This window comes from Balaenoptera borealis (genome assembly GCF_965194805.1).
Source record: "Balaenoptera borealis genome assembly, contig: HAP1_SCAFFOLD_1135, whole genome shotgun sequence".
Classification (NCBI taxonomy): domain Eukaryota; kingdom Metazoa; phylum Chordata; class Mammalia; order Artiodactyla; family Balaenopteridae; genus Balaenoptera; species Balaenoptera borealis.
This window is the reverse complement of record NW_028123078.1, coordinates 1-72,089: the sequence shown is the minus strand read 5'-3', so window position 1 is coordinate 72,089 and position 72,089 is coordinate 1. Positions and strand designations below refer to the sequence as shown.

At 40.3% G+C, this 72,089-nt stretch overlaps 1 long non-coding RNA gene and 1 pseudogene across 2 annotated transcripts; both read right to left on the bottom strand.

Annotated features, from left to right (window-relative positions):
- Window positions 1-14,740: 14,740 nt before the first annotated feature.
- Window positions 14,741-19,374, bottom strand: LOC309621900 (RING finger protein 11-like; annotated as a pseudogene). Its single transcript has 2 exons — window positions 16,417-19,374; window positions 14,741-16,202 (listed from the first exon to the last, which is right to left on the bottom strand). The product of its transcript is annotated as an RING finger protein 11-like (transcript).
- A 36,264-nt stretch (window positions 19,375-55,638) lies between these two features.
- On the bottom strand, window positions 55,639-71,695 carry LOC309621902. The gene is made up of 2 exons (XR_014240325.1): window positions 71,018-71,695; window positions 55,639-58,158 (listed from the first exon to the last, which is right to left on the bottom strand). It is a non-coding gene; the product is annotated as an uncharacterized lncRNA (long non-coding RNA).
- Between the last annotated feature and the right edge of the window lie 394 nt (window positions 71,696-72,089).

Genomic DNA, 72,089 nt, shown 5'->3' with positions numbered 1-72,089 from the left:
TGGGCTTTGACATGACTGGCTCAGGCACGTTGGGTTCCCTCCATGGAACTCGTTGCTTGCTGAAGTCTTGGAGTAGAAAGTGGGTTTGGAGCTTGGGTGGGGACTGGCGCTTATTCACAGCAGGGGGAACAGGCTCCTGCTGGAGAGGAGCGCCAGATGAAGTTTTGGAGGGTGCAGGCCTAGGAGCAGCAGACTGAGGGACACGAGGCTGGGTATGGTTGGGCCAAGCCGGTTGGGTTGGGTTGGTCACAGTTGGCTGAGCTGGTTTGGCGGGGCCTGGCAAAGAGGCAGGAGCTGGCTGGGATGAATTGGCTGCAGCGGGTTGAGCTGAGTCAGTAGAACCAGGCTGGGCACGGTAAGCCCCAGCAGGCCGATGTGAGGCCAGAGACTGTGGCCTCCGAGGAGCGGGTCGAGCTTGAGGCTTGTCCCAGGCAGAAAAAGGCAGAGGTATCAACTTGACCTTCCCAGGAGGAGGCCGCTCATACTGGGCTGGAGACGGACACTCTGTTTCAGCACTGCTGTCTGGTTTCTGGGCTTGGACTTGCGTTTTCTCAGGACCCTTCCCCTCACGTGGGGTGTGCCGCCATGGCTGGATAGCTGGGGGTGGCTGGGGGTCTTTGGGGTTGCTTGACTTTCCCAAGAGCCGACAGGAAGAGAGCCCAGTTTTCGTCTCATTCTTCTTCCCCAGCGCATGAAGAACCTTCACAGACTCCAGCATGCGCACGCCAAGGGAGGTTCGAGGCTTTTGAAAGCTCTGTTGGAGAAGCTCAGTTTGGTGTTCCTTTCGCTTCGTGTGGGGGATTGCTGGCTTCTCTTCTGCCTTGACTTTGTTCCCTGACTGCTTGTTCTCCTCAGCCTTGTTTCTCCCTCTGGTCCTTTTGGTCTTTTCCTGCCCGTGGCTCTTAGTTTTGCTGATCTTTCTGGATGCAGCTTTCTGAGGTTTGCCTTGAGAGTGCTTGGCCGTGTTCACAGGAGCCCTGTCACTGACTGCAGCGTGGCATATAACCACTTCTCCCCCTAACAGGCACTCTGGATTCTTTGGCTGGATTTTGGCCTTGGGAGCGCCACTGATAGGCTCAGAGGCTTTCTGTTTGTTCTTCCTGGGTTGATCAGAGGGAACCTTTATGACACTTGGCTTTTCCTGCACCTGATTCACCTTAATGGCTCTGGTGTCTTTAGCTTTGATCACGTTGGGACCTTGGGATTGATCAAGATCTTTCAAAGGATTAAAGAGCTGGGGAAGGTGAATATCCTCCGCCAGTGTAGTAATGTCTGCAAGACCACTGCTAGGTTCAATCCCATTTTCAAGTGTCCCTAGGTCCTGACGACTCCGGCTGTTCTCTCCCAGATCAGCATTTTCAGAACCAGGCTGCTCCTCTTGGCTGAGGGGATCGGTGCAGGCCAGCGGCTGGTGAATATCAGGGATTCCTAAAGGGAGTAGTGGAGGATCTTGGTTCTCTGTTGGGATCTGGTAGGCATCCAGAGGCTTTGAAAGCTTGGTTTTGATATCATCCACGTGCTTACTCTCTATTTGTCCCTGGCTTGGAGCTGGAGGCAGGGCCAGGAGACGCCTGGCACTCTGGACTGGAGCTGTCACTGAAATGTCCCCAAGTTCAGATGGTGGGTTACTCTCAAGTATGTGGCTGTTTCTGCTACTGCAGGACTTGGGGAGTTCTTGACTTTGTGTCACACAAAACGTCTGGCTTGGAGGTTGCAATCCCAGGGAATTTTTCATCACCAGGGGGGAGGTCTCCATCCCTACAAAGGGATCAAGGGAGAAGTCAGTCCCTGGTAAGTGAGATGCTCCCCCTAAACACCAACACAGCAGTCATGTACCTTTCAAGGGGTTCAGGGGCAAGATGGGCAAGGCATTTCTACTAACTCTTCTTAAGGATCACGGACAGTGCCGTATGCTACGAGGTAAGCGGTGACTGTTGTAATTCTTACTGGTGAGCCTTTCCTGTCACTGATTCTCGGCTCGCTTTGTATTTCATAGGACTGTTATAAGTCCAATACAAAATGAGTCTTATTTTTAAAAACCTGAAATGTTTTACAAAGCCTAGCATTCTCATATAGGGTCCTTTCCATTCTCCCCACTTTCCCGAGAGGCCAAGAACACGTCACACCATGAACTAGGAGAGGGGGTAGAGCCCTTGCTGATGAAACACATCAACAAAGACAGAGTCTTAGCCTGCTTGCTCTCTGGACAGGATCTCGGACCACAAGGTCTTCAATCCTGGTATAAATGAAGGAAGTGAGGACAGTTCAACTGGCACTCACATAACAAGAGTTCTGAAACACCTTCCGAAGAGACTATAGCAGTAGATGAGGGAAGGGAGTGCTACAGTGTGGCAGTACAGGGGGAACGATCGGCTACAGCAGTGAAAAGTGTGGTACCGATTGGTGTGCTCTCGGCGTTCTTGTACATGTAGCATAGATGACCTCTACAGTGGCCCTCCCACCTTCCCACCTGCATTAGGTGTTCTTTTTTTTGTAATTTATGTTTATGTATTTATTTACTGTTTGAACTTATTTATTCTACGTATTTATTTTTTTGGCTGCACTGGGTCTCTCATTGCTGTGCACGGGCTTTCTCTAGTTGGCGGCTAGCGGGGGCTACTCTCGGTTGCGGTGTGCGGGCTTCTCATCGCGGTGGCTTCTCTTGTTGCGGAGCATGGGCTGTAGGCACGTGGGCTTCGGTAGTTGAGGCTCACGGGCTCTAGAATGCAGGCTCCGTCGTTGTGGCACATGCGCTTAGTTGCTGCACGGCATGTGGGATCTTCGCAGACCAGGGCTCGAACCCGTGTCCCCCGCATTGCATTGGCAGGCGGATTCTTAACCACGGCGCCACCAGGGAAGCCCTAGGTGTTCTCATATAGAGTCTAAAAACAGAGGGCACTGAGCGAAGGTAGTGGTTATTAAAGGCTCAGGATCTAAATTCTACCTGCCTCTACACCCCTTCCCAGCTGTCGATTTGACCCCATTTTTGAATGCCGACCTCATTCTTCAACTTTCTCTGGCGTTTGTTATACTCACCTTGAAAACTTGTTTCTGTGATGCGTTGAGCAGACACAGGGTGGCAGACTGCAGAGGTGGAAGCTGGTGGTCGGATATTTGTGGGCTGAATCTCCTTCAGTCCCATTCCCATTTCTGGTTGCCCAGAGGCCCGACTTCCTGTGTATGACGCCGAGCCGTAGGATTGCGGGCAGGAGCCAAGTTCTCCATACAGTAAAGACCCCAGTGTGCCTTGGTTACAGTAATATACCTGGCTCCCTTCCTGGCAGGGAAGTGACAGGCGGCTCTGCCCCTGATTTGGAATCTGAGATGGTGTTCCCTGAGCAAGGCTGGCAGAAAGCGATGGATGTAGAGGGACCATGTTCTTGGCGTCTGAAGTTTTATCATCCTGGGCTGCCAGAAACATGGAGGAGGCAGCTGTGTGGCGGTCAGTGAGTGCCAGAGTAAAGTCTCCGAGTGAAGAAGAATTCTTTTCAGTGCTTGCTGTGATGTCCCACTCAAGAACACCTGGATAGGAAGCAGCTGAAGTGGAGATCTGGCTGTGGTCAGTAACTCCAGATAACATAGTCGTGCTAGAATGTTGGTAAAGGTAGGCACTACCCATGAGTGTCTGGAAAGGGGTACCAGTAGCCGATGCCGAACTGACGGCAGGGGCAGAGACTCTGGAGAAGTTGCAGACACTTCGTGTTAGGGAAGTTGCATTGCTCACCACAGGAGGAGAATGCTGCAGAGAATTTAGAGTTCCAAGTAGAGATGGATGTTGGAAATTTTCTGTAAGAACAAGAGGGTCATGAAAAACTCAGGGAGGTTGAGAAATTCTCACTACGTTTGAGGAACGGCATCATCTGAAGGTTCTTGCTATCAGGACACCTCTACTATCACTACTTCCTGAGAAACCCAAAATCAGACAGTTGATGATGGCTGTAAGGACTGAGCAGTTTTCCACTCTTCTCTATTCACTGCCTGTGCTCCCATCTTGGGCACAGACGGGCAGAAGAGCCAAGTGGTGTGGTTCAGAGATTGTTCTCTAGGCTGGAAGCAACCTTCTCCCTGCCCTGTCTTTCCCTTCAGCCTGCACTCGTATTGACTTCTATGCTATTTCCTAGACTGGAAGCATTTTAGAACTAGGAGGCCCTTAGAGAACTTCGATGTTCTCAGTCTCATTTCGTGAGTAAGGAAACTGAGGCTCAGAGAGGTCGGGTTGACTTGTTCAAGTTCTCTCATTATGTTAGTATCATTACCAGGTTTCAGAACCTAAGTATCCTGACTTCCTTGCCAGGACTCCACTCTGAGCATGATACTGCCAGAAAGCAGGAGAAATAGAACTTATAATATAGGCATTTTTTTTGTCCATTAGAAAACAGTACGGCTGTTACCATTGTCGTCTTCAGTGTCTCCCTTTGCTTGTGCAGTTCCCACGCTATTACCTAGAGGTGACGTACAGCTCAGTCCAACTGGTGAATTGAAAGAGTCATTTTTGCCCTCTTCAAGCCTGGTTTCTCATCCTACCTCAAAATGATTACCCGAAAGTGGATTTCTTAAGTGCTTTTGGAAAGGGAAGAGTTATCTGATTACTTCAGATTCCTCACCTGTAAAGTGGTTATAACACCACCACCAATAATAATAGCAGTAATAATTAATAGATGAATAAGCTGATCTATTGCGTATGATTTATATGGAGGAAGATACAATAAGTTCTAGAAAGACAAAGAAAAATCATGACAAGCATATTACGTTAACGAAAAAGAAATCCATAGATATTAATGAAAACTGGGGTATGTGGCAAGTATCGAAGCCTAATGAATTTACTAACAAATGGCATTCTGTACTATCCATGCAATATTATGAAAGTGAATTTTGCCCACTCTATTTTAGTGAATACTATTAACCAGAAGACACGATGGAGGTGATAGAGGTGAATGAATTCCTAGCCAATGCATACAGACAGAGAAGGTATGTCAGTAAAAAATGCATAACAAGCAACAGAATGCAATAAATGTGCATGTATAGGTAGCCACAACACATATAGACAAGTATTTCAATGAAAACCGGTACGAAGCAGACAGCAAAATAATAAGTGTAAAAGAGTTTCATTATTGTGCTCCTTCATATTTTTACCCAGCAAGTAAGAGGTATTAAGCCTAGGAGAAATATATATTTCAATGAATATAGCTTATATAATAAGCAGAAAGGAAGCTTAAAATGTATCAGGAAGGTTTTGGGATTTATCCTAGAACTTAGATTAGAATCATCTTCAGCATCCAAGAAGATGGCATCCCAAAACCTCAAAAAACCATCATGCCTAGAATCCAATTAAAAAAGATTTTCAAATGTAAGAAAATCCACAGGACTCCACAATATGGTTTTCGATAAACGTGGATGTTTGTTTGTTTTGTTTCTTTGGCCGCGCCGCGTGGCCCTGGCCGTGAAAGCACCGAGTCCTAAGCACTGGACCGCCAGGGAATTCCCTAAGTGGGGGGGGGGAATTAGAGATGTGGGGCTTGACTTTTTCTTCTTCTTCTTCTTCTTCTTCGGTAGCTAAGCTCTACAAGCGAACGATGGCTGTTGATCAATGTGCTCTCTGTGTTAGGAAGGAAATAACTGTAAAAATGAAAAGCAGCCTTGCCTTAGAACCTACATATCACACCAAGGAAAATAGTCCTTCTGATTCAATTTAGAAGATATCACTTAAAATGTTGAATTGGTGAAATGTCTACCTAGTTTAAAAATTAGAAAGAATAAAACACTGAAAAGCAGCCCCCTAGATAACCACTGTGGTTGCTTGTTTATAGGAGGCATCATTTCTAAAACGTATTTCTAAAATGTTTATATTCAAAACTGTCAAGTGGCCAACTGTATTCAGAGAGGCAATAAAAGAAAGAAAACGGAGTATGACTTTTCTGATAAGCTGCCTTTCCTGGTGATCCCCTGTTCTGGCCTTACTTTCCTTCTTAGTCTGTTAATGTAAGGGTTTGCTACCATCAACTTGGTTTTGCCCTGCTCTGAGCAGGTTTCCCTCTGTGCTGTTTCTGCTTTAATTGAAAATCTTTGGTTCCCATCAGCATTCCATTGCAAACTCCGTTTTTCTTGAGAGCTCCTCTATGCTTTCCCTCTTCATTCTTACATTTTCTCCCATCTCTTGGTGCCTGTTGGCCTGTGCTAATGAAAACCATCCTAAACTTCCTTACGCTCGACTCTGTGCCTCCCTGTAGAGCCCAGTACTCTCCATCCTCTCTCCCTATTCTCTCTTTTCAACTAGTCGAAATCCTAGTGGAGGGAGACCATTAGAGATGAAACATCTTGGTATATATTGCTAGTTTTCTATGTCCCCTGGCTTTTCTATGTTTCTGTTGAAACACTCTTGAGAAGTGTCTGATTTCGTTTTCTACATGGGTACCCTTTAAGGCTCAATACTGGAAAAGAAGGGGATCAGAGTGATCAACCCAACGTGGTATCCTAACGTAACAGTTAAGGAAAGCAACAGGCTTTGTGAGACAGCCAGTGATTTGTCCAAAGTCACACAGATAGTAAACGTCAAAGTCAAAACTGAAATTAGGTCTCCAGACTTGTAGTTCAATACTTTCCCTCATTATTCCATGCTATTTTGAATCTCCTACTTACTCAATTTAGGGGCAAAAGAAATCGAACGCAAAACTTTCCAAAGTTTCTTTTCTTACCTGACATGGTCAGAGAAGAGGAAGCATCCACTGCAGGTACCAGGGATGAGGAGACAACACTAGAGGATGTCCGAGTGGCTGCAGCTGAACGGCGCACGTGTCCAGTACAGAGGTCACTGGTTACTGGTCCAAACAGCTCCACGGAAACCCCAAGACTCTACCAAGTGGTAGTAGGTTTGGTAGGAGAGTGATGTCACAAAGCAGGCAGTTGAAAGGTATGAGAGAGCCAATAGGGAGGTCCGATCCCCAACAGGAAGGCGGGCTTGGGTGAAGAGAGTGTAGGAGAGCTAAAACAACACCTGAGTTTCTGAGCTCTGGGGAGGAAATCCTAGAAGACAGATTTACCTCCCCCAGGCTCTTCCATTAGGGAAATCATTGCCACATTTCTTACAGACGTTCATTAATACACTGAACTAAGAGTTACTTATATTCTACAGAGTATTCTATTTTATGTATCATATACTTAGAGCTATATAGATCTTCTTTAATTAATAATCCTTAGGAAGGAAAGAGCCATCTAGTTTGAACTATTACAGTTGTTCTGAAATCATATGTGTCTAATGAGTGAACTGATAGCAGCTTTTAAGGAGCCAAAGTAGGGATTAAGAAGCTCTTTTTGTAACTTGGTTCAAGAGTAGGGTGAAGTTTCTTGAGTGTACCTTGTGGAGAATGTTGTGGTCCAAGGCTCTTCTCTTTTAGTTTCTTCTCCTTGACTCCTACCTTCCTTGGGCTGGGCTAGGCTGGGGGCCAGGTTGGACTTGCGACTTAACATTTCTCTTCCGCTTTCTCTTTTTTTTTTTTCTTCCATTATGGGCATTGCTTCGAGGACAAGCCTTGATCTTGCATTGGACGTTACTTCCTGTCAACTTCCAGCAGCAGGAGTCTTCTTTTCAGTGCTTGATGCTTCACGAAATAGACTCTGCCCGTTGGCAGCAAATACCAGAGAGCTAGGAGACAGAGCTGGTTGCAGACCTTTCCTCTTCCAGCCTTTGGTTGCAATTGTTTGGCCCATAATTTGCTAGCTCTAGTTCCTTGGGCCACACAGGTATCCTGCCATCTCCAGCTCTTGTTATATGTGAGAGACATTCTGAACACTGTCCCTTTTTCTTTGCACAGAAGTATATACAGTGTGGCAGTTACTGTAATCTCCTCCGCCTTGCAAACAGCCACTCTAGAATCTTGGACCTCTAGGACTCTCTGTCTTGCATGCTTGGGGGCAAGGCCAAGCAAAATGAAGAGGAGAATAATTAGAGAAAGAGGAGGACGTTGGTGGAGAATTGGGAGCAGGTAAGGTGAAAGGGCACAGGAGAAAAGAGATGCATGTAGACTTTTTGGTTTCTGTGGGAAACAGGTTGACACACTTGGGCCTCATTTGGTATTAACAGAACAGAGAGTTAAAGATCTAAGTAGCTAGATAGTGTGCAGCAACTGCCATGAAGTCTGTACACTGAAGAGAACAGTCTCACATCTAGTTTTCATTTTGTTTTATGTCATAGTACCTTATTTATAGCATTCACTGGTGTGTTTGTAGAATACAGATGTTTTCAAATGCTCTGGTTTTGTCTACATGGTTATCTCCTTGTCCTGTTTGTAAGGAATCCAACATTGTAAGACATATTGCATGTTTTTCTCTTGACGATTGTTGACCTTGAAGCGTCATGAACTGACTTGAGCTGTTGGATTCTGTGGAGAAACGTTCAAAAGGGTCTGTGAAAAAGGCACTGTGGTGAGTCGCATTATGCACCCGAGCGTAAGGAGCAAGATATCTGCCACCAGCCCAGCTTGGCCTGGATTGCCTCTGTTTTAGTTCCCCTGGTTAGTGCTTTTCTCCCTAACCACTCTTGTGACTGTGATAATGTGAGTAAGGGCGGAGTTGCTAATGATCTATGTGTGAGGTAAGCTGGTTTGAGGGAGGAAATCTATGGACCTAGTCATTTTCCTTGGTGGTAAGCTTTCAGGGGTGCAGAGATGGATCTTCCTGGGGCCTTTTCTGGTCCCAGGAAGATATCGCATAGATGGGACCTCCCAAGACACACATTGAATCTTTAGGCCTGTTTTTCCTATTATGAGGTACGAACGAGTTTCTTCACTGATGGGGATGATGCTTATCTGAGAAGAAATTGTGAAAGGTGGTGTAGTGTAGAGGTGTGGCTTAAGCTTTTAAGTTTTCCTCCAGGTTTTTCCCCTAAGCTTCCTACTTCGGACGGCCTACTTACATGATACTAGTAGGTGATGTCCGGCTAACAGCTTCCTAAATATACCTGCAAGCCAGATCAGTGTCTCTTTTCTCTGTATTCCCATGGAAATCAAGGGTCCCGCCGAATTTTCCATCGAAACAGTTGATTTGTGTTGTCTCTAGGAATTCTAAAGGGCGTACCGTTGCTTCCTAACCGGTGTCATTTGGGAGATCCGCCTCTGTACGTTCAAATGATTAATTTTGAGACTTTGCTCATGTGTGCAGTAAACCCTTGAATTCCCTAAGACCTTCCTTTCCTCCATCTCCTACCCCATTAAGCCCGCTTCAGTTCATCTCCTGAATTTCTTTGGAATCTGTCAGCCAGCTCTTCCTCAACTTCCTAATACTGAACTTGCCTGTCTGTTGCGATTAGGTCCTAACTGGTGTCCATATATCTTGTTTCCTTCCAATCCACTCTTCACACAAGAAACCTTCAAAGCAAGTTGGAACGTTGCTCATAAACATCGCTCACAAACATTGTTTTGAGAATAGAAAACACACTGTTGGCCTTTAAGACTCTGCGTGGTCTAGAATCCTCTCTGCTTCTCTAGCCCCATCTTGTGCCACTTTTGCCCTCACTTTCTATGCTTCAGATACACTGAATTAACCTTAGTTCTCACTCATCTGACAGAAGTCAGTTCAGATACTATTTTTCACTGTGATTCCTAGCATTAAGGAATTTGATTATCAGGTTTTGTATGAGGACTATTTCATCAGGGGTACAGAAGTTCTGGCCATCTCTGGTTTTGGATATCCCTTATTTGTTGAGACCTTTGCGTTGTTTGGTTGCCTTTTGTCTGTTTTCCAGATGGGAAAACAGGAACAAGGGAAGTATAGGTTATTACTAGGTGGGGTTGAGCAAGTGGAGCAGCAAACTGCAAAGCAGAAAGAAGAGGGACGTACTATAGAGGGATATGATTTCCATCCTCAAGGCGCCTGCATCCTGTGCAGGGAGACAGCCTAACATAAAATGAGCCTAACAACAAATATATTGACTTCTTACTAAAAATCTCCAGTTCATAGAACCGAGGGGTTTGTACCTTCTCCTTTAAAAGTGATAGTCCTGGGACTTCCCCGGTGGTCCCGTGGTGAAGACTCTGCGCTTCCAATGCAGCAGGCGTGGGTTCAATCCCTGGTTGGGGAGCTAAGATCCCACATGCTGCGCAGCCAAAGAAATTTTTTTCAAAAGTTATACTCCTGTATTATTGGCTTTAGTGGTTTAGATTTTGTTTTACTGTTAAGAAGATTTCAGTTTATTTACCGGGAACAAACAACACATAATGTAAGAATAGTTTCCCAGAAACGATTTCCATCATTCTCTTCCTCCCTTTCTCCCGCAGACTGGTGTTTCACCTTGACAAGTTCTCTGTCATTCCATAGGAAAGCTGTCTGGCTTGGAGGTTGCAATCCCAGGGAATTTTTCATCAGCGGGGAAGTCTCCATCACTACAGAGGAATCAAGGGAGAAGTCAGTCCCTGGTAAGTGAGATGCTCCCCCTATACACCAACACAGCAGTCGTGTACCTTTCAAGGGGTTCAGGGGCAAGATGGGCAAGGCATTTCTACTAACTCTTCTTAAGGATCATGGACAGTGCCCTATGCTACGAGGTAAGCGGTGACTGCTGTAATTCTTACTGGTGATCCTTTCCTGTCACTGATTCTCGGCTTTCTTTGTATTTCATAGGACTGTTGTAAGTCCAATACAAAATGAGTCTTATTTTTAAAAACCTGAAATGTTTTACAGAGCCTAGCATTCTCATATAGGGTCCTTTCCATTCTCCCCACTTTCCCGAGAGGCTAAGAACACTTCACACCATGAAGTAGGAGAGGGGGTAGAGCCCTTTTTGATGAAATACATCAACAAAGACAGAGTCTTAGCCTGCTTGCTCTCTGGACAGGATCTCGGACCACAAGGTCTTCAATCCTGGTATAAATGAAGGAAGTGAGGACAGTTCAACTGGCACTCTCATAACAAGAGTTCTGAAACACCTTCCAAAGAGACTATAGCAGTAGATGAGGGAAGGGAGTGCTACAGTGTGGTAGTACAGGGGGAATGATCGGCTACAGCAGTGAAAAGTGTGGTACCGATTGGTGTGCTCTCGGGGTTCTTGTACATGTAGCATAGATGACCTCTACAGTGGCCCTCCCACCTTCCCACCTGCATTAGGTGTTCTTTTTTTTGTAATTTATGTTTATGTATTTATTTATTGTTTGAACTTATTTATTCTACGTATTTATTTTTTTGGCTGCACTGCGTCTCTCATTGCTGTGCACGGGCTTTCTCTAGTTGGCGGCTAGCGGAGTCTACTCTTGGTTGTGGTGTGCGGGCTTCTCCTCGCGGTGGCGTCTCTTGTTGCGGAGCATGCGCTCTAGGCGCGTGGGCTTCGGTAGTTGCGGCTCACGGGCTCTAGGATGCAGGGTCAGTCGTTGTGGCACATGGGCTTAGTTGCTCCACGGCATGTGGGATCTTCCCAGACCAGGGCTCGAACCCGTGTCCCCCGCATTGCATTGGCAGGCGGCTTCTTAACCACGGCGCCACCAGGGAAGCCCTAGGTGTTCTTACATAGAGTCTAAAAACAGAGAGCACTGAGAGAAGGTAGTGGTTATTAAAGGCTCAGGATCTAAATTCTACCTGTCTCTACACCCCTTCCCAGCTGTCGATTTGACCCCATTTTTGAATGCCGACCTCATTCTTCAACTTTCTCTGCCGTTTGTGTACTCACCTTGAAAACTTGTTTCTGTGATGCGTTGAGCAGACACAGGGTGGCAGATTGCAGAGGTGGAAGCTGGTGGTCGGATATTTGTGGGCTGAATCTCCTTCAGTCCCATTCCCATTTCTGGTTGCACAGAGGCCCTACTTCCTGTGTATGACACAGAGCCATAGGATTGCGGGCAGGAGCCAAGTTCTCCATACAGTAAAGACCCCAGTGTGCCTTGGTTATAGTAATATACCTGGCTTCCTTCCTGGTAGGTAAGTGACAGGCGGCTCTGCCCCTGATTTGGAATCTGAGATGGTGTTCCCTGAGCAAGGCTGGCAGAAAGCGATGGATGTAGAGGGACCATGTTATTGGCGTCTGAAGTTTTATCATACTGGGCTGCCAGAAACATGGAGGAAGCAGCTGTATGCCGGTCAGTGAGTGCCAGAGTAAAGTCTCCGAGTGAAGAAGAATTCTTTTCAGTGCTTGCTGTGATGTCCCACTCAAGAACACCTGGATAGGAAGCAGCTGAAGTGGAGATCTGGCTGTGGTCAGTAACTCCAGATAACATAGTCGTGCTAGAATGTTGGTAAAGGTAGGCACTACCCATGAGTGTCTGGAAAGGGGTACCGGTAGCCGATGCCGAACTGACGGCAGGAGCAGGCACTCTGGAGAAGTTGCAGACGCTTCGTGTTAGGGAATATGCATTGCTACAACAGATTTTTAAGCAACAGAGCAATCCAGCCAAGTTTATATTTTAGAGAGAGAACATCTTCCATGTGGAGGATCAGTTGAAATAGAAGAGATTGTTAGAATTGTAGGGCGGTAGTATTCCAGGCAGGAGATGACGAATGCCAGACACCACCTAGTCACAGACATAGCTTTTGCAGAGATCAGCTACATGTTGTTGTTTTTTATTTACTCTCTCATATAATTTTTTTTAAGTCCTGGACCACAAAATACTGTGGCATCGTTGGAAAAATCTGAGACTCGATTCTAGTCTTTTTTCTGTTTGCCTGCTCTGCAGCTTGGGCTTACGTTCTCAAGCCTTACTTTTTCATTGTGAAATAAGAACGGTGCTACTTAACCCGAGAACTCCCCAGGCACATAGACCCGTGGCGTGTGAGGAGCAGTGAAGGAGAGAAGGAATGGAAGTGCTTTGGGGACCCCAAGAGCCCTTCAGAAACCGTTTGTTCTTTTTAATATTGAGCATTAAAAGTGAAGGCATTCCATTTGTTTCACTCAAAAACAAATTCTGTTCTTCTGATAGCCTGTTTTTTTTTTCCACTCCCTTTTTCTATAGTCAGATCAGTTCCTGATGGGCATTCTCCAGTCCACACTATTGCATCTGATTGGAGGCTATGCAAAATTTCCCAGAGACAATGAATTTTGACTGTATAGTAGTTAATTCTTTATAGTACGTTCCTGCAAAAACACTCTTTTCTTCAGAGTTTTTCCTTTTCAGGATAGTGGTAGTGTTGTGGTAACTAATAAAGGCTACTCTTCAGAAAATTGTATAACTCGTTTTTAGTGTATCTACTTCGCTTACTTAATTCCATATTCCCTGTTTTCTAGACAGACTTCTTGGTGTCCACTGTACCCATGGTTTCAACAGGACTGGCTACCTCATGTGCAGGTGAGTTGCCAACCCCAAGAGGCAGAGCATGTTTAAATTGTTCTGTTTACAATAGTAATGTAAGCTAATGTAAGCTGAATGCAAAAAATGCAGTCAGAGAAGTGTATGAAGTGGAAGGCAATTTTGCCCCCTACTCAGATGTTACCACCAGTAATAATTTAGCACATATTTTTTCAGACGTAAAAAATGCAGATATAAGCATATACAATGGTCCCTTGGTATCTGCAGGGGGATTGGTTTTAGGACTCCCCATGGATCCGAAAATCCTCGGATGCTCAAGTCCCGTATGTAAAATGGTGTAGTACAGTCGGGCTTCCATATCTGCAGGTTATGGAACCGTTGGATATACAGAACTGACTGTACCTGTGATTTAATGGTATAGTGTTTTAGACATTCTGGTTTATAATTTAATATATGGAGGACATCTTCGTCTGACAATATTTGGAGACCTCATTCTTATTTATTTATTATTCTTTTTTTTCCTCCAAATTTGCTTTATGTAGTTGGATATAAATAAATGAGCACAAACTTAAGCAAGATACATGTAACAATTTAATAGAACCTGATACTCTTAATTCTTTCAGTGTTTCTCCAACTCATCATGGGGCTCGTAAGAAAAGTAACCAACATGGATACTACTACAGTTGAATGTCAAATCTTTAAGTGCTTAGGACATACTAAATCCTTGTATAATGCACTTATGAGGAACCCTTCAAGAGACTTGTGTTTTGTATGTAGCAAAAAGTGTTAAGAGTCAAATATTCAACTCAGTATAAAATAATAAGAAACACTTCTGATTTGTTAGGTTGAGATTGCTTCTCCTTTTACTAATGAATGATTGTTTTAGCTGTAATATCACTGAGCTGAACAAATATGTCACCTTGGAGTACATAAGGAAAAATAAACACATGCTAAATGGGTAAAACATTACAACTACATCTTTACTAGACCATCTCTACTAACGCTTCAGAAACTTAGAGATTTAGAGTGTTCTTACGTTAATTGCAAGAAAAATAGAAAGAGAGAAATTCCTTCTTTTTTGAGATCACAGCTGTGAAGTCGTGATTATACAAATTCTTCATTTGTGTGCAAAACATGAAACACATTTCTCTTAATTCTCCCTGCTTAGAATTGTCAGTCAACTAGCAGGACTTTCCTTCCAAGAAACAAGAGACTGAGATGTGTTTTATATAACTTCAATAACCTCAGCACTACAGTAAGAAGACATGCAGTATCCTTTTGCTGTGCTTCAAGACAACAGGGAAGGAGGTCACAGGAAAGAAGAAATCAAAATGGTTACAACTGAGAAACTTTTCTCAGTGTAACCATGGTGCCACTTTCATTTTTACATAAGCATGGTGGCATAATTCAAGCTCAATACATCAGAATTCTTAATATTTAAAATTTACCTTGACTTTTAATTATCACCATGTTAACAACCAAAATAATTTGACGAAACTCATAAGAAAGGGTAATGTTAATAAACCCCACTTTACTAGAGTTAGTTTCTGGACACATTAGCTCATTTTTTTTATAGAAGAGGGACAGTGAATCTCAGTTGGCTTACAAGCTAGGAGATCACTTTGAATTCTGCATTTCTTAACTGCAAACAGATATAGCACTTGTAACAGGTTATAACTGGTTTTCAGCTGGTTTTCAAGCACAGAGCCAGCCCCAACAGTAATAGTACACTATTGAAAAAGACCTAAGGCAATGAATTCCATTTCCAGTGGAAAGAAAGAATCGTATGGTCTTGGACAAACAATTCTGATGGTTTACTTAACAGTCACTTAGTAGTTCTTCCTTGCTCATAGAGCTTTATGACTTTTTTGAGGAGTGAAGCATTCAGCTTGAGTGGATAAATCCTTGTTAGGCTAAGACAATCATTATCATATCCCTCTTTGCCATGAATTGTCTTACGAATGGTCATATCAGTCTGTTTTGGCAAATGAGTAATTAAGGGAAGGCTGTTATTGTGCTTATGAGAATGATATTTTTCTCTGAGAAAAGATAAATAGGCATTAGGAAAATGACCATTTGGGCTCTTTTTCTGCTTCCTCCTTGTTTTGTGAGAATATGATATTTGGTTTTACAGCAGCCATCTTGTGACCCTGAGATGATCATATGCCAATAATGACAAATGGTAGATTAGAAAGAACCAGCAAAGACAGAAAACAGCAACATCAATAGTAACAACAATCACAGCAAAAGAACAATGGGACCTTAACTTGTGGAGTTCCTATAAAGTAAAAAATATAAGTGCTCTATGTTTATTCTAAAACAAAAAAAGAACTATGCAAACCAGCTTAAAACTCCTTTTTTTGTGCCAGTGTTCTAAAATGTGGCTTTTCATAAAACCTTGACCCAAATGCCAGCAACTTCAGAAAAGAATTTGGGTAGGGGGAAGAAGAAAGTTATCTCACTTAGGAAAAACAACCACTATCTTTATCCTAATCTTTGGCACACAGTTGAAACATATATAGCTGCTGTAACACTTTACACAATTCCTATGTACTGGAGGAATAACAAGATCTAAATAACAATTATATTTTTCAACACTGGGTGAAGGCTTTACATAAAAATACCATCCTCCTTTTTCCCCCTAAATTTCTAAAATATCACGTGCTTTTCCCCAACATCTGCAGCCGTTCAGGAATTTTTAGGAAACTTTCATGCATGATCTTAATTCCTAATCCCTGGCTCTTTGGGCTCAACCACAAAAGATCAAAACCACCAAAAATGATGGTTCACTTGAAGTCAGGTGAGAGACACTGGCTCAGTTAGTCTCGTAGGACAAAAGCAGTGCTGCATCAACTGTCTCCATGCAGGAGGGGCACGTGAAGGATCTCATCAGCCAGTCATCTGTACAGCCCAGGTGATCTGCATACACAGCAGAAATCAAATTGGGTTCTCATAAACAAAGTGCATCATACAGATCACACACTCCCCGATCTTTTTTTTTAATATTTGTTTTATTTTATTTATTCATTTATTTGGTTGCGCCGGGTCTTAATTGCAGTCGGTGGGCTCCTTAGTTGTGGCATGCAAACTCTTAGTTGCGGCATGCATGTGGGATCTAGTTCCCTGACCGGGGAACGAACCCGGGCCCCCTGCGTTGGGAGTGTGGAGTCTTTAGCCGCTGCACCACCAGGGAAGTCCCCCGGATCCTTTTTTCTGATCCATTTCTTCCAGGGTCATAAACTCCTTCAGGCTGATGCTGTATGAGGCCTATTCTTTGAGCTATCCTAATTTGCTCCTCTCAGCTGAGGTGCTAGGCGAGTCTGACTAGGTGTTGGATGAGAGACCAAAACTGGAACTTGATCCAGATATGGCAGCAGCAGCTCCTGATCCAGCTCCGTCCCCTTGCCAAAGCTAGCCCAGTCGGATTGAGACTTGTGAGGCAGGGAGATGTCATCCGAAGTGGGGGACTTAAGGCAGTTCCCCATCTTCCGGGGCTTGAGTGTGTGATCTGTGTGCTGTTTTGACAGTCTCCCAACCTCATTCTTTTTTTTTTTTTTTTTTTTTTTTTTAATTAGTTTATTTATTTATTTATTTTTGAATTTAAAAAATTTATTTATTTTTTATACAGCAGGTTCTTATTAGTTATCTATTTTATACATACTAGTGTATATATGTCAATCCCAATCTCCCAATTCATCTCACCACCACCGACCCCCGCCCTGCCCCGCTTTCCCCCCTTGATGTCCATACGTTTGTTCTCTACATCTGTGTCTCTATTTCTGCCTTGCAAACCGGTTCTTCTGTACCACTTTTCTAGATTCCACATATATGCATTAATATATAATATTTGTTTTTCTCTTTCTGACTGACTTCACTCTGTATGACAGTCTCGAGGTCCATCCACGTCTCTACAAATGACCCAAGTTCGTTCTTTTTTATCGCTGAGTAATATTCCATTGTATATGCGTACCACATCTTCTTTGTCCGTGCACCTGTCGATGGGCGTTTAGGTTGCTTCCGTGACCTAGCTATTGTGAATAGTGCTGCAGTGAACATTGGGGTGCATATGTCTTTTTGAATTATGGTTTTCTCTGGGTATATGCCCAGTAGTGGGATTACTGGGTCATATGGTAATTCTATTTTTAGTTTTTAAGGAACCTGCATACTGTTCTCCATAGTGGCTGTATCAGTTTACATTCCCACCAGCAGTGCAAGAGGGTTCCCTTTCCTCACATCCTCTCCAGCATTTGCTGTTTGTAGATTTTCTGATGATGCCCATTCTAAGCGGTGTGAGGTGATACCTCATTGTAGTTTTGATTTGCATTTCTTTAATAATTAGTGATGTTGAGCAGCTTTTCGTGTGCTTCTTGGCCATCTGTATGTCTTCTTTGGAGAAATGTCTATTTAGGTCTTCTGCCCATTTTTTGATTGGGTTGTTTGTGTTTTTAATAGTGAGCTGCATGACCTATTGATATATTTTGGAGATTAATCCTTTGTTGATCGGTTTATTTTTTTTTTTAAGGCTGCATTGTTCCTTTGCTTACTGATGAACATGTACAAGTCAGAAGTTTTTGATATTATAAAACATCAAAGTAATGAACATTCCTGTGTGAACATCTTTGAATATATATGCTTTGTCTCAGTTAACTTCACTCAGAATGGGACTTCTGCATCAAGGAGTTTATGCCCTTATGCTTTTTGTGGGTGTTGCTACACTGTACCAATGTATGGTTGTTCATGCAGGAAATACGTATTGAGCATCTGTTATGTTTAAGCACTGTGCTGGGTGCTAGCAAAAAGACTTGAGAAATTTTGTGAGTGAGGAGACTTGACCTGCCTGCCCTTTGTGAATTCTAGCAGTCCAGAGAGGGAATAGCTATTCAAGAATCACACTCTGCATGTAGAATTACAACTCTGACAGGTGCCAAGGAGAGGGACATGGTACCATGAGAGCATATTTTAGGGAGGATTTGATCTCATCATGGAGATTAGAGAAGGTTTAGGGATGTTTCAGCTGATATCTGAAGGATGAGTAGGTATTAACCAGATAGGGACGTTGGGGAGAGATTTCTGAGCATAAGGAATAGCAAAAGACCCTCTAAGAGGAAAGCATATGCTGTGTTGGAGGAACTGGCCAGGAAGGTGGGGCCGTTGGGGGAGCATGTCATTATAATGGAGCTGCAAGTGTGGGTAGGAGCTCGATCGTGCAGGCTTATGTTTAAGGTTTCAGACTTGAAGAGTAATAGAAAACCATTGAACTATTTTTGTTGAAGGTGAGTGTGTGGAACATACCCAATTGCATTTTCAACCTATCGTTTTGCTACCGAGTGGAGAATACACTGCAGGGAGAAAGAGTGGAAGCGAGGAAGCAAGTTAGGAGACTTGTGTAGAAATTGGGCATAATGGTGGCTTGGACCAGGGTATGGTGGTCATTTTGGTGGAAAGATGTGGACAGATTCTAGAGGTATGTAGGCAGTATCATTGTCAGCACTGGTGGTGGGTTGAGGATGAGGGTGAGGGAGAAATAGCTGTCAGTGATGGTGATTCCTAAGTTTCTGGCTCCTGTGGTTGGTTAGATAGGGTTTTTTAGATATGATGTTAATATTTGTCCTAATTTGTCTTTTGTTATTTGTTGGTTCTTGATGAATACTCTTGTCATATTAAGTCTCCTGTTTTTAGTGTACAAAGCATTTTGACCGAAACTGACCGTTGTATGTTATCAGATAACTTTTTAACATCTGCCAGTTTGGTCCTGTATTTTATTCTCTTTCATTTATTGATTAAATTGTTGTATTAATGTAAATAACTATATTAATAGATTTTCTAAAGTTGCGTTATCCTTGCATCCTTGGTCCTTGGAATAAAGCCTGTTTTTTTTTTTTTTTTTTTTTTTTTTTTGGCTGTGTTGGGTCTTTGTTTCTATGCGAGCGCTTTCCCTAGTTGCGGCAAGCGGGGGCCACTGTTCATCGCGGTGGGCGGGCCTCTCACTATCGCGGCCTCTCTTGTTGCAGAGCACGGGCTCCAGACGCGCAGGCTCAGTAGTTGTGGCTCACGGACCCAGTCGCTCCGGGGCATGTGCGATCTTCCCAGACCAGAGCTCGAATCCGTGTCCCGTGCATTGGCAGGCAGATTCTCAACACTGCGCCACCAGGGAAACTCCGGAATAAAGCCTTTTTGTAGTCATGGTATATATCATGCTTTAATAATTATTGATTAGATATGCTGATATTTTCTTAGGATTTTTCTATCTGTATTTGTAAAGCACAATTGGACCTTTTTTTGCAAAAACTTGATTTTCTTTCCTTTTTATTTACAAATGACTCGAATTTTGTTGTTTTGTAGATATTTGATTGATGTAGAAGGCATGTGGCCAGATGATGCAATTGAATGTAAGTATAAGGGTTGTCACTACTTTTCCCTTGTTATAAAATTTGAAGGGAGAAATGTAAGGGAATTTCTCAAATTTTGGAAAAATAGAAAAGTCTGTAATTCATTTGTTCTGACATACGATAACCTTTTACCAAAAGTTTATAAAGGGATGTATCTGGAAATAGCAAGATATAATAGCCTGAATAATTAGTCAGTGGATTTCAGCATTTTTTTTTTCTTTTTAAAATTTATTTAATTAATTAATTTACTTTTGATATTATATCCACTGCCCCACCAAGGAAGTCCCTTTTTCTTCCTTCCTTCTTTCCTTCCTCCCTTCCTTCCTTCCTTCCTTTAAAGCTCCAAGTCATTTAAAATACATGACTTCTTACTAAAAATCTCCAGTTCATAGAACCAAGGGGTTTATAACTTCTCCTTTAAAAGTGATATTCCTGGGACTTCCCTGGTGGTCCCGTGGTGAAGACTCTGCGCTTCCAATGCAGCAGGCGTGGGTTCAACCCCTGGTTGGGGAGCTAAGATCCCACATGCTGCGCAGCCAAAGAACTTTTTTTCAAAAGTTATATTCCTGTATTATTGACTTTAGTGGTTTAGATTTTTTTTTTAATGTTTAGAAGATTTCAGTTTCTTTACCAGGAACAAACAAAACGTAATGTAAAACTAGTTTTGCAGAAACGATTTCCATCATTCTCTTCTTCCCTTTCTCCTGCAGACTGGTGTTTTATCTTTACAAGTTCTCCGTCATTCCATAAGAAAGCTGCTCGTCTTCTGGTTTCATAAGAGATGGTGAACAGTGGTAAAATATCCAGTTGACCGAAATTTCTAGAGTACACTTCAGGGAGCGAATGATGGGGTGGAATGTTGGGGCAGAGTGAGAGATACAGATTCTGGTGAGACTGAGAGTCATGCACAAAAATTACTGGGCTGTGGTGAAGGGAGAACAAAACTAAATCAGGTTCCTGCTGGTGGACAGGAAGCCAAGATGAAGAAGAATGGTGCGTAGCTAGGCAGTGTAATTAGGCCCCTAAGTGCTGTGTCTCCTGATAGTAATTATGAACAGAAACCAAATAATAGTTACTAATAACATGGAGGTGACCAATCCTTGAGAGCTGAGGCAGAGAGAAGGAAAGATGGCATTATGCCTTGTCTCTGGTGCCTTGAGTTTCCCAGGCTGGTTTGTGACCAATCTTGGGTGAAATCATAACTAAGTCATTTCTGCTAAGGTGATCAGCTTTCGTGGGGTCCTTTCTCTGCACTCTGTCCAATGGTAAAGCCCACTGGTTTATGCCTCCTGGAAAACAGTTATTCCAAAGCAGTATAAGTGAAGCATTGATGAAACAGCCATGAAGAACATGTTTCCACATGGCCTCGCACCACCTTTTCAAAGTGCTGTAAAACTTTTTTCATCCAAAAATCAGTAACAGAAAAGGATTGGGATCAAATCCCGTACAGAGGTAGTGTAAGAAAAAAGAGAATAAGGAGCAGAATAGCATGTCTTCAGACAATAAAATCAAGTTGGAAAAGACAGGTCCACAAAACAGATCAAAACTGTAACCTATTATTTCAAAGTGGGCTAAAAGATGTTAGGAAAAACAATGCGAAAGATGAAAGAACATGGATCGAGGAGGGAATGGGAAGTTATTGTTTAGTGGCTATAGAGTCTCTGTTTGGGATGGTGGAAAAGTTCTGGAAATGGTAAATGCTGATAAATGCCACCTATGGGTGTTTGGTTTTAGTTGATCTTCTTCCATGAAAGGGTTTGGAGAGATTCAGAAGCTATGCTGCTGCCTCCATCTTTCTGATGTCCTGCTCAATCTTTTGACATAATTATTTTGAATTTGCACAGTGGTGATGGTTGCACAGCATTGTGAATGTATTTAATGTCACTGAATTGTATACTTGAAAATGGTTGAAATAATAAATTTTGTTTTATGTATATTTTACCATAATAAAAAAAAGATGAAAGAACAGCATAAACCAGAATTAGGTAAGATGATAGAACTCAAGACAGAATTCAAAATAAAAGAAAAAAGTTTCAGAAATGAGGACTAAATTTAAAATAATACAAGAGTGGGGACTTCCCTGGTTGTCCAGTGGTTAAGAATCCACCTTGCAGTGCAGGGGATGCAGGTTCGGTCCCTGGTTGGGGAACTGAGATCCCACATGCTGCAGGGCAACTAAGCCCGCACGCCGCAACTACTGAGCCCACGTGCTCTGGAGCCCACGCGCCACAACTGGAGAGCCCACGAGCCGCAAGGAAGAGCCCACGCACTGCAACAAAGAGCCCACGTGCTGCAACTAATACCCGACACCTCCAAAAATAAATAAGTTAATTAATTAAATAAATTAAATAAAATAATACGAGTGAATGAACATAATGGATAATGCCTTAAGAGAAACAAACAAGAAGAGGAAAAAATTTTTTTAAATCAAAAAGAAGATAAAAAGAATTTTAGAGAAATGGCAAACATAACAGATAGGCAAGAAAGAGTCAGGACAGCTCTGAAAAGAGAAATATAAATACGTATAAGGGGCTTTCCTGGTGGTGCAGTGGTTAAAAATCCTCCTGCCAATGCAGGAGATATGGGTTCGATCCCTGGCCCAGGAAGATCCCACATGCCATGGAGAAGCTAAGCCCGTGAGACACAACTACTGAGCCTGTGTGCCACAACTACTGAAGCCCACGCGCCTAGAGCCCGTGCTCGGCAACACGAGGAGCCACCGCAATGAGAAGCCCGCTTGCCGCAACTAGAGAAAGCCTGCGCACAGCAACAAAGACCCAAAGCAGCCAAAAATAAATAAATAAATACATTAAAATATATATATACGTATAAGAATCTGTTATACCATAAAAGTGACATTTCAAATCAGTGGGACAGATTAGTCAATAAGTTGTGATACATAAATGTTGGGGTATAAATATTTCTCTGGAAGGATCCACAGCACGGCCAAAGCAGATGTCTCTGAGGAGGGAAATGTGTGGCTGGGGAACGTGGGGAAAAGGGTCACTTTTCATTGAATACCCTTGTGTACCTTTTCTAGTGTTCTGTCATGTGAATCTATTACCTCTGAAGTTTGCCTGAGTTCAAACCCCAGTTCCCCCAATTGCTAGCTCTTAATCTAGGGCAAACTCTTCACACTCTCCAAGCCTCTTAATCTGTGAAGTAAGGTCAGTAACTCAGCCTGGTGCTGCCTGGCACAGAATAAACTCTCAAAAAATGGACATTATTAGTGAAAAAAACCCAAATGCCCATCAGTGGATGAATGGATTTTTTTAAATGTGGTGGATATGTGAAATATTATACAGCCATAAAAAGGAATGAAGTACTAACACATGCTACAACATGGACGAACTTGAAAACATTATGCTAAGTGAAAGAAGCCAGAGACAGCGGTCACATTTGTATTATTTCATGAAATGTCCAGAAAAGGCAAAACCATAGCAACAGAAAGCAAATTAATGGTTGCCAGGGCTGAAGGAAGAGGGGATGAAGAGTGCCTGCTGATGCTTAAGGGGGCTTCTTTTTGGGGTGATGAAAACGTGATGGGTTAGATGCCGGTGATGGTTGCATAGGCTTGTGGATGTACTAAATGACACTGAATTTGGAGTTTCAGAAGGTGAATTTTATGGCATGTGAATGACATCTCAAAAAAATAATTTTGAAAATGAAAATTGCCCATTTTCCCATAGTCACTATCCACTGTCTCCATCTCTCCCTTCTCCCCACTGCATTCCTTTTCACGCCCAGCCCTGCCGCTCTCTCCCATCGTCACTCCCTCGAGCTGCCCCACGAGGCCTCCCAGGGAGCCTCTGAACCCCTGGGCGCCTGCGTCCTGTGGCTGTTGGAGCTGCTGCCCAGTGCGCGTGCCCCCACCACTCTCACCCGTGAGAGTGGACGCTTCCGTCGGATTTTTTCTCATGCGTTTCAGTAGATGGTGATGTTTACAAAAGGCGGCACGTGCCCTGCTCAATGGAGGAAGCCCCTCAAGTTAATATTTAGGCGCGTGCAGAAGTTTGATCTCGTCCACCAGTAACCTCAGGATGCTGTGCTCTGAAAGCCAGGTTGGCCGCCTACGGGCATCTGCAAATACAGAGGACTTCAGAGGCATTTGGGCCTCAAATTGAGTCCTTGTACCTCCACATGGGATGTGACCTCAGCCCTTTGCTGCACCTCTGTAAGTGAAGTGGCACAGGAATACCGGCCTTGCCTGTCTTTGCCAAGGTTAACTGAAGAGCGCATTCGCTCCCCTCGTGCTTAGGTGTTGAGTACATCGTGATTTACATACCAGGCCCTATTCGTGGGCCTCCTGATGCAGCAGTTCCCTTGGCTCTGCCCCTGTCGTCAGCTGCCCCTAGGATAACTCTGAGCCCTAGCCACTTCTCTGGTAGATTTCCCTATTCCCCCACTATAGTCACACCTGAATAAGGCAACTCAGACCTTTCAGAGATGTGTCCTGAACCTCTTGTTTTCTGAAATACCTATCTGGTGGTTGTGAGACTTAAGGCCAGCGTCCCCGAGAGACTTTTTCTATTTCTCCTAGTAAACCTAGACTCATCTTCTGTCACCTTCAACTCTACTCCAATTGTGTTCTTTCAACCCAGACCTCTGACCCTGCTTTTTACTTCTGCCATTTCATCCTCACTCCTGCTTCCTTTCCTAAATCCATACGTCTCTTTTGGCCTTCCTAGCCCTGGGCCAAGTTCCTTCCTCTTTGCTCAGTTTTTACCCCTTTCCTTCATTCTCCCATCCAACTTTCAGTCCTTCCTTTCTCACGCCCCAGTTAGCAGCATCTCAAAATTCTGAAGGTTTATTACTCATCTATTAATTGTATTCCATTTACTTATTCAGTTCTATACCTATCTTACCTATGTATGGAAGAACAGCTGGTAGCCAAGGTGGCACCAAGAATCCTAGCAGCTCTCACTTGACGTATCCGTAGTAGACAGCAATTTCCATTTCTTTTTCCCTCTCAGTGAAAAATTGCAGCTTCCCCGAAGAGGTGTATCTGGCAGCATTCTCACGTTGTTGAGCCCGCCTCTTCATGGCCTCTCGCTCTGGCCTCTGCTCTTGTTCGATGGGCTTTGACATGACTGGCTCAGGCACGTTGGGTTCCCTCCATGGAACTCGTTGCTTGCTGAAGTCTTGGCATAGAAGTTGGGTTTGGAGCTTGGATGGGGACTGGCGCTTAGTCACAGCAGGGGGAACAGGCTTCCCGCTGGAGAGAAGCGCCAGATGAAGTTTTGTAGGGTGCAGGCCTAAGAGCAGCAGACTGAGGGGACACGAGGCTGGGTATGGTTGGTCCAAGCCGGTTGGGTTGGGTTGGTCACAGTTGGCTGAGCTGGTTTGGCGGGACCTGGCAGAGAGGCAGGAACTGGCTGGGATGAATTGACTGCAGCAGGTTGAGCTGAGTCAGTAGAACCAGGCTGGGCACGGTAAGCCCCAGCAGGCCGATGTGAGGCCAGAGACTGTGGCCTCCGAGGAGCGGGTCGAGCTTGAGGCTTGTCCCAGGCAGAAAAAGGCAGAGGTATCAACTTGACCTTCCCAGGAGGAGGCCGCTCATACTGGGATGAGGATAGACACTCTGTTTCAGCACTGCTGACTGGTTTCTGGGCTTCGACTTGAGTTTTCTCAGCACTCTTACCCTCATGTGGGGTATGCCGCCATGGCTGGATGGCTGGGGGTCTTTGGGGTTGCTTGAATTTCCCAAGAGCCGACAGGAAGAGAGCCCAGTTTTCTTATCATCCTTCTTCCCCAGCGCATGAAGAACCTTCACAGACTCCAGCATGCGCATGCCTAGGGAGGTTCGAGGCTTTTTAAAGCTCAGTTTGGTGGTTTTTTCGCTTCGTCTCGGGAATTGTTGGCTTCTCTTCTGCCTTGACTTTGTTCCCTGACTGCTTGTTCTCTTCAGCCTTGTTTCTTCCTCTGGTCCTTTTGGTCTTTTCCTGCCCGTGGCTCTTAGTTTTGCTGATCTTTCTGGATGCAGCTTTCTGAGGTTTGCCTTGAGAGTGCTTGGCCGTGTTCACAGGAGCCCTGTCACTGACTGCAGCGTGGCATATAACCACTTCTCCCCCTAACAGGCACTCTGGATTCTTTGGCTGGATTTTGGCCTTGGGAGCGCCACTGATAGGCTCAGAGGCTTTCTGTTTGTTCTTCCTGGGTTGATCAGAGGGAACCTTTATGACACTTGGCTTTTCCTGCACCTGATTCACCTTAAAGGCTCTGGCATCTTTGGCTTTGATCCCGTTGGGACCTTGGGATTGATCAAGATCTTTCAAAGAACTAAAGAGCTGGGGAAGGTGAATATCCTCCGCCAGTGTAGTAATGTCTGCAAGACCACTGCTGGATTCGATCCCATTTTCGAGTGTCCCTAGGTCCTCACGACTCAGGCTGTTCTTTCCCAGATCAGCATTTTCAGAACCAGGCTGCTCCTCTTGGCTGAGGGGATCGGTGCAGGCCAGCGGCTGGTGAATATCAGGGATTCCTAAAGGGAGTAGTGGAGGATCTTGGTTTTCTTTTGGGATGTGTTAGGCATCCAGAATCTTTGAAAGCTTGGTTTTAATATCATCCACGTTCTTACTCTCTATTTGTCCCTGGCTTGGAGCTGGAGGCAGGGCCAGGAGACGCCTGGCACTCTGGACTGGAGCTGTCACTGAAATGTCCCCAAGTTCAGATGCTGGGTTACTCTCAAATATGTGACTGTTTCTGCTACTGCAGGACTTGGGGAGTTCTTGAGTTTGTGTCACACAAAATGTCTGGCTTGGAGGTTGCAATCCCAGGGAATTTTTCATCACCAGGGATGTCTCCGTCACTACAAAGGAATCAAGGTAAAAGTCCAGTCCCTGGTAAGTGAGATGCTCCCGCTAAACTCCAACACAGCAATCATGTACCGTTCAAGGTACATGATTGCTGTGTTGGTGTTTAGGGGCAGGATGGGCGAGGCATTTCTAGTAACTCTTCTTAAGGATCATGGACAATGCCCTGTGCTACGAGATAAGCGGTGACTGTTGTAGTTCTTACTGGTGATCATTTCATGTCACTGATTCTTGGCTTTCTTTGTATTTCATAGGATTGTTACAAGTCCAATACAAAATGAGTCTTATTTTTAAAAAACTAAAGTGTTTTACAAAGCCTAGCATTCTCATGTAGAGTCTTTCCAATTCTCCCCACTTTCCTGAGAGGCTAAGAACACTTCACACCATGAACTAGGAGAGGGGGTAGAGCCCTTTCTGATGAAATACATCAACAAAGACAGAGTCTTAGCCTGCTTGCTCTCTGGACAGGATCTCGGACCACAAGGTCTTCAATCCTGGTATAAATGAAGGAAGTGAGGACAGTTCAACTGGCACTCTCATAACAAGAGTTCTGAAACACCTTCCAAAGAGACTGTAGCAGTAGATCAGGGAAGGGAATGCTACAGTGTGGTAGTACAGGGGGAATGATCGGCTACAGCAGTGAAAAATGTGGTACCTATTGGTGTGCTCTCGGGGTTCTTGTACATGTAGCATAGATGACCTTTACAGTGTCCCTCCCACCTTCCCACCTGCATTAGGTGTTCTGTTTTTTTTTTTTAATTTGTTTATTTATTTTTTGAACTTATTTATTTTATGTATTAATTTTTTTGGCTGCACTGGGTCTTCATTGCTGTGCACGGGCTTTCTCTAGTTGCGGCTAGCGGGGGCTACTCTTGGTTGCGGTGTGCGGGTTTCTCATCGCAGTGGCTTCTCTTGTTGCGGAGTATGGGCTCTAGGCGCATGGGCTTCAGTAGTTGTGGCTCCCGGGCTCTAGAATGCAGGCTCAGTAGCTGTGGCACATGCGCTTAGTCGCTCCACTGCATCTGGGATCTTCCCTGACCAGGCCTCGAACCCGTGTCCCCTGCCTTGGCAGGCGGATTCTTAACCACGGCGCCACCAGGGAAGCCCTAGGTGTTCTCATATAGAGTCTAAAAACAGAGAGCACTGAGCGAAGGTAGTGCTTATTAAAGGCTCAGGATCTAAATTCTACCTGTCTGTACACCACTTCCCAGCTGTAGATTTGACCCCATTTTTGAATGCTGACCTCATTCTTCAACTTTCTTGCTGTTTGTGGGGCTTGCACTTTGGCATTTTCTTAAAAGCTAAACATAAACTTACCATATGACCCAGCAATTCCAGTCCTGCGTATATATGCAAAAGAAATGAAAACCTATGTCCACAGAAAAACTTTTACAAAAATGTTCATAGCAGCATGATTCACGTTATCCGGAAAAAAAAAAAAAAAATGAAACAATCCAAATGTCCAACAACTGGCAACTGGATAAACAAAATGTGGTAGAGCCATACAATGGAATACTAACCAGCAATAAAAAGGAGTACTGGTACACACTATAACAAGGATGAATCTTGAAAACATCATGCTAAGAAGCTAGATGCAAAGACTAGATATTATATAATTCTATTTACATGAAATGTGCAGAAAAGGAAAAAGGCAGATTGGAGGTTGTCTGGGGCTGGGAATGTGGATTGATTGCAAACAGGTATAAGGGACTTTTCTGGGTAACAGAAGTGTTCTAAAACTGGATTGTGGTGATGATTGCACAGCTCTGTAAATTTACTAAAAATAATTGAATTGTATACTTAAAATGGATGTATTTTATGGTATGTAAATTAAACTTCTATAAAGTGTTTTAAAAATCTCTGTAAAGATATGCCAGAACAAGTCACACTGAGTAGCTCTGGAAAGGAAAGATGGGTGCCTGGGAAACGGGAGAGGGAAGACACTGTATCAAATACTCCTTTCTATATTTTTAATTTTGTACCATGTATTGTCAGTTTAAGAAATGAGAATAAACAAAACAAAAACTTACAAGGAAGAGTGTGGCAATAAAGGTTTAATGGCTTTGGTGAGTTCAATAGGAGTAAAACATATGTTAGGCCATAGAAATGTTCTAGCTTACAGAAAGGAAGATGATAAATCCTCTGTCACCATCTGAAGCACAACATGCTTAGTTCAAAGGGACATGCTTAAAAACAGGATGTCAACAAATAGACCCAGAAGCTGTCAACTTAGGAAAGGGGAGTAGAAAGGATGACCTGTGAGAAACGGTTCAAAGAGTGAAGACCTGAGGGAAAATACTTCAGGGAAGGAAGTGGGGACCTGAGAGGTAGAAGATTAGGTCTCTTTTGTGCCTTCAGAGAGCAGAACTGGAAGCAGAGCCAGGAAATCTAGTACAGGCAGATTTTGGATCTTTTTAAGTTTTAAAACCTTTGCCAGCTGGAGCCTTAGACAAATGGAACAAGTTGCCAATGAGCGGCAAGTGAGTGGTGGAGCTGTTGAAGCAGAGGCTGGAGCACCCTGTCCACTGGAGCAGAGGCAGCGGAAGTGTTGACGGTCCCTTCCGAGAACGAGTCTGAGAACCTCTGGCACTTCCAGAGGACATGGTATGCACCGCTGGGTGTAAAGCACACACGTTTACATCTGATTAAATGAGGGAGGAGCCTTGGTGTGTGTGTTTCTGCTTCTAGTTTCAATCTTTCTGATTAAGTTCATTCCTGCCTATAAAACGGTAAACATTTAAAAATAGAAAATAGTCTAAAAATAAATTCTTTCTCAACAAAATGTATCTAGTTAGCCCTCTAGGATGGTGAAAATCAAAAGGACAGACGCCAACAAGTGTTTTCAAGGATGTGGAGAAATGGGAACCTTCATACATTGCTGCTAGGAATGCAAAATGGTAACAATACTTTGCATAACAGTCTGGTAGTTCCCCAAATGGTTAAATATAGAGTTAACTGTATTATCCAGAGTATATCCATTCATCGGCATATGCCCAAAAGAAATGTAAAATACGTCCACACAAAAACTTGTACATGGCTGTTCACAGCAGCTTTGTTAATAGTAGCCAAGCAGTGGAAGAAATGCAAATGTCCAGTAACTGATGAATAGATAAGTGAAATATGTGCATTCATACAGTGGAATATGATTTGGCCATAAAAAGGAATGAATACATGCTACAGTGTAGATGAACTCTGAAAATATTAAGTGAAAGAAGCCAGTCACAAAAGATCACATGTTGTATGATTCCATTTACATGAAATGTCCAGAATAATGAAATCTATAGAGACAGAAAGCAGATTAGTAACCACAGCCGGGGCAGGGGCTGGGGCAGGGGTGGGAGATTGGGAGAAATGAGTGACTGCTAATGTACATAGGGTGTTTATGGTAGGTGTTGAAAATGTCTTAAAATTAAACTGGGGTGACGGTTGCACAGCTCGGTGAATACACTGAAACACACTTAACTGTACGCTTTAAATAGGTGACTTTTATGGTATGTTAAGGATCTCAAGAAAGCTATAACAATGTGTTTATTCATGTACGCAAACTAAAATACATGTCGATTATGAAGCCTTATTTGGAGAAAAAAGCTTCTCGGGCTCTCTGTTCTTACATCTTCTGTTACTGAATCAGGGGTACAAGAACAATGGAAGGTGACCAACAGCGTCATTTCCATTTAACAGTGGACAGTCCCAACAAAAATGTGGGCGCTGGGTATTGTACGTTTGGTGCAGTGCTACACACACTACGGCTAGCACTAAGTGCAAACCGTCAGAACCGTGCCGTCACGCTAATTTGACTTCCACAGATTCAATCAATAACCACAATTCACAGGTCTGCACTGTGTGTGACAATTTGTGCTGAGGACCCACCATGGGATAGAACATAGAACTGTTGCTGAATTCATTTACAGATGCCGTCGGTAAACCACAACAATCCACTTTCCTTAGTCCGTGGGAGAGTCTCAGGCATTTCCTCTAATGATCTCATCATCCCTTAGCGCCTGGATGTGAATCAACCCACTCTGTTCTCTGCAACTGGGCTTACGCATAAAGATTGAAGTGACTACAAGTCAACTCACATTATCAGCTACCATGATTTAAGCTTTCTGTTGCAGAGAGTCTTGAAAGGAGATACACACTGGCTGGCTTCTTCTGTTATAATTTCTATTATTGTGAGAGTAAACTCACCTGTTAATGCCTTATTACAACTGGGGAAAAAGTAACTGCCACCATCTCAGAGATGTTTCAGGCTTTTTGTAGTACTTTTTAGTTTAATTAAAATCTAGGTGAAATTCATTCCCGTGTTCATTGATCAGACAAACCATCATAGAGACCCAGGGGGGGAAAAAGAAAAGCTTTTCAATTAAATAATGACTTTTTAGGTGGAAACTGAACTTAGGAAAACATCTCTAATATAGGAAAAAGGCTGTATTTTCTTACATCACCTTATACAGCTATTCTTCATGTATGAAGATTGTTATTGCTGACCTTCTGCCGGCAAGGTGCCTGCTGAAAGATGCTTTTCTTTCAGAAAAATGGGTTTATGCTCATTTATTTATAACCACTAAAGTTTAGGACCAGAGATACACATTGATAAGACAGAGTCAAAATTAGAAATACAGTCGATGGCACCAAAAGACAGTCTTTTCTTGTGAAAAGTTTTTAGATATGCACCGTTCAAACTGGCAACTGGCGTTTCAGTACGAAAACGTACTAGCTCGTCTGCCCCCAAAATAACATTTTGACGTAGATTTAATTCTGAAAGGCAAGATTAGAACTTCTAAAAGCAGGAACTAAGGTGATAACTGTCTAGTAGTCACCATCAGAAAATCAGAACTGGTCAATTACTTCTGCAAGTATGGTAGATGATAACTCTAATATATCTTCCCCCTCAAATCAAAAATGCATTGCGCCTGCAGAATGGTCCTCAGAAAATTTCTTTTCATACATGAATGAGTAAAGATTGCAGAGACATAACGAATCTGAATAATGCCAAAATTCCAGGCCATGAGACTGTAGAGTTAAAATGTAATGGAAGTACTTGTCATTAGAACCGAGGTCAAGAAACTAACAGGATGGTAAGGTTCCCAGATAGTGGCTGGGTTTGGGGTAGAAAAGAAAGAAAATCAAGAGCTAAAGCCCTCAATATACAGGAAAAACTGGAAGGTTAGCAAATGATCATTAAAATCTTGTAGAGGGTGGTAGAGCTAGATGACTTAAGTCCCAAAGGATTTTCTATCAGGTTTGAAAAATTATGGTCTGGAAGTGACCCTCTCACTCTCTGCTTCTCTGCATTCTCTGAAATCTTTCCTCTTAGCTTTAGTATTTGTGAGGATTATGATCACCTTTTTTACATGGATGGCTCTAAAATCTTTATTCCACTCATGACATACTCATGAGGTCATACGTAGCTATGTTTTTAGATAGTTTCACTTGGATGTTTTGATCTAACTTCAACTTTAATCAATAAAACTCCTTCATATTTCAGTCAGAATTAGTTTCCTCTTCCAATCTCTCCATTTTGATAAGGTGTTTGCATAGTATTTTAGTTGCTTTGGGTAGAAATTTCAAAAGAACCACGGGTATTAATTACCAAGTCCAAGTGATGAGAGTCCAGCTTAGTTTCTTCTCATAAATTAATTGATGAATATCACTTTCTTATTTAAAAATCTCTGCTGACAATTAGCTAAACATTTGGCAATAAAATTATATCTAGACACACAAAATAAATTCCATGTGGATTAAGTGTTTAAATGCATTGCCCTCCACCCTAAATAAGTATTAAAAAAAAAAAAAAAAAAGGAGAATACTTTTTTATAATCTTGTGGTTGGGGACATCTTTCTTAGCATGGAAAAAAGAAATAAAGAAGTTGAGTACACAACAATGCTATTACACTATTAATACAATATCAATAATGCTCAAGAATTAATAAGAAAAATTCTTCAGAGAAAAATGGGCAAAGGATATAAGCAGCTAATTCTCAAAACAAGAAATGTAAAGAGCAATCTCTGAAACCTAATATTTAAAAAATGCAATTTAAAGCAATGAGTTTTTTCACACATTAGATTAGCAAATATTAAAAAGACTGATACTACCCATAGTTGGCAAAGGAATGAAGAAACACATCCTCTCATACTTTTGGTGGGCACATATATTTGTACAAAATTCCCGGAGGGCACATAGTTAGAGGTGGGGAGGTCTACAGATTACTGACAGTCTTTTAAATTTCTATTATTAATGATCTACTTAGGATTTAAAACTTCTTGGTCAACTCTGTTAATTTATATTTTCTTAGAAAATCACCCATCTAATTTCGGTTTTAAAATATATCAGCCTAGGGCTTCCCTGGTGGCGCAGTGGTTGAGAATCTGCCTGCCAATGCAGGGGACACGGGTTCGAGCCCTGGTCTGGGAGGATCCCACATGCCGCGGAGCAACTAGGCCCGTGAGCCACAACTACTGAGCCTGCGCGTCTGGAGCCTGTGCCCCGCAACAAGAGAGGCCGCGACAGTGAAAACCCCGCGCACCGCGATGAAGAGTGGCCCCCGCTTGCCACAACTAGAGAAAGCCCTCGCGTAGAAACGAAGACCCAACACAGCCAAAAAAATAAAATAAATAAATAAATAAAATCCAGCCATTCATATTAAAAAAAAAAAAAAAAAAGGAAAAAAAAATATATATATCAGCTTAAAGTTGCATACAGTAATCTTTTTAAAAAAAACACTTCTTTGACTGTGGTTATACCCTTCCATACTATTAGTGTTGATCCTTTTCTCATGGTCAGAATAACCAGAGATTTGGTCTATTTTTTTTTTGAAAGAACCAGATCTTGGTTATATCGATCAATTCTGGGGACTGATTTATAGAATGCTTATTTCAATTGTTTCCTAGTTGAGTTTGTTGAACTAAAATATCATTGAAGGCTATACATTTTCCTCTCAATATAGATTTAGTCACATCCCGTAAGTTTTGGATATGTGCTTTTACTGTCATTAATGAAAAAAATTCTATAATCTCAATTTTTAGTTCTCCTGTAGCCCAAAAGCTTAGACTGTTTTAAAATGTTTATTTAAGGAAAAAGTTATAGTTGTTAAATTCCAACCTTATTGTACTGTGGTTAGAGAATATAAGCTTAGTTAGAAATGTTCTACTTTGCGGATTTATCAACATTTTGCCTAAATGTACAGTTAATTTTTGTAAATATTCCGTGGGCATTTGGAACAACTGTGGCTGCTGTGTTTTGGGAATAAAGTTTTCTATAGATACTTTAAATCAAACTTCTTAATATTGCTATTAAAATCTTCCATATCTTTTATCTGTTATATGTCAAAATCTGATAAAAACAATGAAAATATCCCATTCTTGTACTTTTGTCACGTTGTATATTGTAATTATGTCTGGATGAACATATGAATGCACTCTGGTTGAAAGCACAGCAGTAATTTTGGAAGTCTCTGAAAGACTCTTTCTTCCCTTGGAAATTACAGAGTGGAGATAGGGTAGATTCTCAAGACAAGTAACATTTAATTAGAAATGACCCCAAAACGCTACCTTTCCATGGTATAGAAACTTGTATTTCTAATCCGGAAAAACTATAAATTATTGGCAGAAAGGTGGAAGTATAGGAATTTTCATGCATTGCAGGTAGGAATATAGACTGGAAATTAATTTGGTACTAATGTAGAAAATTAAGTATACATATAGCTTATGATCCAAGATTTCCACTTCTGGGTCTGTGCAACAAAGGTAGTCTCACAAGGTCCATAAGGCAATATGGACAAGGATGTGCACTGCTGGTGTTTTGCCTTGTTGGGAATTGACGGCGACCTGGGTGTCCATTACAGGGCAAGTGCATAGGTAGATTGGTAGATGCACTCCATGGAGTACTATGCAGTGATCAGAAACCTGAATTAGACGTGTGTATAGCAATGTGATGAATCTTAAAAATACAAGCTTAGTGAAAATAACAAAAGTAATGACATACCTTTTATATACATTGAAAATACATGACAACACAGAATACATATTTTGTAAGAACTCTTGTAAGCCAAAAGATATTTACATAACAAGGCCAGTTCCGACGGGAGGACAGGAATGAGGATGGGATATGGGAATGAAATTTTAAAAAGAGAGGCCATGAACCTAGGAGTATACTTAACTCAACTCTTGGCAGCTGAAGTTAAAAAAATTTTTTTAACTTTATCTTGGCATAGAAACTGCGTACTAATTCTATGCTTTCGCTCTGCTTCTAGAAGGATTTGTTATGACTAGATTGGAGGTTCAAACAGGTACTTTAGGCAGAAACTAGAACACAATGAAAAGCTTGAGAATTCTCTCTTCCAGCTCATAACTAACGTTTTATGTTTGATCAGTCTGGCTGAGGTCACTTTTTAATTAATGTCACAAAGAAATTTTTATGGTTTCATAGTAGAAAAGATGTGCTTCTTGTTTAAAAAAAAACATGAAAAATTTTTTTTAAAAAAAGTATAATCCCATAATCTTAAAATAATCTGCTAATATTTAATTTTGATCCAGTCGTATAAATACATGTAAATATTATATCTTGCTTTTTACCTCTTAGCATATAATGAAATGTATCCTTGGGTTCCAAGATACTGCTTTGGACTGTTGTTTCTCTCCATATATGTGTGATTGTGAAGAGTGATACGAAATTAGCCTGTTTTATAAAAATGTAAGAAACACTGGTAAACATTTAATTAAATATTACTAAAGCTCTCATTTTATTCTCTCATGGAGGTCTCTTTGTTTGGTAGTTAGTTTGTGTTGTTCATTTGCCCCACTGCTGAAAACGTGGGCAACTGGAAATAATGAGAGGTCAAAAATACAGAGAAATTATTCATCTTCAGCTTTTTCTCTGTAAACAAAAACTGTTAAATATGGCTTCTTTTGTACTGACAGTAGTAAACTATCCCTTTTCTTTGATCCCAGTATACACCCAGACATTGAGAGAAAAAGATGGGAAAGGGAGGGGGAAAGAAAGAAAAAACAAGAAGGAGAGAGAGAAAGAGCACAGAGACAAACACAGCAAGAACATGAGAGAAGGAGAGGAGAAAAGGAGTAAGCAGAAGAACAAGAGAGCTACACAGCAGAGACAGTGAGACAAGAGACAGCATGGGGTGGGGTGGAGGAGAGCACAAGTGCACAGAATGCGGGTGCACAGAGGCAGAGAGAAAGAACACAGAAGCAGACAGGGTGCAAAGACACTGTAATAAGAGAAAAGCATGAACTATAGAGCCTGGGGACAGCCTGCATAGACACAGCAGAGAGAGGCACAGAAAGAATGAGTCAAAGAAAGAGTAGGTGTAATCAAAGGAAGAAGGGAAGAACAAGCAGGCAGTTGCACTTATTCCCTTATATTCACTCTTAACCCCTCAAATGTACATGTCCTGGGTACACATGTTCAGGGGGAAAAAAGCATTAGCATATCTAAGGAAACCTGGGTTAAAGATAAGATAGGCAGTTCCAAAAAGAAGAAATACGGTCGATCAACACACAAAAGAAACTAAAAACTCCATGTGATTAAAGAAACGTGGATCAGGATAGATACCATATTTCTGGCCAATGTGGCAAGTATTAACAAGGATGCTGTTGGCAGGTATTGACCAAAATATTATTGCACATTACTGGTGAACAAATAATTGAATCAACATTTCAGAAGGACAATTTAGTAGTGTGGCTTAAACATTTTTAATGTGCCTACTTGGTAACCCAGAAATTCCATGTTTAGAAATGTTTCTCAAGGAAATTGAAAAATTCAGAAAGATGTAACAAGACTACCCATCGAAGTGCAGATTATGATAAAGAAAAATTCCAAAAAAACTTAAATATCTGTCATTAGGAACTAACTAAATATTATATTTATACAATGGAACCCATAAAGCTATTAACAATGACTACATAAATCTTTATTTACTGCATAGAAAGATGTCTATGATATACTAAGTGCAGAGCTTCAAAACAATACATATATTGTATTCATACATATACATAGTATGTATTCATACATATGTATTCATACATATACATAGTATGATTTCATTTTTTTGGACTGTTGTTTCTCTCCATATATGAACATGATTTTGAAGACTGGTATGAAATCGGCCTGTTTTATAAAAGTGTAAGAAACACTGGTAAACATTTAATTAAACATTAATAAAGCTCTCATTTTATGCTCTCATGGAGTTCTTCATTTGATATTTAGCTTCATTAGATTGCAGACCTAATAAAATAGATCCAAGATAGGCAGTAGGTATGTGAATCATAAAATATAAACCTGGAAGCTTATCTGTAATGTTAATCACGACTATTTCAGGATGGTGAGAATTATGGGTGATTTCCAAGGTCTTTATATTTTATATATTATCTAAACTCTTTATATTTAGTTACCTTTTTACTTTTATACTCAAAAGTAATAAAATATCTTTTTTGACCAAAGTATTTAGTAATAAAGAGAAGAGAGAGATGTAAAGTGGTAGAAGCATCAACCACAGGCAAGCCCTCCACTCCCCAGTCTATGATAAGGAGAGACATAAGCATGGTTCTAGCTGAGAGGAAGGAGCCTACAGAAAAGGAAGAAATGGAATATAAAAGAGAGAGCGAAAACAAAACTGAGAAAACAGATAATGGATTTTAGAAAATATGACAGCACAGAGACCTTAATGAACCTTTTCTTTCATAACTGAAAGACACAAACAAAAAACATCAAAAAGTAAAAAAATAGGGCTTCTCTGGTGGCACAGCGGTTGAGAATCCGCCTGCCAAGGCAGGGGACATGGGTTCGAGCCCTGGTCAGGGAAGATCCCACATGCCGTGGAGCAACTAAGCCCGTGTGCCACAGCTACTGAGCCCATGTGCCACAACTACTGAAGCCCACATGCCTAGAGTCCGTGCTCCACAACAAGAGAAGCCACCACAATGAGAAGCCTGCGCACCACAACGAAGAGTAACCCCCACTCGCCACAACCAGAGAAAGCCCGTGCACAAAGCCCCAAACGCAGCCAAAATAACTAACTACATAAATAAACAAATTTATTAAAAAAGTAAAAAAATATTCAGAATCTAGGGAACAGACTCAACTCACACCACAAAATCCCAGAAATAATGTCTAAAGAAACAACTGGGAATAAATATAAGGAGCCACCACAAAGCTCTTCCTACACAAAGGACCATACAGCAGAAGGGTAAAAGGTGAGTCAACAATTCAAAATATCCCACTGGTATCTCAGAAAGGGGACTGAGGTAATAAGTGGCCCAGGAGAAAGATAAATGTCCCAATTGGAGACACGTTCCCTGTGAAAAAATAGCTCCTTATGTCCTTGCCAGAATGGTTCACTGTATGCCTACTCTGGCCAGGAAGAAGTCAGAAAAAGGGATGGGAAATAACCTTTTAAGTCTAAATGTCTTAGTTTTATTACTAAGATTTGCTAGAAAAAAATAAGGCCTCAGCCATATCACTGCCCACACGACAATGCTATGAAAGCAGCTGCCAGGTGACTTTACAGTAGTGTAATAGCAAAACCCCAAGGGCATGTCCTATAGAACAAGATACTTTCCTCACCTCCACACTTGATAAGGTGGCCATCAATTTATGAGTTTCAAAACAATGGCAGAGAAAAATGTCACCTACTGTAGCTGTCCAGAGTCCTAGAATCAATTACTATCTTTCTGCCTTTCCCAAACTCTGAGGGGCAAAAGAAATACAAGCCATACACAATGAGCCTTCAAGTTCATGTCCTAGGAAGGGGACTCAAGCAGTATCTTGTAAATAGGTAATAAGGTCATCAAATGTGATCAAATAAATGGTTGTGATCAAATAAATGGCTTCCACAGAACTGTTTTGAGACAAAGGTCATCTGAAAACAAAAGAGAAGGATTTATGAAAATATTCTATAGCATTAAAGTGGAAGAAAGGGGGCTTCTCTGGTGGCGCAGTGGTTAAGAATCCGCCTACCAATGCAGGGGACACGGGTTCGAGCCCTGGTCTGGGAAGGTCCCATATGCCGCGGAGCAAGAAAGCCAGGGTGCCAGAATTACTGAGCCTGTGCTCTAGAGCCTGCGAGCCACAACTACTGAGCTCACGCGCCACAACTACTGAAGCCTGTGTGCCTAGAGCCCGTGCGCCACAACAAGAGGAGCCACGGCAATGAGAAGCTCCCGCACCACAATGAAGAGTAGCCCTCGCTCACCACAACTAGAGAAAGCCTGGGCGCAGCAATGAAGGCCCAATGCAGCCAAAAATAAATAAATAAAATAAATAAATGTATAAAGAAACAAGTGGAAGAAAGGAAGGAAAAAAAGAAGGGAAAGAGAAAGAATTTATTTTGCCAGAAGGTTTACCCATTTTAGTCAATAAAGAATTTGTACTCTCACTCTAGAGAAAATTTAAAAAGAACATGGACTTAATGAAATGGATCCAAGATAAGCTAGGACAATACAGGGAGACTAAAAGGTAGTTGACAAATTAACACACTTCATCCAAAAATTAATGAATGTCTGCCATGTGTTGGAAAACCAAGGACAGGTACCAAAGGAAAAAAACTGACAGAAATGAAGGGAGACATAGACAATTCAATAGTAATAGCTGGAGACTGCAATAGTACACTTTCAAAATGGATAGAAAAACTCGACAGACCAATAAGGAAATAGAAGGCTTGAACAACACTATAATCCAACTAGACCTAAAGACATATACATAATACTCCAACCAACAGAAGCAGAATACACATTCTTCTGAGGGAACATAATAATGTTCTCCAGGAGAGACCATGTGCTAGGCCATAAAACAAGTCACAATATATTTACAAACTATACAAAGTATGTTTTCTGACCACAATGGAATGAAACTAGAAATCAATAAGGAAATTTGGGAAATTCAAAAATATAGAGAAATTAAATGACACACTCTTAACTACCAATGTTCAAAGAAGAAATCACAAGGGCAATTAGAAAATACTTTGAGATGAATGAAAACGAAAGCAAAACATCCCAAAACCTTTGGGATGCAGTGAAGGCAGAGCTTACAGATATTTGTATCTGTAAATGTCCATATTAAAAGAAGAAAGATTTCGAAACTATAACCTCACCTTCAACCTTAAGAAACCAGAAAAAGAAGACCAAATAAAACCCAAAGCAGGCAAAATGAAGGAAATTATGTAGATTAGAATGAAAATAAATGAATCAGAGAATCAAAAAAAGAGAAAAATCAAAGAAATCAAAAGTTGGTTCTTGGAAAAGGTCAACAAAAATGGACAAATCTTTAGCTAGAATTCACCAAAAGCAAAAAGGGGAAAACTCAAATCATTTACATTAAGAATGAACCAGGGGATGTTACTACCAATCACACAGAAATTAAAAAGGATCATAAGGGAATATTATGAACAATCACATGTCAACAAATTAGGTAACCCAGATGAAATAGACAAATTCCTAGAAAAACAACCTAGCAAAACTGACTCAAGCAAAAATAGAAAATCTGAACAAACCTATAATAAGGACAGAGGCTGAGTCAGTAATCAGAAAACACCCCCCAAAGAAAAGCCCAGGCCCAAACTGGTGAATTCTAAAAAACATTTAAAGTAGAATTAACAACAACCATTCACAAACTCAAAAAACAACATCATCATCAAAACAAAATGAGAAGAAGGATTACTTCCCAATTCTTTCTATAAGGAGATTATTACCCTGATAAAAAAGGCAAAGATACAGTAAAACTACAGACCAATACCCCTTATGAATATAGAAGGAAAATCCTCAACAAAATACTAGCAAACTGAATCCAGCAACACAGAAGAGGGATTATACATTAAAACCAAGAGGAATTTATCCCAGGAAGGCAAAGTTGGTTCAATATATGATTATCAATCAACGTAACACACCATCTTCATAAAGAAAACATAGGATCATTTCATTATACGTAGAAAAAGCATATGGCAAAACCCAAAACCCTTCCATAATAAAAACACTCAACAAAACAGGAATAGAAGTTCCTCAACCTGATAAACGGCATTTATAAAAAAAACTCACAGCTAACATCATGCTTAATGACCAGAAAGATTTCTCCTTAAAATCAGGAACAAGACAAGGATACTCATTCTTAACACTTCTATTCAACACAGTACTGGAGGTTCTAGCAAGGGCAACTAGGCAAGAAAAAGAGATAAATGACATGATATCGGAAAGAAGAAGGAAAACTATCTCTCTTTGCAAATGACACAATATTTTATATAGAAAACACTAAGGAACACACAAACACAAATTACTCAAACTTATAAGCAAGTTCAGCAAAGTTGCAGGAACCAAAATACATACAAAAACCAGTAATATTCCTGTACCACAAGGAAAATTCCCAAAATGAACTTAAGAAACCAATACTAGTTACACTGGTATCAAAAAGAATGAAATACTCAGGGATACTTTTTTTTTTTTAAACATCTTTATTGAAGTATAATTGCCTTACAATGGTGTGTTAGCTTCTGCTTTATAACAAAGTGAATCAGTTATACATATACAATATGTTCCCATTTCTCTTCCCTCTTGCATCTCCCTCCCTCCCACCCTCCCCATCCCACCCCTCTAGGTGGTCACAAAGCACCGAGCTGATCTCCCTGTGCTATGCGGCTGCTTCCCACTAGTTATCTATTTTACATTTGGTAGTGTATATATGTCCATGACACTCTCTTACCCTGTCACATCTCACCCCACCCCCTCCCCATATCCTCAAGTCCATTCTCTAGTAGGTCTGTGTCTTTATTCCCGTCTTGCCACTAGGTTCTTCGTGGCCTTTTTTTTTTTTTTTTTCCTTAGATTCCGTATATATGTGTTAGCATACTGTATTTGTTTTTCTCTTTCTGACTTACTTCACTCTGTATGACAGACTCTAACTCCATCCACCTCATTACAAATATCTCCATTTCATTTCTTTTTATGGCTGAGTAATATTCCATTGTATATATGTGCCACATCTTCTTTATCCATTCATCTGTCGATGGACATTTAGGTTGCTTCCATGTCCTGGCTATTGTAAATAGAGCTGCAATGAACATTTTGGTACATGACTCTTTTTGACCTATGGTTTTCTCAGGGTATATGCCCAGGAGTGGGATTGCTGGGTCGTATGGTAGTTCTATTTGTAGTTTTTTAAGGAACCTCCATACTGTTCTCCGTAGTGGCTGTATCAATTTACATTCCCACCAACAGTGCAAGAGTGTTCCCTTTCCTCCACACCCTCTCCAGCATTTATTGTTTCTAGATTTTTTGATGATGGCCATTCTGACCGGTGTGAGATGATATCTCATTGTAGTTTTGATTTGCATTTCTCTAATGATTAATGATGTTGAGCATTCTTTCATGTGTCTGTAGGCCATCTGTATATCTTCTTTGGAGAAATGTCTATTTAGGTCTTCTGCCCATTTTTGGATTGGGTTGTTTGTTTTTTTGTTATTGAGCTGCATGAGCTGCTTGTAAATCTTGGAGATTAATCCTTTGTCAGTTGCTTCATTTGCAAATATTTTCTCCCATTCTGAGGGTTGTCTTTTGGTCTTGTTTATGGTTTCCTTTGCTGTGCAAAAGCTTTTAAGTTTCATTAGGTCCCATTTGTTTATTTGTGTTCTTATTTCCATTTCTCTGGGAGCTGGGTCAAAAAGAATCTTGCTGTGATGTATGTCATAGAGTGTTCTGCCTATGTTTTCCTCTAAGAGTTTGATAGTGTCTGGCCTTACACTTAGGTCTTTAATCCTAAGTTTATTTTTGTGCATGGTGTCAGGGAGTGTTCTAATTTCATACTTTTACATGTACCTGTCCAATTTTCCCAGCACCACTTATTGAAGAGGCTGTCTTTTCTCCACTGTATATGCTTGCCTCCTTTATCAAAGATAAGGTGACCATATGTGTGTGGGTTTATCTCTGGGCTTTCTATCCTGTTCCATTGATCTATATTTCTGTTTTTGTGCCAGTACCAAACTGTCTTGATTCCTGTAGCTTTGTAATATAGTCTGAAGTCAGGGAGCCCGATTCCTCCAGCTCCATTTTTCGTTCTCAAGATTGCTTTGGCTATTCGGGGTCTTTTGTGTCTCCATAGAAATTGTGAAATTTTTGGTTCTAGTTCTGTGAAAAATGCCAGTGGTAGTTTGATAGGGATTGCATTGAATCTGTAGATTTCTTTGGGTAGTAGAGTCATTTTCACAATGTTGATTCTTCCAATCCAGGAACATGGTATATCTCTCCATCTATTTGTATCATCTTTAATTTCTTTCATCAGTGTCTTATAATTTTCTGCATACAGGTCTTTTGTCTCCTTAGGTAGGTTTATTCCTAGATATTTTATTCTTTTTGCTGCAATGGTAAACGGGAGTGTTTTCTTAATTTCACTTTCAGATTTTTCGTCATTAGTGTATAGAAATGCAAGAGATTTCTGTGCATTAATTTTGTATCCTGCTACTTTACCAAATTCATTGATTAGCTCTAGGAGTTTTCTGGTAGCATCTTTAGGATTCTCTATGTATAGTATCATGTCATCTGCAAATAGTGACAGCTTTACTTCTTCTTTTCTGATTTGGATTCCTTTTATTTCTTTGTCTTCTCTGATTGCTGTGGCTAACACTTCCAAAACTATGTTGAATAATAGTGGTGAGAGTGGGCAACCTTGTCTTGTTCCTGATCTTAGTGGAAATGGTTTCAGTTTTTCACCATTGAGGACAATGTTGGCTGTGGGTTTGTCATATATGGCCTTTATTATGTTGAGGAAGGTTCCCTCTATGCCTACTTTCTGCAGGGCTTTTATCATAAATGGGTGTTGAATTTTGTCGAAAGCTTTCTCTGCATCTATTGAGATGATCATATGGTTTTTCTCCTTCAGTTTGTTAATATGGTGTATCACATTGATTGATTTGCGTATGTTGAAGAATCCTTGCATTCCTGGGATAAACCCCACTTGATCATGGTGTATGATCCTTTTAATGTGCTGTTGGATTCTGTTTGCTAGTATTTTGTTGAGGATTTTTGCATCTATGTTCATCAGTGATATTGGCCTGTAGTTTTCTTTCTTTGTGACATCTTTGTCTGGTTTTGGTATCAGGGTGATGGTGGCCTCGTAGAATGAGTTGGGGAGTGTTCCTCCCTCTGCAATATTTTGGAAGAGTTTGAGAAGGATAGGTGTTAGCTCTTCTCTAAATGTTTGATAGAATTCGCCTGTGAAGCCATCTGGTCCTGGGCTTTTGTTTGTTGGAAGGTTTTTAATCACAGTTTCAATTTCAGTGCTTGTGATTGGTCTGTTCATATTTTCTATTTCTTCCTGGTTCAGTCTCGGCAGTTTGTGCATTTCTAAGAATCTGTCCATTTCTTCCAGGTTGTCCATTTTATTGGCATAGAGTTGCTTGTAGTAATCTCTCATGATCGTTTGTATCTCTGCAGTGTCAGTGGTTACTTCTCCTTTTTCATTTCTAATTCTATTGATTTGAGTCTTCTCCCTTTTTCTCTTGATGAGTCTGGCTAATGGTTTATCAATTTTGTTTATCTTCTCGAAGAACCAGCTTTTAGTTTCATTGATTTTTGCTATTGTTTCCTTCATTTCTTTTTCATTTATTTCTGACCTAATCTTTATGATTTCTTTCCTTCTGCTGGCTTTGGGGTTTTTTTGTTCTTCTTTCTCTAATTGCTTTAGGTGCAAGGTTAGGTTGTTTATTCGAGATGTTTCCTGTTTCTTGAGGTAGGCTTGTATTGCTATAAACTTCCCTCTTAGCACTGCTTTTGCTGCGTCCCATAGGTTTTGGGTCGTCGTGTCTCCATTGTCATTTGTTTCTAGGTATTTTTTGATTTCCCCTTTGATTTCTTCAGTGATCACTTCGTTATTAAGTAGTGTATTGTGTAGCCTCCATGTGTTTGTATTATTTACAGATCTTTTCCTGTAATTGATATCTAGTCTCATAGCGTTGTGGTCGGAAAAGATACTTGATACGATTTCAATTTTCTTAAATTTACCAAGGCTTGATTTGTGACCCAAGATATGATCTATCCTGGAGAATGTTCCATGAGCACTTGAGAAAAATGTGTATTCTGTTGTTTTTGGGTGGAATGTCCTATAAATATCAATTAAGTCCATCTTGTTTAATGTATCATTTAAAGCTTGTGTTTCCTTATTTATTTTCATTTTGGATGATCTGTCCATTGGTGAAAGTGGGGTGTTAAAGTCCCCTACTATGATTGTGTTGCTGTCGATTTCCCCTTTTATGGCTGTTAGTATTTGCCTTCTGTATTGAGGTGCTCCTATGTTGGGTGCATAAATATTTACAATTGTTATACCTTCCTCTTGGATCGATCCCTTGATCATTATATAGTGTCCTTCTTTGTCTCTTGTAATAGTCTTTATTTTAAAGTCTATTTTGTCTGATATGAGAATTGCTACTCCAGCTTTCTTTTGATTTCCATTTGCATGGAATATCTTTTTCCATCCCCTCACTTTCAGTCTGTATGTGTCTCTAGGTCTGAAGTGGGTCTCTTGTAGACAGCATATATATGGGTCTTGTTTTTGTATCCATTCAGCCAGCCTGTGTCTTTTGGTGGGAGCATTTAATCCATTTACATTCAAGGTAATTATCGATATGTATGTTCCTAGTCCCATTTTCGTAACTGTTTTGGGTTTGTTATTGTAGGTGTTATCCTTCTCTTGTGTTTCTTGCCTAGAGAAGTTCCTTTAGCATTTGTTGTAAAGCTGGTTTGGTGGTGCTGAACTCTCTCAGCTTTTGCTTGTCTGTAAAGGTTTTCATTTCTCCATCACATCTGAATGAGATCCCTGCTGGGTAGAGTAATCTTGGTTGTAGGTTTTTCTCCTTCATCACTTTAAGTATATCCTGCCACTCCCTTCTGGCTTGCAGAGTTTCTGCTGAAAGATCAGATGTTAACCTTATGGGGATTCCCTTGTGTGTTATTTGTTGTTTTTCCCTTGCTGCTTTTAATATGTTTTCCTTATATTTAATTTTTGACAGTTTGATTAATATGTGTCTTGGCGTGTTTCTCCTTGGGTTTATCCTGTATGGGACTCTCTGTGCTTCCAGGACTTGATTAACTATTTCCTTTCCCATATTAGGGAAGTTTTCAACTATAATCTCTTCAAATATTTTCTCAGTCCCTTTCTTTTTCTCTTCTTCTTCTGGGACCCCTATAATTCGAATGTTGGTGCGTTTAATGTTGTCCCAGAGGTCTCTGAGACTTTCCTCAGTTCTTTTCATTCTTTTTTCTTTATCCTGCTCTGCAGTAGTTATTTCCACCATTTTATCTTCCAGGTCACTTATCCGTTCTTCTGCCTCAGTTATTCTGCTATTGATCCCATCTAGAGTATTTTTAATTTCATTTATTGTGTTTTTCATCGTTGCTTGGTTCCTCTTTAGTTCTTCTACGTCCTTGTTAAATGTTTCTTGCATTTTGTCTATACTATTTCCCAGATTTTGGATCATCCTTACTATCATTATTCTGAATTCTTTTTCAGGTAGACTACCTATTTCCTCTTCATTTGTTAAGTCTGGTGTGTTTTGACCCTGCTCCTTCATCTGCTGTGTGTTTTTCTGTCGTCTCATTTTGCTTATCTTACTGTGTTTGGGGTCTCCTTTTCACAGGCTGCAGGTTCGTAGTTCCCGTTGTTTTTGGTATCTGTCCCCAGTGGCTAAGGTTGGTTCAGTGGGTTGTGTAGGCTTCCTGGTGGGGGGGACTAGTGCCTGAGTTCTGGTGGATGAGGCTGGATCTTGTCTTTCTGGTGGGCACGTCCACGTCTGGTGGTGTATTTTGGGGTGTCTGAGGCCTTATTATGATTTTAGGCAGCCTCTCTGCTAATGGATGGGGCTGTGTTCCTGTCTTGCTAGTTGTTTGGCATAGGGTGTTCAGCACTGTAGCTTGCTGGTCATTGAGTGATGCTGGGTCTTGATGTTGAGATGGAGATCTCTGAGAGATTTTTGCCGTTTGGTATTACGTGGAGCTGGGAGGTCTCTTGTGGACCAGTGTCCTGAAGTTGGCTCTCCCACCTCAGAGGTACAGCCCTGATGCCTGGCTGGAGCACCAAGAGCCTTTCGTCCACACGGCTCAGAGTAAAAGGGAGAAAAAATAGAAAGAAAGAAAGAAAGAAAGAAAGAAAGAAAGAGGCTATAATATAGTGAAGTAAAAGAAAGCTATTATAAAGCAAAGCTATACAGACAAAATCTCACCCAGAAGCATATACATATACACTCACAAAAAAAGGAAAAGGGGAAAAATTAATATATCCTGCTCCCAAAGTCCACCTCCTGAATTTGGGATGATTCGTTGTCTATTCAGGTATTCAACAGATGCAGGCACATCAAGTTGTTTGTGGAGTTTTAATCCGCTGCTTCTGAGGCTGCTGGGAGAGATTTCCCCTTCTCTTCTCTGTTCGCACAGCTCCTGGGGATCAGCTTTGGATTTGGACCCGCCTCTGCGTGTAGGTCGCCTGAGGGCGTCTGTTCCCCGCCCAGACAGGACGGGGTTAAAGGAGCAGCTGCTTCGGGGGCTCTGGCTCACCCAGGCCGCGGGGAGGGAGGGGTACAGAGGAGGCGGGGCGAGCCTGCGGCGGCAGAGGCCGGCGTGACGTGGCACCAGCCTGAGGCGCGCCGTGCGTTCCCCCCGGCGAAGTTGTCCCTGGATCACGGGACCCTGGCAGTGGTGGGCTGCACAGGCTCCTGGGAGGGGCGGTGTGGAGAGTGACCTGTGCTCGCACACAGGATTTTTGGAGGCGGCAGCAGCAGCCCCAGCGTCTCACGCCCGTCTCTGGGGTCCGCGCTGATAGCCGCGGCTCGCGCCAATCTCTGGAGTTCGTTTAGGCGGCGCTCTGAATTCCCTCTCCTTGCGCGCCGCGAAACAAAGAGGCAAGAAAAAGTCTCTTGCCTCTTCGGCAGCTGCAGACTTTTTCCCGGTCTCCCTCCCAGCCAGCTGTGGTGCGCTAACCCCTTCAGGCTGTGTTCACGCCGCCAACCCCAGTCCTCTCCCTGCGATCCGACCGAAGCCCGAGCCTCAACTCCCAGCCCCGCCCGCCCCGGCGGGTGAGCCGACAAGCCTCTCGGGCTGCTGAGTGCTGGTCGGCACTGATCCTCCGTGCGGGAATCTCTCCGCTTTGCCCTCTGCACCCCTGTGGCTGCGCTCTCCTCCGTGGCTCCGAAGCTTCCCCCCTCTGCCACCCGCAGTCTCTGCCCGCGAAGGGGCTTCCTAGTGCGTGGAAATCTTTCCTCCTTCACAGCTCCCTCCCACTGGTGCAGGTGCCGTCCCTATTCTTTTGTCTCTGTTATTTCTTTTTTCTTTTGCCCTACCCAAGTACGGGGGGAGTTTCTTGCCTTTTGGGAGGTCTGACGTTTTCTGCCAGCATTCAGTGGGTGTTCTGTAGGAGCAGTTCCACGTGTAGATGTATTTCTACTGTATCTGTGGGAAGGAAGGTGATCTCCGCGTCTTACTCTTCCGCCATCTTCTCTTCTCCCCCCTCAGGGATACTTTTAACAACAGAAGTGCCAAACTACAAAGAAGTGGAACCCACAAACATCGTTGAAGAAATTAAAGATGACCTAAATAAATGGAAAAACACCCCAGTTCATGGATTAGAAGATTTTATATCGTTATGACAGCAGTACTCCCTAAATTTTTCTACAGTTTCAATGCAATCCCTACCCAAGATTCAAGTTGTCTTTTTTTTTTTCTTTTTGGCAGAAATTATTGACAAGCTGATCTGAATATTCCTATGACCTAAGAATAGATAAAACAATCTTGAAAAAGAAAAAACAAAGTTGGAGGAGTCACACTAATTAGACAGTGTGGTAGTGGCATAAAGAGTGACATATAGATCAATAAAATAGGGTTTATAGTCTAGAATAAACCCTTACATTTATAATCAATCGCTTTTTTTTTTCATTTTTAAAGTTTATTTTTATTTTTCTGATTTTTTTTTTTCTTATGATCAATTGATTTTTGCCAAGGGTGCCCAGACAATTCAATGGAAGAAAGAATAGTCTTTGCAACAAATGGTACTACGACACTGGCTATCCACAGGCAAAAGAATAAAACTGTACTACCTCAATGCCACATAACAAAAGTTAACTAAAAAATGATCATAGAACTAAAAGTAAGAACTACAATTATAAAACTTTTAGAAGAAAATAAAGAGTAAATATTTTGTAACCTTGGGTTAGACAATAGTTTTAGATATGACATGAAAAGCACAAGTGACAAAAGAAGAAACAGACAAATTGTACTTTGTCAAAATTAAAACTTTTGTACCACAAGTAAAGTCATCAAGAAAGTGAAAAGGATGGCACAGAATGAAAGAACATGTTTGCAAAACATATCCTAATAAGGGACTTGTATTCAGAATAGACAAAGAAACAGAACTCAGTAATAAAATGACAAATAAGCCAATTTTAAAATGGGCAAAGGATTGGAATAGACATTTCTCTAAAGGTAAACAAATGGCCAATAAGCATATGAAAAGATGCTCAACATCTTAGTCATTAGCGAAATGCAAATTAAAATCATTAAAAAGTGAGATACCTCTTCACACCCATTAAGATAGTTATTATCAAAAGACAGACAACAAGTGTTGATGAGGATGTAGACAAACTGAAATATGATCCAGGTGGGAATATAAAATGGTGCAGCCACTTTGGAAAACACTTTGGCAGTTACTCAGAAGCTTAAACAGAGTTACCATATGATCCAGCAATTCTACGCCTAGGTATATACGTAAGAAAATTGAAGGAACATGTCCACACAAAAACCTGTGCATTAATGTTTACAGCAGCATTTTTCATAATGGCCAAAAAAGCAGAAACAATCCACATGTCCAACAACTCATGAATAAACATGTTGTATATGTATTTGAAATACTGTTTGTTACTGTTCATAACAAACAACAAGTACTGATTCCTGCTACAAAATGGATGAACCTTGAAAATATTAAGTAAAAGAAGCCAGACACAAAAGGCCACATATTGCATGATTTGCTTATAGAAAATGTGCCCAATGGGCAAATCCATAGATACAGAAAGTAGATTAATGGTTGAAGGCTAGGAAATGACTGTGAAGGGGCACAGGGTTTCTTTTTGGTATGACAAAAAGTTCTGGAATTAGTGGTGACAGTTGTATAACCTCCTCTGAATATATTAAAAACCACTGAATTGTATACTTTACAAGAATGAATTGTAAGGTATGTAAATTTTATTTTTAAAAAATCAATAGAGATTGACCAACGCTGAGACATACCCTGGGAAAGTAAGAAAACTTAAATTTTAAAAACCCAACAACAATCCAGGATCCAATAGGGAAAAAATATTAGGGTTGCCTCTGGCACAGAAATATTAATTGTATGTGCCCAGAAAGGGGGAGCAAATCTGACTGAGTTTTGAATTAAAGATTATTATTCAAAAGTTTTATACCCAAACAAGTTGTTATTCCTATACAAAGGTTACAGAATGATAATCTCAAATTTATAAGAACTGAAGAGATGCTCACTCCTGAACAACTGTTGAAAAATCTAGCTAAATAATAAAATTATTTAAATTAATAAACTCACAAACAGTTACACTGAAAAGACTGATGATATTGACTCCCTTTAAAAAACACATAAAATGGTGATTTTGCTTATAACATGGAAGAAAAATGCTATACTTCTTAAAAATAAAGCTAATCAATACAGTAGTAATACTACCATAATGAACTGAGACAACATTCACAAAATTAACGAATATTGTTATGTTGGGGGAAGTGTGTGTAGGTGGAGAGTGGGGAGAAGTAGGGCAAGTGCAACCAGTTTCTTAATTTTTTATATAATGGAGTCAATAGATACTATTTCATATCTGAGTGGTACATTGAGACAGTGGCTTAAGCATATTTGTTAATTACATGGCTGCTAAGTTAGCAAAAAAAAACAACTCAAAGAAAATCATATAGCAATAAAAAAAATGGAAAACAATAAGAAATCATTAAAAATGATAAGAAACCCTGAAGAACCAAAACAACTTTGAAAGAGAACAACAAAGTTGGAGGATTCACACTTCCTGATTTCAAAACAGTAATACAATAACACTGTGGTACTGGCATAAAGATAAATAGATCAATGGACTAGAATAGAGAGCCCAGAAATAAACCTTTGTGCCACATGGTCAAATGATCTCTGACCCTTGACAAGGGGCCAAGACCATTCAACAGGAAAAGAGCAGTCTCCTTAACAAATGGTGCTGGGAAAACTGGATATGCACATGCTCTTAAAAAGAATGAAATGGGGAAAAAAAAAAAAGAATGAAGTTGGAGCCTTATCTTACATCGTATACAAAAATTACCTCAAAATGGATTAAAGACCTAAAACCATAACATTCTTGGAAGAACACACAGGGGAAAAGCTTCATGGCATTGGACTTGGTAATGACTTCTTAGATATGACACCAAAAGCACAGGCAGCAAAAGTAAAACTCGACAATTGGGACTACATCAATATTAAAAATTTCTGGGCATCAAAGGACACAATCAACAAAGGTGAGAAGGCAACCCACTGATTGGGAGAAAAATTTATAAATCATATATCTGATAAGAGGTTAATACTCAGAATATGTAAAGAACTACTACAACTCAATGACCAAAAAATAACGCGATTCAAGAATGGGCAAAGTACTTGAATAGACATTTCTCCAAAGATGATATACAAATGGCCAAGAAGTATATAAAAAGATGCTCAATATAATCATGAAAGAAATGCAAGTCAAAAACATATCACTTCATACACACTAGGATGCCACTATAAAAAAAAAAACAGAAAATAACAAGTGTTGACAAAGATGTGGAAAAAGTGGAACCATTGTGTGCTGTTGGTGGGACTGTAAAATGGGCAGCTGCTGTGGAAAACAGTAGGGTGGTTCCTCAAATAATTAAAAATAGAACTACCATATAATCCAGCCATTCCACTTCTGGATATGTAACCCCCAAAATTGAAAGTAGGATCTTGAATGGATATTTGTACACTCATGTTCATAGCAGCATTATTCACAATGGTCTAAAGGTGGAAGCAACACAAGTATCTATTAACGGATGGATGAATGAATGAACAAACAAAATGTGGTATATACATACAACGCAGTATCATTCAGTCTTAAAAAAAAGACAATCCTGTCAGATAGTACAACACTGATGATCCTTGAGGACATTATGCTAAGTGAAGTAAACTTGTTACTTAAGGACAAATACTGTATTCCAATTACGTGAGGTACCTAGAGTAGTCAAATTCTTAGAATGGTGGTTGCCAGGGGCTTGAGCATAAGGTGGAATGGGGAGTTGCTATTTGAGTCAATGTAGAAATTCAGTTTTGCAAGATGAAAAGAGTTCTAGAGATGGGTGACGGTGATGTCTGCACAACAATATGAATGTATTTAATACCATTAAACTACACCATGCACAAAAACAAATTCAAAATGGATTAAAGACTTAAATGTAAGAACTGAAACCACAACCAAAAAAAGAGACAAAACTTCTTGAAGAAAACACAGGCACTAAGCTCTTTGACACTGATCTTAATAATTTTTTTTTGCATATGTCTCCTCAGGCAAGGGAAACAAAACCAAAAATAAACAAATGGGACTACATCAAACTAAAGAGCTTTTCCACAGTGAAGGGAACTATCATCTACTGAATGGGAGAAGATATCTGCAAGCAATCTATCTGATAAGGGGTTAATACCCAGAATATACAAAGAACTCATACAACTCAACATCAAAAACCCAAACAACCTGATTTTTAAAAATGGGCAAAGGATCTGAATAGACATTTTTGCAAAGAAGACATACAGATGGCCAAGAGGCACATGAAAAGATGCTCAACATCATTAATCATCAGGGAAATGAAAATCAAAACCACAATGAAATATCACCTCCCACTTGTCAGAATGGCTATTAGCAAAATACAACAAGTACTGGCAAGGATGAAGAGAAAAGGGAACACTCGTGCACTGTTGGTGGGAATGTAAATTGGTGCAGCCACTATGGAAAACAGTTTGGAGGCTCCTCACAAAATTAAAAACAGAACTATCACATGATCCAACAATTAACATATGGGTATTTTTCTGAAGAAAACAAAAACACTCATTCGAAAAGGTATATACACCCCTATGGTCACTGCAGCATTATTTACAATAGCCAAGATATGGAAGCAACCTAAATGCCCATGGATAAAGAAAATGTGGTGTATATATTTATGAAATGGAATATTGCTCAGCCATAAAAAGAATGAAATCTTGCCATTTGCAACAACATGGATGGACCTAGAGGGTATTATGCTAAGTGAAATCTAAAAACCAAAACAAACAAACATAACAAAACAGAAACAGAGTTATAGATAGAAAACAAACAGGTGGTTGTCAGAGGGGAGGTGGTGAAGGGAGGAAAGAAATAAGTGAGGGAGATTAAGAAGTCCAAACTTCCATTTGTAAAACAAATGAGTCTCGGGTATTAAGTGTACAGTGTGGGGAATACAGTCAATAACTATGTAATATCTTTGCATAGTGGCATATCGTAACTAGACTTACCGTGGTGTTTGAAATGTATAGAAATATCAAATCACTATTTTGTGCACAGGAACTAACAGAATGTTGTAGATTAATTATACTTCAGAAACAAGATAACAAACTCATAGAAAGAGATCAGATTTGTGGTTAACAGAGGCAACGGGTGGGGGGAGGGAGTGGGAATTGGTTGAGGGCAGTCAAACTTCCAGTTATAAGGTAAACAACTCTTAAGGATGTAATGTACAACATGATAAATAAAACTAACACTGCTGTATATTATAGATGAAAGTGGTTAAGAGAGTAAATCCTAAGAGTTCTCATCACAAGGAAAATATTTTTTTCTATGTCTTTAATTTGGTATCTGTATGAGATGATAGATGTTCACTAAACTTACTGTGATAATCATTTCATGATGTATGTAAGTCAAATCATTATGCTGTACTCAAACAAACAGTGCTGTATGTCAATTAAATCGATAAAACTGGAAGAAAAATAAATAAACTAGAATTACAAAGAAAAAATGGTTAAGATGATAAATTTTGTTATGCATATATTACCACAATTAAAAATAATAAAGAAAAAGAAAGAAAACACGAGAATCAAATACTTAGGAATGAATTTAGACAAGAAGGTATAACACTTGTACATTGGCAACTACAAGACCTTACTGGAAGAAATTAAAGACCTAAATAAATTGAAAAACATCCTGTGTTCATCGGCTGGAAGACAATGTTGTTAAGATGGCAATAAACCCCAAAGCAAGCTACATATTAAATGCAATTAACATAAGATTCCCAACAACCTTTTCAGCAGAAATGAAAAAAAGCTGATCCTAAAATTCATATGGAGACACAAGGGCCCTGATTGGCCAAAACAGTCTTTAAAAAGAACAAAGTTGGAAGACTCATACTTCTCAATTTTAAAACTTACAACAAAGCTCCAGTAACCAGATCAGTGCAGTAATGGCATACAGATCGGCATATAGATCAATGGAACAGAACTGAGAGCCTAGAAATAAACCCTCACATCTATGGTCAACTGATTTTTGACAAGGGTGCCAAGACCATTCAATGGAGAAAGAACAGTCTCAACAGCTGATTTTGGGACAATTCCATGTGGAAAGAATGTTTGACCCCTACCTCATACCATATAAATAAATTAACTCAATATACATCCAAGATGCAAATGAAAGAACTAAAAGTATAAAATTCTTGAAAGAAAATATACGGACAAATCTTCATGACTTTGGATTTGGCAATGGTTTCTTAAATATGACACCAAAAGCACAGGCAACAAAAGAAAAAATAGGTACACTGGGGCTTCACTGAAAGTAAACTGCTGTGCTTCACAAAACAGTAGTAAGTGAGTGAAAACACAACCCAGAGAGTGGAAGCAAATATTTGCAAATTACACATCTGATAAGATTCCACAATCCAGAATATATGAAGAACTCTTACAACTCAAAAACAAAAAGGCCAAACAACTTAATTAAAAAGTGGGCAGGGACTTCCCTGGTGGCTCAGTGGTTAAGAATCCACCTGACAACGCAGGGTTCATGCCCTGGTCCAGGAAGATCCCACATGCCACGGAGCAACTAAGCCCAGGCGCCACACTACTGAGCCTGCACTCTAGAGCCCACGAGCCACAAGTACTGAGCCAGCAAGCCACAACTACTGAAGCCCACGCACCTAGGGCCCGTGCTTTGCAACGAGAGACGCCACCGCAATGAGAAGCCCACACGCCACAACGAAGAGTAGCCCCCGCTCGCCACAACTAGAGAAAGCCTATGCACAGCAACGAAGACCAAATGCAGCCAAAAATTAATTAATTAATTAATTAATTAAATTTTTAAAATGGCCAACAAGCACATAAAAAGATACTTAACATCATTAGTCATTATGCAAAGGGAAAGGCAAAACAAACCACAATCAAAATGACAATGAGTGTGAGATACCACTTTGTACCTACTGGGATGGCAAAAAAAAAAAAAAAAAAGTAAACAAAGAGTGTTGGTGAATGTGGAGAAATTGGAACCCTTAGAAATTGCTGCTGGGAATGTAAAATGGTGTGGCCACTGTGAAAAACAGTTTGATGGTTCCTAAATAAGCTTAAAATAAAACTACCAAATGACCCAGCATTTTCAACTCTTACATGTATACCCAAAAGAACTGTATGTAGCGGTTCAAATAAAAACTTGTACACAAATGTGCATATCAGGTCTATTCACAATAGCCAAAAGGTAGAAACAACCTAAATGTTCATGAATGGATGAACACATAGACAAAATGTGTCTAAACATATAATGAAATATTATTCAGCCATAAAAAGCAATGAAGTACTGACAGATGCTGGGACATGGATAAATCTCAGAAAGATTATTCTAGAGTCAAAGAAGACTGACACAAAGGCCACATATGATATGATTCCAATTAAATGAAATAACCAGAATAGGCAAGGTCACAGAGGCAAAAAGTAGATTAGTGATTGACAGGGGCTGGTAGGAAGGGGGAATAGAGAGTAACTGCTTAATGGGTATGAGGTTTCCACTAGGGTGATGAAAAAGCTCTGGAACTAGATAGTGGTGATAGTTGTAAGACACTGTGAATATACTCAGCGCCACTGAACTGCATACTTTAAAATGATAAAACTGTAAACTTTGTTACGTATATGTATTCTAGTACACACACCAAAAACCCCTCTATCTGCATCCTTTCCCCCTACCTCCTCTATGGAACAAAAAGCCTCAATCTGTGTCTGTCCCAATTTTTGGCTTACTTTAAAAAAGAGTCTGATTGTACTATTTATATGTGTAATTACTGTCATTTAATACCTACCAAAAACTCAATTGAGAAATAATATTTATGGTTAAATGTCTGAATGTTTTGTGCCTTCTTTCAGCTAAACTAGTGGTCTCCAAATTGTTTTGATCATGGGGTCCCACTGATAAAATATTTTTGAGTACAAACTACTAAAGTAGATACTTATTTATAAATTATATATTATTGCTGTACTCATGCCCTGTAAAACATATACAAAAATATAAATTTTAAAAGGTTCATACTCCAATGAACCATTTTGCAAGTATCCCTATTTGGAGAGCACCTCTCCAAATCAATTTTATCTTGGGTTAAAGTAATGGTCTGCATTTACTGACCCCTTGAAATCTGCCTTTATGGAATTCCCTAAACTAAGGCCCTATTAGCCTTACATGATTGTTGTTACTGAGAATGTACTGTAAGGACGCCGTTGAGGATTTTGTTACACCACAACGCCTTCTTTATGAGGACAGACGAGAGAAATTTAAGAAGTCTCAGTACCAGAAATATCTGTAATGCTTTTGAAAATTTCGCTTGCTTTTATATTCGAGTTATGTAAGTGATCACAAAATTCTAGCAACACTAATTGCTAGAAAACATAAAGCAAAATTTGTGGCTCATTTTTAGCAACCACATCCACAAGGTATCAACTTGCCTTCCCGTCACTCTTAATTCTTCATGTATTTATTTTTCAAATCATGTTGTAGCTCACCCCTCCCTGGCTTCAGTCTAATTTTCCATCATTCCAATTCTTCATTTACTTAAAAAACAATCATATCATATTACTTATATATGTATGTGTGTGTGTGTGTGTGTGTGCGCGCGCTTAAAAGCACCTCAAAATTTCTTAAAAGACAGGAAGGAATGAATAAACAAAAACCAACAGGCAAAAAAACCAGGCAATATTGTTCAGAATGGAGGTCATTCTAAACTTGAAGCTCCCCTGTACCAAAGGTATAGACTTTGCAGATTTTGAAGCATTTAGCAGCAAAGCCTTTCATCCAAAGGGTAATTCGTAAATGAGTGTTGATGAAAAGCATGACGACTCAAACAGCACTGTACTACACTTTCTCACTCTTTTCCAGCTGGTAAGAAATGTTATAGTGAGGAAAGGGCAATTGGCTATTTTTCACCTGTGTGCAAAGCTTAACTAAAAAGTCCATGAAAAATGCAGTCACATTGCCAGATGGAATTTGTAGCCATGTACCTGGATGTGTTTCCTTCTGGTGTGCTCTGAAGTAATTTGGGGGTAACCTGTATTCAATGGTTTCTTGTTTTTCTCGCTCCGCTTCTCAAGGTATCTCCTCTGATGGTCGGTGATGCTGCTGTCTAGTTTAATTCGCCTGGGTGACAAACAAACTCTTTCATGGCCAAAAGCATGGCTCAGTCAGTCGGGCAGTATCAATGGTGGAAATAGAGCTGCCCCTCTCATGCAGAGTCACTTCCTTATCTGTTTGGGTCAATATATCTGATTCCACAGAAGTGGTGGTGGAAAGGATGTTGGCGGCAGTATCTGTGAGCAGCTCACTCTCCTCTGAGTGTCTAGAATCTGAAGAAGTGTTATTTATATAATGAAAACCTGGCTGTTTTCTCAGAATATATTTATCAAATTTAATCTGTTCAATTGTAATCTGATTGGCCCTCCCAGCTTGATGAGTAGAAAGAACCTTGTTTTTTTTTTAAGATCGCCTGTGTTTTTACGGCATTTCTCCAGGCTTTTATACCGTTTGTTTTTCTGAAGCTTGTTGTTCTGCTGTTGCTGTCTACCACTCCATTCCTTAACATCTTGTTCCCCCTTGCTATCATCCTGTGTACTTTCTGAGGGCTGGAGAGAATGTGTGATGGGACGCTGAAGAAGTTTAGCCAAACGATCAAGTCGCTCCACCAAGGAAAGTTCCTTCTTGGCACTGAACTCAGGAGGTTTCTGTTGCCTCTGTCGCTCCTGATACCTGTTCCAGAGTTCATTTAAACTCACAGTGTGCTGAGTTGTTAACTCTGGGGTGGCCTTATGATCCCTTTTTAGGTCATTAACTTGTTTGTCATATTTTGGAAAATCTCTAGCCTGACTTTTAGTAGTATGCTGTACTTCTTTGTTTTCCAAGCTTACATTGATACTGAGGCTCTCTATTCTGGTATAATCTGACTTTGTCTTTGCCACATTTTGATAAGAGGAAGGAAGACAAGTGTGTTCTCTTTGTTTGTCTGGATGATGCTGAAAGGAATCTTTCCAAGAATGCCTCATGAAAACTCTTCTTCCTAAGGATTCATGGCAAAAATCTTGATCACTTGGTAGGTGCACTGGATGATGAAAGTAAAACTTAGCTGACCTGAAGACAGAATGGGTGGTATTTTCAAATTCTGAATGACATCTGGACTCTGAAAAGGTGAAAAAAAAAAAAAAAAAGATTTTGAAGGACTTTCAAAATATTTGCATTCCCTTTAGAAATAGTATTCACATTTAATTCTTTAGATACAAAACAAAGACTGAAGGAAAGAATGGTCTATATAAAGATTCAGAAAATTCACTGCCTGGACAAAGGATTCATGCCTTGTGCCTAGTGGCTAGATTGGCATGGTAATAGTTTAAGAGACTCAGGATCAAAAGACCCAGATTCTGGGCTGGATTCTGCCACAGACTGGCTGTATGACCTTGAGGAGGGCATTTAGGTTCTTGGGATTGTAACAGCAGCTGCTATGTATTACTGCTTGCTATGTGTGGGCTATTATGATATATGCTCTATATCTGTTTTTTCCCCTCTTATCAAACTGAGAGAGAGGTATTATTAATCTCATTTTCAGCTAAGAAACCTGAGACTTTATTTTTATCATCAGTAATTAAATGGATGGAATTTTTAAAACTCCAACTCTTTGTATGTTTTAGAGCCTTGAAAAATTCTTTTTTCTGAACCATCTTCACACCCCCTCCATTTTTTTTATTGTGGTAAAATACACCTACTATAATTTACCATCTTCCATCTTCACATTTTGACAGTCATTCTATATCAAAATAGGCATTTTAAGATGTAGAACATCTTAACAACTATAAACCATAATTGCAAACGTTAATTCAGTTTCCATACACATTTTTAGAGTTCTAAGTCATGGAAGAAACAGACATACATATGAAACACAGTATCACTTGTAACTATGGGATCCATTTTACCTTCTCTATAGATTATTGGTAATCAGAATTTTCACAAAATACTCTGGGAATCCCTAAGACAATTTCCCGAAAATATAGTGGGATACATGGAGTCTGCTTTTATATCTAAAGGATAAAAAGACTCTCAAACCTCCCAATGAACAAAAGTCCAGGACCAGGTGGCTTCACTGCTGAATTCTACCGAATACTTAAGGAAGGATTAATATGAAAGATTCTCAAACTCTTCCAATAAGCAGAACAGGAGAGAACACTTCCAAACTTATTTTATAAGGCCCACATTACCCTGTTATCCAGACGTTACCTAGATACCCAGTGTAGATACACTACAAAAAAATTACAAGCCAATATCCCTGATGAACATAGATGCAAAAAGAAACCAAACAAAACATTAGCACACCAAATTCAATAATATATTAAAAGGATTATACACTATGATCAAGTGGGATTTATTCCAGGAATGCAAGGATGATTCAACATCTTACAAATCAATCAATGTGGTACATGACACTAACCAAATAAAGGACAAAAATCATATAGTCAATAGATGTAGAAAAAGCATTTGAGAAAACTCAAAATCCATTCATGATAAAAACTCTCACCAAAGTAGGTATACAGGAAACATAGCTCACGACCATTTCTGACAAGACCATAGCTAACATACTCAATGTTGAAAAATGGAAAGCATTTCCTCTAAGATCAGGAACAAGACAAGGATATCCACCGGCATCACGTTTATTGAACACAGTATTGGAAGTTCTAGCCAGAGCAATTAGGCAAGAAAAAGAAACAAAAGGCACCCAAATCAGAAGAGAAGCAAAATTGTCACTATGTGAAAATGACATGGTTTTAGATATAGAAAACCCTAAAGACGCCACCAAAAAAACTGTTACAACTAAAACATTCAGTAAAGTTGCAGTATACAAAATTATTTAACAGACAAAGATCTGTTGCATTTCTATACATTAATAATAAACTGCCAGAAAAACAAATTAAAACAATCCTGTTCATAATTGCATCAAAAGAATAAAATACCTAGGAATAAATTTAACCAAGGAGGTGAAAGACCTGTATACTGAAAACATTGATGAAAAAAGCTGAAAAAGACATGAACAAATGGGAAAATATTCTGTGTTCACAGATTGGAAGAATTAATATTGTTAAAATGTCCATACTACTCAAAACAATCTACAGATTCAATGCAATCCCTATCAAAATTCCAATGGCATTTTTCACAAAAATTGAACAATCCTAAAATTTGTATGTAACCACAAAAGACTCCAAATAGCCAAAGCAATCTTTAAAAAGTAGAAGAAAACTGTAGGCATCACACTTCCTGATTTCAAACTATATTACAAAGCTACAGTAATCAAAATGGTATAGTACTGACATAAAAACAGACATGTAGATCAATGGAAAAGAATAGAGAGACCAGAAATAAACTCACACATATAAGGTCAATTACCTTATGACAAAGCAGCCAAGAATATACAATGGGGAAAGGATAGTCTCTTCAATAAATGGTACTGGGAAAACTCGATAGCCACATGCAAAAGAATGAAACTGAAGCGTTATCTTACACCATACACAAAAATCAATTCTAAATGGATTGAAGATTTAAATGTAAGGTCTGAAACCATAAAATTCCTAGAAGAAAACATAGGCAGTAAGAGCTTTGACACTGGTGTTAGCAATAATTTTTTGAATTTGACGCCCAAAGCAAAGACAACAAAAGTGAAAGTAAATAGTAGGAGTACATCCAACTGAAAGGCTTCTGCACAGCAAAAGAAACCATCAGACTACTGAATGGAAGAAGATATTTGCAAATGACATATCTGACAAGGGGTTAACATCCAAAATAGACAAAGAATTCAACTCAAATAAAAACAAACAAACAAACAACCCAATTAAAAAATGAGGGCACAGGATCTTAATAGACATTTTTGTGAAGAAGACATACGAATGGCTAACAAATACAGGAAAAGATGCTCAGCACCAATAATCATCAGGGAAATGTAAACCAAAACCACAATGAGATATCACCTCACACCTGTTAGAATGGCTATCATCAAAAAGACAAGAAATAACAAGCATTAGTGAGGTTATGGAGCTAAAGGTTCCTTTTTCTGTGCACTGTTAGTGAGAATGTAATTGGTGTTGCCACTATGGAAATCAGTATGGAGGTTACCCAAAGAGTTAAAATGCAACTACCATACGATCCAGCAATTCTGCTTCTGGGTCTACACACAAAACAATTGAAAGCTTGGTCTTGGAGAGATATTCGTAGATCTGTGCTCACTGCAGCATTATTTAAAATAGCCAAGACATGGAAACCACCTAAGTGTCCACTGATGGATGAATAGATAAGGAAAGTGTGGTATGGGGGGGGGTGGGAGGAATTGGGAGATTGGGACTGACATATATACACTATTGATACTATGTATAAAATAGATAACTGATGAGAACCTACTGTATATAGCACAGGGAATTCTACTCAATGCTCTGTGGTGACCTAAATGGGAAGGAAATCCAAAAAAGAGGGGATATATATATATATATATATATATATATATATATATATATATATAGCTGGTTCACTTTGCTGTACAGTAGAAACTAACACAACACTGTAAAGCAACTATACTCCAATAAAAATTAAAACAAAACAAAAAAAAAGAAAATGTGGTATAGAGGAAAGTGGGCAAGATGGCAGAGTAAAAAGACCTTGAGCTCACCTCCTCTCACAAGCACACCAAAATCACAACTATCCGCAGAGCAACCAATAAAAAAAAAACGCACACACACAAAACACTGGAACCCACCAGAAAAGATCTCCTACACCAAAAGACATAAAGAAGGAACGGCAACAAAACCGGTAATAGGGGGAGACTCACAATATAATCAAATTCCATAACCCCTATGTAGGCAACGAAAACTGGAGAGTAAATATATTCCAGAGGTTCTCCCAGGTTGGGGGTCTGGCATTGTTGAGATGAGCCCACAGAGCATTTGGCTTTGAAGGCCAGAAAGGCTTAATTGCAGGAGCCCCACAGGACTGGGGAAAATAGAGATATCACCCTTAAAGGGTGCACATGAAATCTCATATACCCTGGGACACAGGGCCAAAGAAGTAATTTGATAGGAGCCTGGGCCAGACCTACCTGCTCGTCTTGGAGAGTCTCCTGGAGCGGCAGGGGTTGGGGGAGGGTGGCTGCGGCTCACCCTGGGGACATAGACACTGGTGGCAGACATATTGGGGAACACTGTTGGTGGATGACATATTGGCTCATTAGCTCCAAAACCTGGCCCCACCCAACAGCCTGCAGGCAACAGTGCTGGGACGCCTCAGGCCAAAGAACTAACTGGGTCAGGACACAGCTCCACCCATTAGCAGACAGGCTGCCTAAAGACAAAAAAGCTCACAGCTGCCTTTGGACTAGCCCCTAGACATGGCCCAGCCCACCAGAGGGCCAAGACCCAGCACCACCCACCAGTAGACAGGCACAGGACTCTCCCACCAGGAAGCCAGGCCAAGCTTCTAGACCAGTCTCATTCACCAGGATGCAGGCACCAAAAGCAAGAAAACTATGATTCCTCAATGCGGGCCAGAGCCTACCCTGGGACCAGCTGGGCCTTGGACTGGCCCACTAGCAGGCCAAGGAAACCTTCAGGACACTCCAGACCCTGTACCCAACTGTGTCAGGAACCGACACCACCCCCTCAACAATCTGAAATGAGCTCTGGGATCCCAGGACCCTGCAGCTGGACTCCAGGGACCAGCTCTGCCTGCCAGTAGACCAGCACTAACCCCATGATCTGGCTTCAACTACCAGTGGGTAGGCAACAACCCTAGGGTCTTCAGGACCCTGACTCCACCCACCAGTGAGCCAGCATTAGCCCCGGGGCCCCTAGCATTCTGCAACCAGCCACGTTGTGACCAGGCCCTGCTAAACAGCAGCCAGCAGCATCCACACAAGGCAGGACCTGGCAACCAACCAGACTAGGGGCCTACCAGACTGCCCACATAGTTAGCCCACCACAACAGAAGGCCCAAGTAGCCCTCTTAGGGTGAACCCCTAGAGCACACAGCTTGGGTAACGAGAGGGGAGTGTGCTGCTGAAATGCACAGGACGCCTCCTACAGAGGGCCACTTCTCCAAGGTTGACAGATGTAACTTACCTACTACATACATAAAAATACAAATAGCAACTTATTGACAAAATGAGATGGCAGAGCAATATGTTTCAGATGAAGGAACAAGATAAAATCCCAGAAGAAGAACTAAGTGAAGTGGAAATAGGCAATCTACCCAAGAAATAGTTCAGAGTAATGATCATACAGATGATCAAAGAACTCAGGAGGAGAATGGATGCACAGAACGAGAAGTTATAAGTTTTAAGAAAAGAGTTAGAAAATGTAAAGAACAACCAGAGATGAAGAATACAATAACTGAAATGAAAAATACAGTGCAAGGAATCAAAGTAGACTAAAGGATTCAGAAGAATGGATCAGTGAGCTGGAAGACAGAGTAGTGGAAATCACTGCCACTGAACAGAAAAAAGATTTAAAAAAGAAAAGAAATGAGAACGGTTTAAAAGATCTCTGAGACAACATCAAGAGCACTAATATTCGCACTACAGGGGTCCCAGAAGAAGAGAGAAAGAGCCCGGGAACATATTTGAAAGAAAGAGCTCAGGAAAATATTTGAAGAGATAATAGCTGAAAACCTCCCTAACCTGGGAAAGGAAATAGTCATCCAAGTCCAAGAAGCGCAGAAAATCCCATACAGGATAACCCAAAGAGGAACACACCAAGACACGCTGTAATCAAAATGTCAAGAATTAAAGATACAGAGAATACTAAAAGCAGCAAGGGGAAAGCAGCAAATAACATACAAAGGAACTCCCATAAGACTATCAGTTGACTTTTCAGCAGGCACTCTGCAGGTCGGAAGGGACTGGCATGATATATTTAAAGTGATGAAAGGGAAGAACCTACATCCAAGAATACTCTACTCAGCAAGGCTCTTGTTCAGATTTGACAGAGAAATCAAAAGCTGTACAGACAAGCAAAGGCTAAAAGAATTCAGCACCACTAAACCAGCTTTACAACAAATGTTAAAGGAACTTCTCCAGGTGCAAAAGAAAAGGCCACAACTAGATATAAGAAAACTATGGAACAAAAAAGCTCACCAGTAAACATACAGTAAAGGTAGGAAATCATTCGCAAACAAAGCTAGCAGGAAGATTAAAAGACGAAAGTAGTAAAATCATCTGTATCCACGATAAGCAGTTAAGGGATACACAAAACAATTTGATGTAAAACATGACATAAAAAACAGTAATCATGAGGGGAGGAGAGTACACATGGAGGGTAATGGCAAATGCATTTGAAATTAAGACATCAGCAATTTAGAAGAATCACCATATGTATACAGAGACTGCTATACAATAACCTCAAGGTAACCACAAGCCAAAAATCTGTAACAGATACACACATACACAAAAAAGGAATCTAAACATAACACTGAAGATAGTCATCAAATCACAAGAGAAGAGAACAAAAGAAGGGGGAAAAAAAGACCTACAGAAACAAATCCAAAACAATTAACAAAATGACAGTACGAACATACATATCGATAATTACCTTAAACGTAAACAGACTGAATGCTCCAACCAAAAGACACAAACTGGCTGAATGGATACAAAAATAAGACCCGTGTATTTGCTGCCTACAAGAGACTCACTACAGATCTAGAGACACATACAGACTAAAAGTGAGGGGATGGAAAAGGTAGTCCACACAAATGAAAATCGAAAGAAAGCCAGAGTACCAATATTTATATTAGATGAAATCAACTTTAAAATAAAAACTGTCACAGGAGACAAAGAAGGACACTACAGAATGATCAAGGGATCAATCCAAGAAGAAGATATAACAACTGTAAATATATATGCACCCAACATAGGAGCACCTGAATACAGAAGGCAAAATATTAATAGACATAAAAGGAGAAATCAACAGCAGCACAATAATAGTAAGGACTTTAACACCTGACTTACATCAATGGACAGATCATCCAGAGAGAAAATCAACAGGGAAACACAGGCCTTAAATAACACATTAGACCAAAGGGACTTAACTGATATTTATAGAGCATTCCACCCAAAAGCAGCAGAATGCACATTCTTTTCAAGTGCACATGTAACATTCTCCAGGACAGATCACATGTTAGGCCACAAAACAAGCCTTGGTAAATTTAAGAAAACTGAAATCATATCAAGCTTCTTTTCCAACCACAACTCTATGGAACTAGAAATCACCTACAAGAAAAAAAACCTGCAAAAACCACAAACACGTGGAGGCTAAACAATATGCTACTAAACAACTGATGGATCACTGAAGAAATCAAAGAGGAAATCAAAAACTACCTAGAGACAAATGAAAACGAAAGCACGATGATCCAAGACTTATGGGACGCAGACAAAGCAGTTCTAAGAGGGAAGTTTATAGTAATACAGGCTTACCTCAGGAAACAAGAAAAATCTCAAATTAACAACCTAAACTTACATCTAAAGCAAGTAGAGAAAGAAGAATAAATAAAAACCAAAGTTAGTAGAAGGAAAGAAATCATAAATATCAGAGCAGAAATAAATGAAATAGAGACTAAAAAAAACAATAGGAAAGATCAATGAAACTAAAAGCTGGCTCTTTGAAAATATAAACAAAATTGATAAACCTTTAGGAAGACTCATCAAGAAAAAAAGGGAGAGGGCCCCAATCAATAAAATCAGAAATGAAAAAGGAGAAGTTACAACCGACACCACAGAAATACAAAGGATCATAAGAGACTACTATGAGCAACTACATGCCAATAAAACGGACAACCTAGAAGGAACTGATGAATTCTTAGAAAGGTACAACCTCCCAAGACTGAATCAGGAAGACACAGAAAATATGAACAGACCAATTACCAGAACTGAAATTGAATCAGCAATTTAAAAATTCCCAACAAAGAAAAGTCCAGGACCAAATGGCTTCACAGGTGAATTCTACCAAACATTGAGAAGAGTTAACACCCATCCTTCTGAAACCCTTCCAAAAGTTTGCAGAGGAAAGAAAACTTCTGAACTCATTCTAGGAGGCCACCATCACCCTGATACCAAAACCAGATAAAGATATTACACAAAAGAAAACTACAGACCAATACCACTGATGAACATAGATGCAAAAATCCTCTACAAAATACTAGCAAACCGAATCCACTAATAAATTAAAAGGCTCATACACCATGATCACGTGGGATTCATCCCAGGGATGCAAGGATTTTTCAATATCTGCAAATCAATCAGTGTGATACACCGCATTAACAAACTGAAGAATAAAAACCATATGATCGGGCTTCCCTGGTGGCACCGTGGTTAAGAATCCACCTGCCACTGCAGGGGACACGGATTCGAGCCCTGGTCCCGGAAGATCCCACATGCCGTGAAGCAACTAAGCCCGTGTGCCACAACTGCTGAGCCTGTGCTCTAGAGCCTGTGAGCCACAACTACTGAGCCCGCGTGCTACAACTACTGAAGCCTGTGCGCCTAGAGCCTGTGCTCCGCAACAAAGAGAAGCCACCGCAATGAGAAGCCCGCACACCGCAACAAAGAGTAGCCCCCGCTCGTTGCAACTAGAGAAAGCCCGCACACAGTAATGAAGACCCAACACAGCCAAAAATAAATAAATAAAATAAATTTATTAAAAAAAAAACATATGATCATCTCAATAGATGCAGAAAAAGCTTTTGACAAATTTCAACACACATTTATGATAAAAACTCTCTAGAAAGTGGGCACAGAGAGAACATACCTCAACACAATAAAGGCCATATATGACAAACCCACAGCTAACATTATACTCAATGGTGAAAAGCTGAAAGCATTTCCCCTAAGATCAGGAACAAGACAAGGATGTCCACTCTCGCCACTTTTTTTCAACATAGTTTTGAAGGTCCTAGTCACGGCAAGCAGAGAAGAAAAAGAAATAAAACGAATCCAAATTGGAAAAGAAGAAGTAAAACTGTCAGTTTTTACAGATGACATGATACTATAAAATCCTAAAGCTGCTACCAGAAAACTACTAGAGCTCATCAGTGAATTCGCTAAAGTTTCAGGATATGAAATTAATACACAGAAATCTGCTGCATTTCTACATACTAACAACGAAAGCTAAGAAAGACCAATTAAGCAAACAATCCCATTCACCATTTAGAACTAATAAACGAGTCAGCATCGTTGCAGGATAAAAGTTAAATATTAAAAAAATCAATTGTATTATGATATACTTGCAATTAACAAACTGAAAATGAAATTAAGAAAACCATTCTGGGGGAATTCTCTGGCAGTCCAGTGGTTAGGACTCTGCAATTCCACTGCAAGAGGGCATAAGTTAGATCCCTGGTTGGGGAACTAAGATCCCTCAAGTCAAGCAGCACAGCCAAAAACAAAAAGAAAAGCAAAAGGAAACCATTCTGTTCACAACAGCCTCAAAAAAATTAAAATATTAATGTAAATTTAACATAAGAAGAGAAAAACTTCTACTCTGAAAGCTACAAAAAATGACTGCAAGAAATTAAAGAATATCTAAATAAATATCTAAATCAATAAATATCTATCTAAATCAAACATCCCAAGTCCACGGACTTACTGTTAAGAAAGCAATTCTCACCAAAGTGATCACAGATTCAACACAATCCCTATCAGAATCCTAGCTGATTTCTTAGTAGAAATTTTGCAAGCATATGGAATTGTCAAGGACCCAGAAGAGCCAAGACAATCATGAAAAATAAGGTCATGTTGGAGGACTCATACTTCCCAATTTTAACTCACAGAATGGGAGAATATATCAAAATCAAAATTTTGATAAGAATGTGTATCTAGAATACATAGAACTCTTAAAACTCAATAAAAAAGAGAAATAGCCCAAATAAAAACCAGGCCAGGATCTGAATACACATTTCTCCAAGGATAACACACAACTGGCCAATAAGCACACAGAAAGATGTTCAACATCATAATCAGGAGGCAAATGCAAATCAAAAGCAAAATGAGATACAACTTCACATCCACTAGAATAGATCCAATGAAAAAGTCAGATAATAAGTGTTGGTGAGTTAGTAGAGAAATTGAAATCCTCATACATTGCTACTGGGAATGTAAAATGGTGCAGCCACTTTGGCAAACAGTCTGACAACTCCTCAGATGATGAAATATAAAGTTATCACATGATCTAGGAATTCCATTCCTGGGTACGTACCCAAGACAAATGAAAACATATTGTCCATATAAAAACCTGTACATGAATAGAAAAGCATTTATATTTTATAAATATAAAATCATTATTTTATAAAAGCATTATTCATAGTAGCCAAAAGGTGGAAACAACCAAATGTCCATCAACAAACAGATAAACAAACTGTGATACATACATACGATGAAATATTATTGAGCCATTAGAAGGAATAAAATAATGATACAAGCCCTAACTTGGATGAACCCAAAAACATCATGCTGAGTTACAAGAAGCCAGTCACAAAAGTCCACACATTAAATGATTCCATTTGTATTAAGGTCTAGAATAGGAAAATTTATAATAGAGACAAAGTAGATCAGTGGTTGACTTAGGGCTTGGGGGGAGGTGGGTGATGAGGAAATAGAGGGGTGATAGCTAAGGGGTATAGAGTTTCTTTCTGAGGTGATAAAAATGTTCTAAAGTCAACTGTGTTGATGGTTGCACATATCTGTGAATAGGGTAAAAATCATTAAATGGTACACTTTAAGTGGGAGAATTATATATGTGCATTACATATTAAAAAAGCTGTTTGAAAAAAAAATGTTCTATGAGCATTTGAAAGGTTGTGTTTTAAAAGCATACAAACATTTATACACATCAACCTCAATATTTCCAGATGTTTCTCTAACTCTGCTTTTTTTTTTTTTAATTTCATTTCTATGGTCTGTCATGGGCTAAGTATGTGTGTTCAAGCTCTCTAGTGTTCTGTATTATCCATTTCTCCTTGAGGGTCCTCTAGGGCAGCGGTCCCCAACCTTTTTGCCACCAGGGACCGGTGTCATGGAAGACAATTTTTCCACAGACGGGGTTGGGGGGTGGGGGGATGGTTCAGGCGGTAACGTGAGGAATGGGGAGCGATAGGGAGCTGCAGATGAAGTTTCTCTCGCTCGCCCGCCCGCCGCTCACCTCCTCTGTGCGGCCTGGGCTAGAGTATGCTTCTGCAGGTTATATTTCCATCTTTCTTTTCCAAGCTATGTCTCCTAGACTACCCACTGCAGAATTGCAATGTTGTTTTTTCATCTTACACATTCTTTTTTGTGTGTGATAAACACAGAAGATTAAATTTACCATCTTAACCAATTTTTAAGCATACAGTTCAGCAGTGTTAAGTATGTTCACACTGTTGCACAACAGATCTCTAGAACATCTTCATCTTGCAACACTGAAACTCTATACCCAATAAACATGAACTCCCCCTCCTTTCTCTCCCCAGCCGTTGGCAGCCACTTTTCTACTTTGTTTCTATGATTTTCACTATTTCAGATACTTCACGTAGGCGGAATATACAGTGTTTATCTTTTTGTGACTGGCTTATTTCACTCAGCACAAGGTCCTTGAGATTCACCTATGTTATAGCATGTGACAGGATTTTCTTCTTTTAAGGCTGCATAACATTCTATTGTATAGATATCACATTATATTTATCCATTCATCTGCTGATGGACGTATCTTGATTATCGTGAGTAATGCTGCAATGAACATGGGTGTGCAGATATCTGTGAGATCCTGCTTTGAATTCCTTTGGATATACACCCAGAAGTGGGATTGCTGTATCATATCGTCATTCTATTTTTAATTTTTTAGGAACCTCCACACTGTTTTCCATAATGGCTGTGCCATTTTATATTTCCACCAGCAGTGCACAAGGGATCCAATTTCTCTGCATCCTTGACAACGATTGTTATTTTCTGTTCTTTTGATACTACCCATCCTAATAGGTGTGCAGTAGTATCTCATTGTGGTTTTGATTTGCATTTCTTTGATGATTAGTGATATTAAGCATCTTTTCATATACTTGTTGGCCATTCATATATACTCCCTGGAGAAGTGTCTATTCGAGTCCTTTACCCATTTTTAAATTGGGTTTCTTTGTTGTTGACTTTTAGAAGTTCCATATATAATCTGGATATTGGTCACTTATCATGATTTGCAAATATTTTCTCCTATTCCACAGGTTGTCTTTTAACTCTGTTGATTGTGTCCTTTGAAGCAGAGTTTTAAATTCTGATATAGTATAATTTATTTATTTTTGCTTTTGTTGCCTATACTGTTGGTGTCATAGCCACGAAATCATTGCCAAATCCAATGTCATGAAGCTTTCCCCCCATGTTTTCTTCTAAGAGTTTTATAATTTTAGCTCTTCTGTTTGGATCTTTGATCCATTTTGGGTTAATTTTGTATATGGTAAAAGGTAATGGTCCAAATTAATTCTTCTGCATGTGGATATCCAGTTTTCCTTTGACAGCTAGGTAGTAATGGCTTGTGTCCTATACACTTTTCTTTTATGTTATTAGAAAAAGGGGGCCATGGGTGAACATAAATAGATTTGATCTTGGGTCTTTTTTATTGTAATTTTTTAAAAGTTTGTATTGAGATTCTTTCTGTCTTTGTCACAGTCATCTGGAATGCCTTAAGCTTTCCCTCCCCTGTTTCAGTGTTGAGACATGATACTTCACTTCTAATACTATCAGCCTTGGGTATTTAATTGTAATTTTGTTTCTAAATTGCCAGTGTCTTTTCCCAGAAGTAACAATTATCTTACAAATAAATACATACATCCACACAGACAAAGAAGCACTGAAGTGATATGCATAAGAAAGCAAAAAATAAAAAGATGGAACTCTGTTTAAATTGTGAGACTATAGTCTCATCAGAATTAAGTGGAAACACGTAGACACAGGCGTTTGCGTGTGCATGCTCTCTCTCTCTCACACCCCCTACCCCACTCCCCATTACCTGCAATATCTATTTGCAAGGATTTCTTCTCTTCGGGCCAGGCTTCCTTAGGAACGGTCCTCTTACTGTGGATCTCCCCTTTCTGTTTAATGGCTTTAGTGTCTGCTAGATTATCAATCTTCGTGTCTTGTAGTTGAGCTGACTGCTCTGAAGCAGCAGCAGCCCTGGAACCTAAGAGAGGGAAATCACGATTCAGACAGGAAGCTGACAAAAATTATTTTAAAATACCTCTCAAGCATCTACTAGTGTGAGAAGAGAGTTACACTGGATAAACAGTGAGATGGATGCAGGACAGGAATAAAGACGCAGACGTAGAGAACAGACGTGAGGACACGGGGAGGGGGAAGGGGAAGCTGGGACGAAGTGAGAGAGTGGCACGGACTCATATACTACCAAATGTAAAATAGATAGTTAGTGGGAAGCAGCCGCATAGCACAGGGAGATCAGCTCAGTGTGGTGTGACCAGCTAGAGGGGTGGGATCGGGAGGGTGGGAGGGAGATGCAAGAGGGAGGAGATATGGGGATATATGTATATGTATAGCTGATTCACTTTGTTATAAAGCAGAAACTAACACACCATTGTCAAGCAATTATACTCCAATAAAGATGTTTAAAACAAAACCAAAAAAACTGAGATGGAAAGAGAAAAGCATTTTGGGCAAAGGTGAATACATATGAAAAAAAATGGAATCAGGAAAGCAATTGAACATCTAAGAAACAGTGCAAGTATATAATTTATTAGATTATAGAATTTGTAAGGAAAAGAGAAAAATTAGCATTTGAAAGGTTCTTTGGGAGCCCATTCTACTGTTCTGAAAGACTAGGCTTAAAAAGTTTAGTTTTCATTCTTTTTCTTTAATAAATGTATTTATTTGTTTATTTATTTGGTTGCATTGGGTGCTCATTGCTGCGCGCGGGCTTTCTGTAGTTGCGGCGAGCGGGGCTACTCTTCGTTGTGGTGCGCGGGCTTCTCATTGCGGTGGCTTCTCTTGTTGCGGAGCATGGGCTCTAGGCTCGCGGGCTTCAGTAGTCGTGGCATGCGGGCTCAGTAGTTGTGGTGCATGGACTTAGC